The following is a 72,089-nucleotide window of genomic DNA, read 5'->3' as shown; positions in this document are numbered from 1 at the left end:
TTTCTCACCAAGCAATTCCAAAACTTTAGTGTTTTTATTTGTGGCTTCTAGTAGGGTCTCCCTGTTGTTGAAAACCTTCTGTGCTATCTCTATCAGCTGGCTGAGGGACATCCCTTAAAATCCCTCAAGTTTCTGTAACTTTTTCCTAACATGGGGACTGAGACACGAAAACAATGTTAATCACTTGAGTGTTTTCAGATGCCATCGGATAAATTGGAGCATGTAATCTGTAGGCCTCTAGGAAGTGCTCCAAGAACATAGCAGGAGACTCATCAGCTAACTGTCTTACCTCACTCACTCGAGTCAGAATGGTAGACTTGTTAGCAGTAGCACGAAGTGCATCTAAGAGCCTCAGACAATAATCATCAAGAGCCTTCTTACCGTGTTGGAGTCCTATTCAGGTTGAGAGGAAGGGAACAGATGTTCACGTCTCTGCTAATGAGCAGGTAAAGATCCACCCAGATCCCAAACTCCCTTTTGTCCTAGAGTGTAGATATGCATTTTTTGTTTGTTTGTTTTTATTTTATTTAAGAGGAAAAAGAGAAAAACACAAAACAAAACAAAGTGGTGTAAGGCTACACGGAATACAGAACTACAAAAAAAAACATAACAGTAAGAAATCACCTGTTAATAGATTACATATTATCATCTTGAAAATAGTTGCTCAAATCACAGTATCAAAGAATACAAAGTGGACATTCAAACAGGGAGACTGCAAACAGCTGTGTTCAATGATCCAAAAACATTGATATAGTCAGCAGAGAGGGGAAAAATGAAAAGAGCTCTAATGGATATAACAGCAAGTGTGTTTAGGGGTGTTAAATAGATATGCATTTTTTCCTTGGCCATAAAAAGAATGTGGAGGATCTGCTAACAGTCATCCCAAGTGAGGCGATGGGTAGAGAAAACAGATTCTATAAGGTTAATCAGAGTTTCTGGGTCCTTTGAGAAAGGGGGGTTTTGAGCTTTCCAGGTAGAGATCAGAGAAAGAGAAGGTAGTGTACACAAACATGGAGCCCCCTCTTGGGGGTGGGGACTACCTGCAAAAGGTACAGTGGTGCTGCTTTGGGACCTTGTTCTGGAGCTCCCTCCAGCCGTGGGTGGTGGCGGGTTTGGATAAGATGATGCAGGCAGGAGTGGTGAGTCAGGGTGGGGACTAGGGGCAGGGTATGGGGGAGGGGGCATGGGAAGAATGTCTAGTGGGTTAGAAGAGTCTTCACTTGGAGGCAAGACTGGAGGTGCATTGGGTCCAGGTGCTGCCTCTACAGCCTTTGTTTTAAGCTTGAGGGCTGCTAGAACTCCATCCTGAGGGGCCTTAATCCATGAGGGGGCATCGTAGATTATATCTATCCAAATCTGAATACAGAAAATTTGGTCAGCATGAGCAGGGGGCCCAAACACATACTGCCAAACAGCCTGCGCAGTTCCCAGGTCAAAAGATCCAGAGGGGGCCAGACCCCTTGGGTCCCCAGCGGCCACTCCTGTGAGACAAAAGTTGTTAATCTGGCCTTATGAACCTTTTCCCCATATCCCTCAGCTCATCACTTAAATTATTTGAAGTGATCAAGCACAAGGCCGAGGGGAGCACTGGAAAAAGACTCGGTCTGACCCATGGCTGGCAATGCCACTGGTTTACTTTTCCTGTCAGGAAATTTAAGAGACAAAGACAGGGTCAGAAGGAAAAAAACAATTATTAAAGAGATGAAGAGAATGGTTAAAATTGATCTGGCTGGCTTTGGGCTTGTAGAAGTGGTTCCTAGGAGAAAATGTTCTGTCAGAGTCAGATGACCAAAAGGACAATTAGACCACATAGACACAAAGACAAACATAAAAGACATGACACGCTGCAGCAAAAAATGGCCTTTGCTCCAAAAGTCAATCAATTCTGGATTTCTGTAGGAATTTACCAAACTAGCCAATGGTGCAGTTCAGTACCTAAGGCAGAGTCACAAATGGACAGAGTGCATCACAAAAGCCAACTGATTCCGGACTCAGGAGATCCCCGCACACCAAATTGAGGGCATCCCCTCTAAAAGTACAAAAATACAAAGTGATTATGGCCCAAACAAACCCTCCAGAGTACTTACTTTCAAATGTTCAGAATTGAGTCTGGGGTCTTGCTCCCCTCCCAGACAAGACCCCAAATGTGATAGCTCACAACCCAGAATAAATTCCAATGAAGCAAAAAATTAAAATATGGGGAGCAAAGGCTTTATTTCCAGGCCTGGGGGCACAGTCTCCTTACGATCGACCCAAAGACCACGCTCCTCACATTTGGGGGAAGAGGCTTTTAAAGCTGAAAACTGCAAGAATGTTGTAATCACTGACACAGATAGCATCTGGGCTTTACAGAACTTCCTGAAATTTCCTTGAAGTTAAGCACTGTCTGAAGAACAACACATTTTATTATAGACCACAGGTAGGGAAGGGGGTTACAAGAAACTGAAACCTAAGACTTTTAAGGCCTTGCAGGAAATTGAAACTTAACCTAGATAGATAGGAAGGGGGAAGGGGGAAAGAGGAAAGGAGAGGCAGTGCGGTGCAAACAGAACAGAAATAAGATGCAATGGTTAGAGCTATGCTATAACAAACAATAGCTTGAAATGTACTACAGTTAGCACCACCTTCCCTAGGAAGTCAAGATAGGCATCTATTACCATACTCAATGACCAGAACAACTGAACTTTTATTCCCACAAAATGCCTCGGCTCTTTCTGCATACCTTTTCTGGGTGCCTTGCTACCCTTCTGAATAATATTAGTTAAGCATCCTATAAGCTTAAAGGTTGATTGTAGTTTGAGACCCACACTGTACTCACATTCTGACTTTGCTGTATAAATGACCCCTGACAATAGATCTGTGGCCTAAACACTGAAGATCACTCCTACAAAGGCAGGGCTATTCTGTCTTTTTTTCTAAGAAAACTTTTTGATCTTCTTTTGATTTGTGACTTCATTCTTCAATGTTGTGAGCCAACCAACTTGCTGCATTTGCCATCAAACAGGGCAGGATTATATTTCTCCTATTTTAATTTGAATATGAAACATCTGCTAAAGGCCATTACCCAAAGCCTTGATTTCAAGCTGCTTGTTTGCTCTGAGTTTGACATTTCCATGAGCTTTTAGACCTCCTGTCTAGTAAATTGCAGATGTATTGGAAGAAGGAGGCCACTATTGTGATGTAGCAAAAAAGTCCCATTCATAACTGTATTTTTCACTGCCTCCTGGGTGCCACTTCCTGACCAGCTTTCCTCTGCCACATCATTCCATAATTCCCATTTTAGTTAAGTCAACTTTCATTCAGCTCTACTATTTTTGTTTTCTTTTAATAGTCTTTCTCTGTTCCTCCGTTTTTTATATTTTTCATTTTTGTTGTTTGTTTTTAAACACACAGTCCCACTTTTAGTTCTGACTGAACTTGCACTCACTATGTAAGGTAGTCTGTCTTTGAATACATGGCCTTTCTCCTGTTTCAGACTCTTAAATGCTGGGTAAAGAGGTGGGTATCATAACACATGGTGTTTGTCTTTTTTCTTCCCTCCTTTTCACTATTATTCTTTCCTTAATGTGACACTGTATTTAATCCAGGTGCTTGCTTGTGTCAGTAAAACTTTCTGGAGCTTGAGATCCTATTTGCGAACAACAACATAGGAATCCAAGCAGCCAAAGAATAAATTTGGAATTTAAATAGCTATGCTCAGAACCACTCCTATACAGACTCACCTCCCCCATTTCAAAATCTAAACAAATGGTCTTGGACTGGAAAGTTAAGAGTTTTGAAAAGAGGGAATCACAAAGAACATTCTATTGGAAACAATGTAGCTAGAATCTCATGTTAAATTTTGGCTGACACCTGTATCCTGTTTTTTTTTTTTTTTTTTTTTTTTTTTTTTTGAGCAGGTTAAATTTTTTTCTTTGGCTATAGCTCATTTTGCTTTTCTCATTGGACTTATACGCTGAGTGATTTTCCATTTTCCTGGGTCAAATACAAGGCATTAGTTAAATGTAGGGCTCAAGATGGCATGATTTATGCTGAGCTACAACATAGCTAGGATACAGTGCCAAGCCTTAATATTTTCTAGGTAAAAACACACATAATATTTGACTATTCCAATATTTGTGAGGCTCAACATTATAATAAAGCCTGATCTACAGTCATGAAAGTCTAACCTCACGAGGTCTCTCATTATTTTCCACCGGTCTTTTTCCTCATCTTCCATAAATAATCTCTGAGTTCATAATATTGGTACTCAAATTTTACACATATTCCTAGCTCTGATGTCTCCCCTTTTTGCAGTAGTGTAGTCTGTTATCTGCAGCCCATAAAAGATAGAAATACATCTTCTAATTCCCTACTCTCCAGTGGTATTATGTGTTAATTTGGACACTTTTCCTTTAAGGAAATGACAGTTAATGAGTATATGTGTATCTCATGACTGTTTCCTCATCTTTCAAATAACACCAGGAATTCTTTAAGGTGTTAGGTGCACACCTATAATCCCAGGACTTGGAACGCTGATAATCACTGTGAATTTACTGGACTAAGGTGTGAGTCCACAGTCAGCCTGAACTGCATAGGGAAACGCTGTCTCAAACAAATAGGAAAAATCTATCTATTATTGTTGATATCCTTGAGAAGAAGAACTTCATAGTTTGAAACTCTTAGGATCATACCTTTTAGGATACATAAGATGAGTATAAAAACAAGTAAGATTACCTTTAAGGATATGGAAAACTCAAAAAAAATCATATTGCAAACTTTTATACAGACTTAATGCAAAGCCCATCCAAATACTATTAGGTTAGCTCACAAATATAGAGAAAAATTTTCTAAAATTCATTTGGTAATAGAGAAGATGTAGAATACTAAAGACATTTCTGGGCAACAAAGGCAAGTCAGGAGGCATCACAATTCTTCACTTGCTATAATACTGGAAAGCTATTGTCACAAAATCACCAGAGTACTGGCAGAAAAACAGACCTGATAATCTAGCAAAGAGACTAGAAGATGTAGACACAACTACACACACACTCTGCTACCTTGTCTTTGATAAAGGAGCCAAATATGCTCACTGGAAGAGAGATAGCCTCTTCAATAATGCTGAAGAAAATGACTTTCCCCATACTGAAGACTTAAACTGGGTCCATGTCTATCATCGTGAAACAGACAAAAGTCAAACTAGCTTGGCAATATAAATATTACAACAGAAACACTAATGAGGCTTCATGAACAAAACACAAATTTTGAAGAATCAAGTTCAAAGAATCAACCACGGGGACCCCATCTTATTAAATATTTGTACATCAAAAGAAATCATAAACAGTGAAAAAAAATGCACAATTTGGGCAAGGGATGTCTTTCCATTTTCTGATAATCTCTTCAGTATCCTTTTACTAAGTACTGTATTTTCAATATGTAAGTCCTTGACATTCTTTGTTAGATTCATTACAAGAATTTCATTTTCTTGGAGGCTATTGTAAAGGGTATGGTTTCTGTAACTTCTCTCTTAGTGAGTTGATTGTGTACAGGAATGCTCTTTATTTTTGATTGTCAACTTTGTCTTCAGCTACATTATTGAATTTGGTTAAGTCTAGAAGTCTTTTGGTGGAGTAATTGACATCTTCTATATAGAATATCATGTGATCTGTGAATAATGATAGTTTACCTGCTTTCTGTTATGTGATTATTCTTGTTTGTCTCATGTCTTATTGATCTGCCTGTTTCCAGATTATATTGAATAGGAGTGGTGATAGTAATCATGCTTTTGTTGTTCTTAATTGTAGTGTGAAAATTTTTAGTTTTTCACTATTTAGTATGATGCTGGGTATATTTTTGCCTTTGCTTGTTTTATCAGATTGAGGTAAAGGCTCTCTATTGTTACATACTGCAGGATTTTATTACGAATCAGTGCTTGATTTTATCAAAGGATTATTGTGCATTTGTTGAGATGATCATCATGTCAATTTTGTTTTTGCCTGTGCTGATAGGACATTTAAATTTATTGATTTGCATGTACTGAAACATCCCTGTCTTCCTGGGATGAATCCAAGTTGGTCAGGTTTTAAAATCTTCTTGATGATTTGCTACATTCACGTTGCTAGTATCTATTAAATATTTTTGTATCTATGTTCATTAGGAAAACTTGCCTATAGTTTTCTTTTTCTGGTTGTGTCTTTCTCTGGTATTAGTATCATTGTAATGCTGGCTTCCAGGAAAGAGACAGGGAGAACTGCTTCTCTTTCAATTTCATTAAAGAGTAGGGGCCTTCAATTCTCCTACACTGTTGGTGGGAGTGTAGACTGGTACAACCTTTGTGGAGGTCAGGCTGGAGATTTCTCAAAAAGCTGGGATTGGAAGTCTCATTTATTCCAGCTATTCCACTTCTAGGCATATTCCCAGAAGAACTGAATGCATCATACCACAGTGATATATGTGCACCTATGTTTATAGCAGCAAAATTTGTGGGGTTTTGTTCTTTTTTCTTTTTTTGTCTTTTTCATTTTTATCGGTACCAGGGATTGAACTCACAACTGCCTGCTTGCAAGGCAGGCACTTATGCCACTGAGCTAAATCCCCAGCCCCAGAAGCACAATTTGTAATCACCAGATCTTGGAAACAACCCAAGTGTCCATCAACTAAGGAATGGATAAAAAAAGTTGTGGTATTTCTATACAGTGGAGTATTACTCAGCTATAAAGAAGGATCACATTGAGATATTTATCAATAAATGGGCACAGCTTGAGACCATACTCATAAGTGAAATAAATCAATCTCGCATGTGTGAATATTGAATAGTTTCCCTAATGTAAATAATGATTCAAATATATAAAAATACAGGGTAATCATGATTCCCCATTATGTGGCCTTGAAGCCTTATAAAGTTTTCACTTTTTAATTGGAAAGGCTTTATTCTGGGCTTCTTGATATGGTAATATTTGAAACTATCGTGTCTTAGTTACTTTATGCTCGTCGCTGAGACAAAATACCTGAAGCCCAAAGTTGGGAAAGGAAAGGTTTATTTCTTACAGTTTTTGGAGGTTTCAGTCCACACTCAGTTGGCTCCAAGACAGGCAGGCATGGCTGGGCTGCAGTTCATGGCAGCTGCCCACAGCAAACTTGAACCAGCAAAGAGAGAAACACACCTTCTTCCTGCCATTACATCACATCCTGGCTCCACCCCTATGTGAGTGGAGCACTGACACCATCAACCCAAGCACTATACAATGAACCATCACATATGAACAATGCAAACTCATGAGGCCTGGGGGACACAAACATAAACCATGACATATAGTATATGAAGATTTATTCAAGTATTTCAAGGAAAAAGAAAGACACTATGTTAACTACTATTAAGTCAGGTTATTTGGTGGTGAAGCAGTAGGTTGCTGAAACAGTCATGGTTTGACCTGTATTGTTATATTGTTATGTCCTCTTTTATCTCAATCTCTCCCTTATTCATTAAAAAATATTTAGTTATTTTTATGGTTTTTTTAATTAAGGGGAAAATTTTTTAAAAATTAGCAGGATATATAATAGTAACTTTTTTTTTGATTTCCTATTAACTTGTTTTGAAGTCCTGTAATACTCCCACTATCGTGTTTTGACTATTAGACTCTGTTCCATTCTGTATGACAGTATCAGGTTTGAGGGTATAGGCAACTACTTTGAAGGGAATAAGATTCACTAAGATGCACATTCTGGTTTGACTATTGCCTCCTTTGGAAGTCCTGTAATGTTTACAATGCTTAAGTTTTATTGGTCTTGTTGTCTACTGTTTTGTTCAATGTTATAATACCTAATGAGATATACAGTTTTTTTTAAGGAAACAAGAGACATTATGGTAACCATTGTTGATAACCTTGTACTCTGTTTTCACATAATGTGCTATGTCTATCCTTGGTTTTGACTGACAGCTTTGTTTTGCCATATTTGACTTTATTCTCTCCCACCCAAAAAAAGTAATAAGGACTAAGAAGTAATAAAACCCCAAATGTGTAAATTTTGTTATAAAAAAGAAGGAAAAAAGTGCTCTAAAAGATAGAACAGCAAGTGCGTTTAGGGGTGTTAAATAGCTGACCATATTAATGTTTTTGGTTGGATCATTGAACACAACTGTTTGCAGTCTCAATGTTTGAATGTTCACTTTGTATGCTTTGATACTGTGACTTGAGCGACTCTCTCTAAGATGATAATATGTAATCTATTAAAAGGTGATTTCTTACTGTTTTTTTTTTGTAGTTCTGTATTACTTGTACCCTTACACCACTTTGTTTTGTTTTGTTTTTTCTCTTTTTCCTTTTAAATAAAATTTAAAAAAAAAGAGTAGGGGCCTTCAATTTTCTATACATTTCTTGTAAAATTCAGCAGTAAATCTATGAAGACCTAGACTTCTATATGTTGGTCAATTGCCTTTTTGTTGTCATTGTTTTACTTCATTTTAATGTGTTTTGCAGAGGGTCTTATTATGCACTGGAGTGGCCTTGAGCTCACATTGTAGCCCTGGTTAGTTTCAAACTCACAACAATGCTTCTACCTCAGCCTCCCAAGTTCCGGGATTTAAGGCATGCACCACCCGGGCAGTACCCACTAAAATTTAATTAGATCTTCAGTCTCATTAACAGATACTGCATTATGTAGAATTTTTATAACTTCTTGAGTCAGCTTTGGCAATTCATATGTATCTAGGAATAAATTCATTGCTATATTATCCAACCTAGGGAAGCATAAGTTTTTGAAATAGATACTGATGTTTTTCTTAATTTTCACATGATCTGTAGGTATCTTACTGTTTTCATTCCTCAATGAATGGTTTTGAGTGGTTCTTTTCTTCTTTTGATATGGTTGCCTAAGGGCTTATCCATTGTGTTTATTCTTTCAATGAACCAACTCTTTGATTCATTAAATCTTTTTATTGTTTTACGTTCTGCACTGCATTACTTTCTTCTCTGATCACTATAGTTTCCTCCCTTTTATTGGCTTTGGGTTTGTCATGCCATTTTTTTCTGGAAGTATGAGGTAAAACAGTAGATCTTTATTTATGCTCTTTCTATTGCCTGATGTGAGATTTGAGTACCATAAATTTCCCTCTTTGAATTGCTTTCATTAGAATCCCATGAGAACCAAGGTTTGCATCTGTATTCTTGTTGTGTTGTAGATATTTTCAAGTTTCTTCCTTTATTTCATCTGTGACCCATTGATTGTTTGGCAGAGTGCTATTTAATTTCCATATATTTATGAAGTTTTTGCAACTTCTTTTACAATTATTTCCCAATTGTATGGCACTATGATCAGTTAAATGTGTGGGGTAACTTCAGTTTTTTGGCATTTACTTCAGCATATCTGTGGACTAGTTTATGTTGTCTGTTTTAGAGTACCTCCCATGCAGAGCCGGGAAGAATGTTTATTCTGAATAAATATTCTTGGTAAAGAATGGGACACATACTTGGTAAACATAGATTCAGTTCATTTGTTCATAGATTCAGTTCGACTTTCATATTTCTTTGCTGATTATTAGTCTAGTTCATCTATTTGTGATAGTGGGATATTGAAGTCTGGTCAATTGTGCTATTCTTTGTTGCATTATTTTCATGTCTTTTAAAAACTGCCTTATAATTTCAGGTGCTTTATGATTGTTATCCTTTTAAAAACTTTCTATTAACATGTATGTAGTGAGGCTCTTTATCTTTTTGGTCCTTCTTGGTTTGAAGTTCATATTGTATGCAAAGAGCATAGCTACTCACGCTTTTTTCTGGGCCTCTGTTGCATGGAAGATTGTTTTCTGTCCTTTGACTTTCGGTCTCTGAATTTCATTTTGAATTAAACATGTTTTCTGTATACAGCATATTTTTGTATATTGTTTCTTGATCCAATTCACCCATCTATTTCTTTTGGTTGATGTGACCGTTAACAATGATACGTATTAGTTTCTCTTTGTTGTAATATTGCTCTGCTGTTGAGTCTCTGCTTTTCTCCTCTGTTTAATTACTTGTCCTGCCTGGTTGTTTCTGTGTTTTTCTTGGAGTTGTGGCCATTTTTACCTCTCTCTATTATAACTTTCATTACTTTTTCTAGGGTCAGTTTTGCAGTCATACATTTCTTCAGTTCTTCTTTGTCATGGAAATATCTTATGTTTTCATTAATTTTGAAAGTTTTGTAGGATACATCAATCTGGATTGGATGTTCTTTCTTTTCAGGCTTGTACTTCTGTCCAACTTTCAGGACTTCTTCTGTTTCAACTACAGCTTTCTTCTTTACTTGGATATTTGTGTTGAGAAGATTGAGGTAGTTTCATGAACAAAAATAAAGGAATCAAAGCCTACAAATTGATAAATTTGGAATTTGATTAATAGAACTCAGGACCATTCATATAAATTCCCTGCCAATTTCAGAGTCCAAATACGTGGCTGAACTGGCAACTTACAAGGCTTTTAAACAGAGAACCACAAAGTGACATCTTATTGGAAACAATCGAGCTACAATCTTACATTAAGTTTTAATTGACACCTGCATCATGTTTCTTTCATTGGGCAGGGTAATTTTTCTCCAGGTGGTGAAGCTCATTCTGCTTTTCTCACAGGACTTGTACTCTGAGTAATTTTTCATTCTCTTGGATTAAATATAGGGCACCAGTTAAAAGCAGGGTCAAGACGATGCCAGTTATGTCAAGCTACAACAAAGAGTGCTAAGAATTTGATGTGCTTTCAATTATAAGTGATCTGTGACTTCTCCCTAACCACATTTTATAATGTGTCCTTGTGCTGTATTTCTGGAATCTTGGATATTATATATCTTGGTGTAGTATTATTTTGGTTATGTTTGTTTGGAGTTCTATACTTCACTTATTTGTATGGAAAATTCTCTATTCATGCTTGGGAAGTTTTATTCCATTATTTTGTGAAGTTTTTTATTGTATTTGTGCTGTCTCCGGATTTCTCATTGACCACAGTCAATGTCATGCAATTCTTCTTTGATGCATTTTCTACCTGCTGGATTGATTTCTCATAGTCACTTGCTACTTTTAAGATAGCACTGTTTTCATGACAACTAGCTACAATTTTGTCTTCAAGATCTGAAATTCCAAACCTCTCTTTTTTTCAGTCTGTGCATATAATTTTAATCTCTTATAGGTTTTATATATCTCTTATATAGCATTGAACTTGTTGAACTCTTATTTGGATCTCTTTCATGTATTCCATTTCTTTGCTATGTTGGTAAATCTTTGTTTTTCATTGTTTTCCTATGTTCATCTATTCTTTTATTTGTGTGTTCTCTAATATATTTGTCTTAAAGTACGTTTTTGTATCTGAAAGATTTTCTCTGTAAACTTTTCCACTTTTTTTCAATTCTGGGTGATCAATGTAAAAAATTTAGAGAAAAGTCTCTAGTTGATGGGTTTCACTATCATGCATCACATAAGATCTAATATGCATTCTGCATAATAAATAAACCATGTGTCTATCATCAGTGTAATCAATATACACTGCAAAGAAGTTCTAGTAAAAAATATATCATAAACAACAAAATAAACAGAAAAAAAATCCACTTCTTACTTGTGGTGAAAAAAAGAGCAACTAATGATAAATCTCACACAGGAAGGACATCCTCCAGGCATCAAGCAAGGGGTCCTTCAGGCAGATGCAGGCTCAAGGACAAAGCATCAACTGTCCTCAAGTTAAGACCTTTCTAATGGAGTTTCTGGGATCAATCTTCCTATCATAGGAACATGCATTTTTATACTTTGTTCTATGCACAACCTAACAGAGACACATGGAGATCTCACTGTGTTCTGACTGCCCCAGATCCCCAGAAGCAGTGCATTCTTGGGGAGACAAGTGAATCCACACAGCCAATAGCTGGTGATGACTGAGTCATGAAACAGAAAGCAAAAACGAAAGGCAGACAAATCTTCTGGAGGAGCCCTCAGTCTGGCTCCAATGTCCTGCCTTTGCAGCTCTGTTCAGATCCCTGATTTCTAGCAAAGTTATCAAAACTGCTGTCTCCTCTCTGACCACAGGATACAGGCTCAGAAGTGGGTGTAACAGTGAGAGCTAAAGGTTCCCCCTGCTCCTCTGTAGCTGCTGTCTAGGAGGACAAAGCCGCTTGTCCTCCTCTGTCTACTTCCCTGCCTCTCCCACCTAGCTTTGAAGGCTGAGCTGCTGCCAGGCAATCTGGGTGGAGATGCTTAGCAGGGCCTTCAACATATATTTATCTGGCACACAGCTTCTGAGTAACTGATCATGGGAAGGAAAGTTATAGTAAAAAGTGACACCTGAGTGGCAGGAATCTTTCTCTGTACATCATGACACCAGCATCCATGTGGTGCGGATCAAAACACATAGGGTTCTTGCCACACTCCGCAGCTTTTCACAACATAGCAGCCCTGTTGCTGATGGCACAGGTGCTTGCCTCACACCAGCACACTGACCTACAACCTCACTGTGCAACTGGACTTGGAGAGTCAATTCTGCTGTGATTCAGGTGACAGTGAGCAAGAACAGAGAGAACACAATGGAAGCCCTGCAATTAGGTGGCCAAAACAAAAGAAGAGCTGATGGTGGCCATAACCTGAGGCTGGTCCCTGGGACAGCATCACGTTGTCCACAAGTGAGCCTTGGGCCTGTCTCCTGGCCAGATGCTGTCCAGGTCCTGAGGGGCCCAGAGCCATGCCATTAGAAGGCTGACTACACTGCCACACTTTATAATACCATCCATTGCTCTTAGGACAGGACAGAAATGCATGAACTCAGGCGGCAGGAATTTGAACACAGACACATTTGGGCTGGGGTACACTTATTTGTCTTTATTCCAAAGTGTAGTACACATCTTAGGGTCCCGCTTCACATTCTAGTGCACCCAGCCTTTGTTCCCTGAGCAGATACAATTCTGCCCATATCACATGTGTCATTTCAAAGTTACTGTGTCTACCTGGATTCTGTGAGACAGGAGCATCTGCATTTGTCTCCCGACATAACCAAGAACATGTGCATCACACAGGGACCCAAAACTTAGGTCAGGTCCTGGGTTGCTCTACAATCAATTTGATCTTGATTACCCCAGTTCTGATCACCATGTCCTGAGGAGAACTCTAGAGCTTAGAGCCAAGAATAGAATTCCTGGTAGCCTCTGTCCCACATTGTGAATCAAGGACAACACATTTTGGTTCTAGTTTTTTTGTGCATGGGTACTGGATTCTCTCTTTGTCAAAAGGTCTGGGGGAGTGCAGAGCAGCTCCCAGGCCGGCCAGCACTAGCACAAGCCCAGATGTGTGCTCTTGAGAGGAGAAGGGAGTATAAGTGGAGGATGGAGGGATACCTAGGGAAAGAGAGAATGGAAGCTGGAAGAAGAAGGCTAAGAAAAGTCCCTGAGCTACACAATGGTTGGCCCTTCATTTTGTCACCCACCATACCTTTTGGCTGATAGCATCAAACTGCACCAGCTATATTTTGGGCAGCTACATATGGAGTGTCTCCTCTTGTGGCTCCACTGAAAGTTTCAGAGAAGACTGTGGTGGACCAGGAAGGACCTGGGTAGACAAAGTCAGGCAGTCACACAATCTGTGTTGTGCAAATTCACTGCCAGACAGAGCCAGTGTCCACTGCCACCCTGACCCAGCAACAGCAGGCCAGGAACTCCCTTCTTCACTGCAAAGGTCTATCCTGATGCCCTCACAGGCACTGGGGTCCACACATCAGAAAAGGGCTGCCCACCTCTGCTGTTTCCACAGCCCCTGCACCTGCCCTTGTTTTGTTCCCTCCCTCGTGGTGCTCAGCTCCCACATGGTGCCACACAGAGGGGCCTGGATTTTTCCATTCTACCTGGCACTGATCCTGTGCTTCAGCTTGCTGTGCCACAGTACCAGTTCAAGTGACTCCCCTCAGGCTCAGGGAGTAAGTGAGGCCACACTACCCGTTATATTGCTGCCATGTGTGAAAGTGGGGCCAAGAGATGCTATTGCCGTGGACTTTCAGCTCAGGAATGATGCCCATCAGAAGGTGGTCAGAGCAGCAAGCAGGGGAATGGCACATCTGCTGCTTGGAGAACCACGTACCAGTCCAGGTCAGGACAGCTGAGACCCTCAGTAACCTGTGTGGCACAGGGGCAGGATGGAAGTGAGGCAAATGTCATCACAGGGCTTAGGAAATGATGCCAGGGAAGAAGAATGAAACTCAGTCTCCTCTCAAAAGGTGTACTCACCAGGGATTTGGGGTTTAGTTAGTCATCAATGCCATGGATCAGGGCACAGGGCATTTGGGTTTGTTTACTGTGTCTGAGGTATGACAGTCCTTGCAGGCACTTGGTAACAATGATCAAAGAGAATGAAGTTGCCTCAATGGACAATTCGGTCAAGAACAACCTTCAACCCTCCCAGTTTACTGATGGCCCAGGAGGAGACATTCACAACGCAGTTAGGGGATAGGGTTAAGCATTCATTGTTTGGGAAGGTGAGGGTTAAGGAAAATACTACTAGTAATTGCAAACATCCATTTAAATTGTTTACTTATTTCAGATGACATCCTCAAGGTAATGAGAACCACAGAAGTCATTGCTTTAGGCTGAGGACTTCACTCAGCAGCTTCAGCACCTGCCTCAAAAATGCAAGGTTGCTAGTTTGATCCATTCTACCAAAAAAACAAAAACGAAAAATGAGAAAGTACATTAAACCAAACAAAACAGCACACATGCACACACAAACACACACACACACACACACACACACACACACACACTCACACACTTGTAAGTCATTTAGAGTAACAGTGCTTGTTAAAATCACCCTTTGAAACTGGCATAGTTATGCACAACTGCAATTCCCATACTGTAGGAATCTGAGACAGGAACATCAAAAGTTCAAACCTAGGCTGAAGAATATGGATACTCAAGAGAGAGAGAGAAAGAGAGAGAGAGAGAGAGAGAGAGAGAGAGAGAGAGAGAGAGAGAGAGAGGTGTTAAACAGGAAAAAGCTATGCACACATTATAATATCTAGTTCTCCACTCAGAAGTGTTCTAATACAAAACAAAATAACAGACACCCAGATTTTAAAAGGGGAGGGTTTATTTAGTTCACAGTTTGGAGAGGTTTCAGTCCATTACCTGCTGGCTTCAAGGCAGGAAGGGACATGGCAGAGGCCAACAGACCATGGCAGTGGAAAATTGTAAAAACAATAGGTGAGGAGGGGAGAGGAAGTCTCCTTCCATCCCTTACAATGTAGGCAGGTACCAACCCTAGGGCAGGTGTGCCACAAGCACCCTTAATCTCAGCATTAGACCATGAACCCATCACAAACTTAGTTTCAGCAACTTCTGGAATAACCGTGCTCCTGTGACTACATGAGCCTTTGGGGGTACATCCAGACACAAAATGTAACATGTGCAATATATATACTGCCAGTGAGAGATGGTATAGCCTTCTGACCTGGCTCTAAAGGAGGGACTTCAATCCAGAATCTAGGTACTCAGTGCTTAATTTCTCAAGAACCGTCCTGTGTACATAAGAAGCTCTGCTGCCCAAGAGCCCACTCAGGTGGCAATGAGTCATCAGCAGGAAACAGGAATAGAGATGGTGGTGTTTCAGGCTTTAGATGCAGAGCAGAGGCCAGGCAACCCAGGTAGGGGGAATCTCACTAGGGCTCTGAGGAAAGCCATATGGGGGCTGATAAGTGAGCCTGAGCTGGTCCAGGGTTTTGGGAACCACAATGTAAGAATAAATTCTAGATGGGGAGGAGAAGGTGGATGAGATCTGCTTCCAGAAGGATCCAGCCTGGCTTTCCCACCAGGCCAGCAATCCCCAGGTGCTATCTGAAAGGCTGCCATGTGGAACTGCAATAAAGAACCTGGTGCATCATATGGCTGGTGGCTTCTGTGCTGTCACTAGAAAAGTGAATCCTTTCCCACTTAGGCAATCCCAAAGGAGACAAAGTGAGACCTCCTGGTCTGCTGCCTGGCTGGCTGGTGGCTTTGAGGGCTTCCTGGATCATAAATGCTAGTGAACACCTCTTAATGACTACCTACTCAGTGGGTCTGGGTGTCCCTACCATCCATACCAAACCTTGACCACAAGTTCAAGGGAGCAGGGGGAGCAGGGTTATGAGACAGGTTGGGACCCTTACAAGTGCACTGTGCAGGGCAGACCCTGCAGCTCTATGTGCAGCCTGTGCTTCCAGAAGCTGCCAGGTCTCTGTGTTGTATTCACATCTCTGGGAGGCTTTGTGGGAGTCCTGATGGCCCCCTTCTCTGCTTGTCTGAGATCTCAGAAGCTTCTCACACACTACTAGGCACTGCACCAACTGTGCTGTGCCAAACGTCAGCCTGGAGCAGGTCCCTGCAGGGCTGCAATACACAAACGTGTACCACAGTGGGGCCTCCCAATAACAGCAGATGCCAGCAGGGGGGAGAGTGTGAGCTGAGGGGACTCTGTAATGAAGCCACAGGAGAACAGGGGATCTTCAGGATCAGATTACACCTTCAGAACCTCCCTTCAGTGTATAGTAAACAGCAGGCTTGTGGTACTGCCTCCAAAGGAAACTTGGATCTATGTCTTCAACTGTCACATCCTCTCTGCTCAGCCACTAATTCAGCCAAGTGCCAAGTCACTGTCCACATATTAGTGGGAGCATCAAAATAGAGACATGGACACTGAGTCACTTCACTTCCTGTCATGATTTACTTCCACTGTTTTAGTTCACTGTAACTCCTGGGCCAGCTATCCCTTTGCCACTGGCATGACTGTGCTTCTATCAGATCCCCAGATCTCACACATCATCACATCAGAAGAGGTGCACTCATCCAAAACCTAGGCCCTTGCTACTTTGCCCATGTCTCAGGGTAAATATCCAGCCCCTCAGGTCAGAGGTTATGGGCCCACTGGGCTAAATGACATTGTACCAGGGACAGTGAATACAGCCACTCAGCCTTTCATGGCTAAGAAAACTGGACCAAATTTTTTCAGCAGCACCACAGGGAAGTACCCTGTGAGTCATCACATACCAGTCCCTATTCCCACACCCAGGACAAGCCTGTTTTCTCATCTCTAGAATGAGACACATGGGATGATACTCTTCATGTAGGGACTTTATGACTTATTTGCTCACAACTGATCTGAAAATGCTATTATTTCTAACTGCTCCTTATGAAATTTAACCTTTGAGTATTACTACAGTTCCCAGCACTCACAGTAGGGCATGGCTGGGCCACTAACTCTAGGCTTCCTACTGTCTCATCACAGACTGCAAATCACTCAGTGTAGAACTTGGCAGTGGTCTGCACAGTGAGGGTGGCACAGGCAGAAGGGCTGCACAGCCTGATGGAGCTCCTGGAATAGGACTTTCTGCACAGCTGCCCTATCCACAGCTCTTCCTTCCCAGGTCCCTGAAGGGCCAACATTTCCACCCCACAAGCCCTGATGGGGGGATAGTTAGTTTGCTCTCAGCTGTACAGTGTGACTCGGCCACCTAAAGCTGTCTTTGAAATGTGCTTACATCTCTCAGGCTCACTTCACTGAGAACTGAGAATTATACCCAGTAATAGTGCAATTCCCAGAAAAGTGAATTGTACCTACGGCCAAGCTTATCAGGTCCCTATGGTACAAAGTGGGGTTTCCAGGCAATTGCTGACACCAACCAAGGCTCTATGGAAGGCCTGCTGGAGTAGCTGTGTTTATTCTCAATTGAGCTACCCTCTCCATGGGAAAGGTTGTTTCTCCCTCACTGATCCCTACACTGAGTAAATATTCTCTCTTCATTGTAGAGGAGATTGGATAGTTGCTCTATGGGCTTTGGGATGTATTATTCAGAGCCAGAATCTCTGAGGGCTGGCAGAGGCATCAGGGCCATTCATACATCAGGGCAGGAACCAGTTGGTACCATGCGTTCATGAATATACAGTAGAGCTACACCATGCACAGACTCTTTTCCAGGCACTGACCATGATCCAGTGATCAGGAAACATGTATGTACTCCCCTCTTGATCTTCCACATTAGTGGGGGCAACCCTAGGGGGCAGATCATGTATCACTGACATTATAGTACATGAGACCCCCTCTTGGCTTCCGTAGACATGGATGCACAACAGTGAAAGAGGAGTCCAGAGGAAGCACAGAGTACTGGGTGGCAAGTCACTGAGCAATCAAACGACTGAGAAGAGGTGAAACAGGACACATCTCTCTGTCCTCTCACTTCTAACATAATTATGTAAGACAACCCCTGTACCACAGCAGACAGTTTTCCATCCCCCATGAAGGCAACATGCCACTGGAGAGCACTACAAAGATGTGTGTACAGCTTCCCTGAAGAAGGGAGAGATGGTCACACCAGTGTACACATCTGTCAGTCTCTCAGGGCTGTCTGGACCAAGACTGATTCACTGGCGGTGGAGATAGAGTGGAACTGGGCTCTCCTCAGCTGGAGCAGCAGGCAGGTGTCTAACTCAGCAGGTTGCCTTGGGAAAGCAGTTTGGAACTGAGGACCAGACCTCACCCTCAGCTCCCCACACCTGTCTCCTCCAGAACCACAGCCCTGCTTCTTAGCTCTAAGTAGCAGCTGCAAACCCACATGAACCCTCCAATGCAACTTCACCTTGCTGAGCTTGAGCATTGTGAACACACTGAGGCAGAAACAAGGGTGAGGAGGACTGGTAAGGTCTGTGGGTATGTGAGGAGGACAAGGCTAAGGGACCACCCTGCAGCTCTGAGACACACAGGAATCAGTGGGTGGATGCAATGTGGGAAACTTCCTGATAGTGCATTTGTGCACAGAGCTGTCTCTGACAGGCACTGGGAAATTTGTTTGCATTGCAAGGAAATTGCACTGCATAGGAAATTGATGATCTTTTCCCCTTTTGCTGTTGAAGAGTCAGCTGCACACCAAGCTCAAGGACCAGCTGCAGAGTCTGCATCTGATCCATCTCCAGTGCCTTCACCAGCTCTGGGACCACAGGAAGAGCCAGCCCCAGGAAGCCCATCTGTCAGCTCAGAGGTATGACTAACAGGGGCCCCACAGCAGGGGGCAGCTCCTCAACTGCCCTGAGGCCAGCTCCTGCTGAAAACTTGAGTTTCCCATCTCCTCCACTATTTTTTCCATTTTCTTGCCCTTACCTCTATACTCCTTTTGAATATTATGCTATAAATTAATTTTAAACAAATGATAGGATGTCATTCACTTTCATTAGCATACACAGTGCAGGGGCATGCACACATTCTCAATACGAACAATCTTTATTTTTGCCCAGTTCCAGAACATTTCCCAAAACTTCATTCCCATTTGGACACAATTCCCTCTCTTCCCTGCCAGCCCCAGCCACCACACTGATCTTTCTGCCTCTGTGATTTAGTACTCTAGGTTTTTACATCAGTGCATCACAGCTGTGTTTGGCCAAGCATTAATGGAAGAGACTAACTGATATTTTTCTTTGATAAAGAGGACAGTCCCAGATAGATCCCAGTTTATAAATAAAACTTAAATACATTAATCTTTGAGGTTGGAATTGCTTTTCAATTTGTTTTGTGAAGTAAGAGAAAAACACTTGCAGTGCAAAAGGGAATTTGCTCATATGGCCAACAAGTGTACAAAATGCACAGTATCCCACTGAAGATACCTTCAGGGCCATGTCACTGAGTGGTGCTGTCTCGACATTTGACTTCAGGCTTTAACATAAGTGGGGAGCAGCAGTGGGGAGAAAATGGGGTGGGGGAAGCAGAACCTTTTCCCTCAGCTCCCATCAAAGCTCTACACAGGCTCCCTGGACCTCTCTGAACTAAGCATAGAGGTTTCTCCCACACAGAGAGATGCACAACAACAACACAAATAAATAAAGAAAAATCTGCTTAACATTTTAACTTTCTTTTCAGGATTGTTGTTCACAGCACTTTTAGAACAGGAAGGAACTAGGACCCTCCCTACCCTGCAGGTAGAGAGTGCAGGGCACCAATGTAGGCCACAGAAAGCAGGGAAAGCTTCAGGGAAGCTGAGCTCAGTATCTCTGGGCCCACAGAGGAAGAGGCCAAGGAATCTGATCATGAAATTACCATTGATGCAACATGGATTTGTGCGTGGAAGATCTCAGTTTTTACAATGAAATATCTCTGCCATCAATGTGCTTACACACAGAGATGTGCATGAGACAACCAGAGTGACAGAGGCAGAGTGAGGCAGAGCCTGGGAGACTTGCCCATCACTTAATGAATGGAGCTGCAAAGGACTGGAAATGTGAATGCTTTTCTTGGTTGTCTCTCAAATTCCTTTATCATACAATGTCATATTTGGGTGGGGAAGTGGCACAGGGAACTAACACAAACCTGGTGACATAGATAAATATACCAAGATTTTCTTTTTTTTTTCTTTTTCTAAATCTGTCATTTGTAATAAGAGAGCATATATTAATGGCATACAAATAGTTCTCCAGTGGCAGAGTCCTCCATGGGCTTGTCATTAGCAGGCTCAGAAGACAGAAGAAGGGTGGGAGAAGCAAAGCTAGGTCTATATAAAGCTGGAAATAGCATTTTCCCTTAGGTGAAAAAAATGTCACCTGAGACTACTTACTTAAACCAAAGAGAGATGCCACCTCTTCCCAAGGTGGGGGGGGGCAGCACAGAGTACAAGGCTGGGTAGGAAGAGAGCCAGGGCTCAGCAGTGTGAGAGGGGATCACAATGTACCTATCAGGGCCACTAGGATGAGAGGTCTGCCATCCACCAGCTCCTCTCTCCTGTCCTTGCCTGCTGTGAGGGCCTGTGTCTCTTCACTGCTGGGTGGAGAGAGGGCCAAGCTATAAGCTTTCTCTCATCTCCAGTAAGACTGGGGACATGGCCTAGAACATGGCCCTCTTTCAGCATTTTCTGTGCCTGTAAGTTTATAATTCACTTAGTAGTTTTGCTGTGTGCTATGTTCATGGTTTCTAATTTTTCACACCTTAACTGAGTAAAAAAAGAATACGGGTGTCTTTCAATCTCACTTTTTATAATGAAGACAGCAGTACATTTTCCAGGTTAAAAGTATACATGTTGGATATCATAGTCACAGATTTCAAACCTGAAGTCTACGCATTGAGTTGGAGCCTTGAAGAGGAAGTCCAGGGGTGCTCAGATCTTTGTGGAGATCTTATGTCAGGGGAAAGTGGGCCAGGCAGTGGTAGAGGACACCTTGGCACCAGAGGCAAGAAATTGTGAGGTCCAGGCCTCCTGATCCACAAGTCAGCTTCTCAGCAAAGCAGCATACACTGCACACTGGACAGAAGAGGGCTGGAATGACCCTGCTACCAGAACTCCTCCCTGTAGGCCTGAGGCCCCCTGACTCACTCAGGGAAGCACAATTGACCGGAGCCGCGGGAGACAGGAGACCAAACTCGAGCAGGATCAGCTCTCAAACTTTATTACGTACAGCAAACCGGACCTGACAAGGTCCGCCACCCTCAGTTTTGATTCCTCTTCCGCCGTTGGGGGCAGGAACAACCTCTTATAAGGGGAAGCAGTATCCAATCACAGAGAAGCGCGCCTAACAAGCTGATAGGCTAGTGTCACGGGTAACTGGGCAGATATGACAATTTGGCGGGCTTGTTCAGGCCGGGAAGAACCCGGAAGCAGGAAATGGGCACCATTCATAGGCGGCTTCCCACATCTCCCCCTTTTTTATTTATTAAAATAGGATGATCTGTGGGTCCCTCCAAGGTGTCTATGACGTTGTTGCTGTTAGACACCTAGGAGTGGGCCTACCTTGTAGGCCGAGGCATGAGAGAATGTAGAGGTCTATACCCTGCTGTGCATCACCTTGTTTTGTGCATATCCTTGCGCCAGGACCATGCTCAAGGTGAGTGGTTCATTTTTTCGCAGGGCCAGGCATATGCGAACCGAACCTGGATGCATATAGACATTCATTCATGCCTTCCCCCCAACCTTTGAGGCGGACGGCACTGCAGTACCCTTGGTCTCGCATCTCAATGCCAATAATTTGACTCCAGAAGGGACCCCTGGCCTTATAGGCCATGTATATCTGAGTGGAGCCTGTCTTAGGTTGACCGGGAGGGCTTTTCCCGTCTTACCCGTCATTGGCTTGCCCACTCAGCTCTTATAGCTGATGTTCTGCAATGCGAAGGAGATATGCGGCGGCCTGCTGGCCTGATGGGCCACCTGCTGCCATTTGCATGGCTGCCATAGCTGTGATCTTAACCTGCTGCTGAGTTTGTATGAGGCGATCTAACAAGCATTTAATAACCACAAGCCCCACTAGGAAGGCCACGGCAATCAGGATCCAAGTAGTCAGGTTGGGCCAGGAGAACCAGGAGGTGACGCGTTCCCACGAACTGGCTATAACACTGCCTAAAGTTGATAAATCGAACCTGACTGGACCTAGTTGGATACCGTCCATATTGTCAAGTTCCTGACCGACTATGAGGGACAAATTGTGAAACTTAGGTAGGTAGGTGTCTTGCAGCCAAGCTGTCATATTTTTAACAGTGTTGGTCAAATTTGTGCGAACAGGGGTGATTAATAGGAACCCACAGAATAGAAAAAGCTCCAAACCAGACATTTTAGTTTGTAGATGGTCTCGGGTGCTGAGCGTCGGTCCCAGAAGGGTCGAGTTGACTTGTGTCCGCGGGCTTATCCTCCTGTACTTTATCAGGAACTGGTGGGGAGTTTACTGCTCACGTCAATCTTTCCGGGACCCACAGCGGTTCGCAGCCTGGTTCCTGTGGGAAGACACAAACCGCACCTCGGGTCCAGCTAATCACTGGATCCGGGCCCATCCATTGTCCTGTAAGGACATCTTTCCATCTCACCAGCCCTTTGTCGGCCGGGGATGGGTTATTGTGCTCCATGGCAGGGGAATGATTATTGTGATTAAGGTTTAAAAAATTTATGGTAAAGAGTGCCAATGATATTCTTCCTTTGGGCGTTAGGCCATGGCCTATTCCCTCCTTTTGTTTTTGTAAGACACCCTTGAGTGTCCGATGGGATCGCTCAATGATGCCTTGTCCTTGGGGGTTGTAAGGAATGCCATGTTTAAGAGTGACTTCCATTTGTTGACAAAATGTCATAAAAATTTTGCTGGTATAGGCAGGACCATTGTCTGTTTTTAGTATATTGGGCTTTCCCCAAGCAGCCCAGGCTGCCAGGCAATGATTAATAACGTGGGTGGCCCTTTCTCCGGGTTCTGCCGAGGCAAACATAACCTGGGAGGCGGTATCTACCGAAACATGAACGTATTTAAGTTTTCCGAATTCTGGGATGTGTGTAACATCCATTTGCCAAATATGATTTGGGCGAAGTCCTCTTGGGTTAATGCCAATAGATTGTTGGGGTGAAGAGATCACACAAGCTGGACAATACCGTACAATCTCTCGTGCTTGTGCTCTCGTGATGTTGAAGCGCGCCATGAGGGTGCGGGCATTAACATGGAACTGAGAGTGGAATTTTTGGGCTGCTTCCAGAGGGTTGGGAAAGGTGAAGACCCATATCGGGCGCGTGGCCGAGTCTGCCAAGGCATTGCCCTCCGCCAAGGGCCCAGGTAAATTAGTATGGGCTCTGATATGTGAGATGAACAATTTTGAGGTTCTATTCCATAGCTGATGTTGAATACCTAGGAATATGGAGGCTACCGTTGAAGAGGGTTTAATGGGACCCGCCGTCTCCAGAATTTGGAGAGCATTTACCACATACTTGGAGTCCGACAGGAGGTTAATGTCGCCTGGGAAGCGACGTAAGACTTCCTGTATTATCTGGAGCTAGACCACCTGGGGTTGGTCTGGAGTGAATTGGATAGTTTTTGGCTCTTGACCCATAACCACATATGCGCCTATGCCTGATTTGGAGCCATCCATGAAGATTATTGGAACTCCAGTTATGGGGTATGCGGATGTAACCTTGGGAAAAATCACAGGGTGTACTGTAATAAACTGAAGTAGTGGGTCTTTTGGGAATTGATTATCTATGGTCCCTTGAAACGTACACCAGAGAATCGCCCAGGAATCCAGGCATGTTGTTAAGGTTTCAATTTGATCTCTTGTGTATGGCACATGTAGGGAGGAAGGAGGCACTCCAAAATGTTGTATAGCGCGTGAGATGCCCTCTAGAGAAAGGGAAGCGACCGCGTCTGGATAATGGTCAATAGCCTTAGCAGGAGACATTTTTGGGTGAACCCAAAGCAAGGGTCCTTGCTGCCAAATGACAGCCGTAGGTTGTCTAGCTGTTTTGAGAATGCACAAGGCGAAGGTCTTTTCTGGATTAATACGCCTTAATGCGGCCGTGGTCAGGGCCCGCTTTACTGCTTGTAGTGCCACTTCTGCCTCCGGCGTAAGTTCTCGGGATGAATTTAAGTCAGGGTCTCCCTTAAGTAAGTCAAACAGGGGTTTTAGTTTGCTGTTAGGTAAGGCCAAGTACGGCCTGATCCAATTGATATCCCCAACTAATTTTTGCATGTCATGTAAACTTAGGATCGTATCACGCCGGATAACCAATTTTAATGGTGATACCTGAGAGGAAGTAATTTTGTCCCTAAATATTGGGCTATCTCTGACCGCTGGATCTTGTCTGGGGCAATGTGCAGATTAGCGGCACTAAGAGTAGAGACCAGCTGTCTAAGCATTTGCTCTAAGCTCGGGAGGTCCTTTCCTGATATTAGGATGTCGTCCATATAATGGAGGCATCTATTTTTTGGGAATTTATGTCTTATGGGCTCTATGACAGCGTCGACAAACAATTGGCACATAGTGGGACTGTTGGTCATCCCTTGGGGTAACATTATCCACTCATATCTAAGGTCTGGCTTTTCCTGATTGATAGTGGGCAAGGTAAAAGCGAAGCGAGGTGAATCATCTGGGTGAAGAGGGATGGAGAAAAAGCAATCTTTAAGATCGATGACATAGACCGGCCAATTTTGTGGGAGCGCTGATAGTGCAGGCATGCCTCTCTGAACCGCACCCAGGGGTTGCATCTGAGCATTGACTGCCCTCAGGTCATGGAGGAGCCGCCATTTTCCCGAGCGCTTTTTAATGACAAAAATAGGGGTATTCCAGGGGGAGGTTGATGGTCTGATATGTCCCGCCTGGAGTTGGTCCTGAATTAGCTCCAGAGCGGCTTCTGCCTTCTCCTTTGGTAGGGGCCACTGTTGAACCCACACAGGGGTGTCAGTTTTCCAAGTAATTTTTATGGGTTCAGGTGTGAGAAGGCTTTCAGTGACCCCTAGGAAAAACCCAGTCCTTTTTTGTCTTGTTTGGGGCTGCCTTGAATAGGCGAGGTTCGGCCTTGTAGGTGAACGCCTAGGCCCTTTCCAGGGATATACCCTTGTTTTAGTAACATGGAGTGAGCCTTTTGGGAGTAGATGTTAGTTAAGGTGATGCCCATGTCTGTCAAAATATCTCTTCCCCATAGAGATACGGGAAGCTGGAGTACGAAGGGACGGAAGTGACCAGAATGACCTTCCTTGTCGCGCCATGTCAGGAGCGAAGCACTCACCTTAGGGGCGTGGACAAACCCAAGCCCCTGTAGGCTCTGGGATGCCACATCTGTGGGCCAAGAGCTAGGCCAATCTTTTTGTGAAATGATTGAGCGATCTGCTCCTGTGTCAAGCAAGCCTTTAATGGGTCTGCCATTGATGTCAATGGTCAGCATAGGACGTTCTTGCAACGTCAAATGTAAGCCTTCAAAGGTATCCCCGGAAGAGCCGAAGCCCTGAGCGCCTCGGGTCAGGTTTCTCGCGGGGAAGTTTTTATGAAGGCTTGGTAGAACCAACAGCTGGGCTATTTTATCTCCTTTATTAATGATAATTGTGCCTTGTAGGGCTTGAACCATAATTTTGATAGTGCCAGTGAAATCTGAGTCAATTACACCTGGGATGATTGTAAGGCCCCTGAGTGCCACCAAGGACCTCCCCAATAGAAGTCCGACCGTGTCTGGCGGAAGGGGATTTGGCGGGGAGGTTTCAACTAATTGTACTCCCATCTCGGGTGTTAATAGGAGGTCGGAGGTGGCACTGAGGTCCAGCCCTGCTGAGCCTGGGGTTGCCCGCCTAAAGGGACCTGGGGTTGGTTGCTGGGGCTGGAACTGAAGGAAGGTTTGGGCCAGAGGGGGCCCCGCCTGCAGGAGGGGCCCCCGTCGGCCGTTTTTTGGCTGATTGTCTGGACGTCCTGAAAGCCTATTGCCGTCTTTATCGAATATCGATCGGCACTCGGCTGCTGAATGATTACCTTTTTGGCATCTTGGGCATAATCCAGGGCCAGGGGCTCCTCCCTGCCCGATCTGTTTGTTGGGGCAATTACGCTTAATGTGTCCTAGTTGGCCACAGACAAAGCAAGAAGTGTTGTTTTTATTTTTATTTCTATTGCCCCCTACCCGAGGCTTGCCTCCGTTGGCAGCGCCTTGAAGGGCAGCGACCATGGCGGCAACGAGCCCGTGATTAGTTACCGGGCCGACCAGTTCACGGCACAGGCGTGTCCACTCTTCTAAAGACCTATTTTTGTTGGACCTTAGGACATCACGACACTCTTTAGTGCACTGTTCGAAAATAAGTTGTTTTATGAGAGGGTGAGCCGCCTCAGCGTCTGGAAAAATTCTGTTAGCGGCCTCAAGCATGCGGGCCATGAAATCGGAGAAGGGCTCCCCCTGCTGTTGTAAAATTTTTGTGAGGTGGCACGTATGCTCTCCCTTTCCAGCCAGCCGTCTCCAGGCCTGAAGGCCACAGCGACTGATTTGTTCATAAACCTGGCGAGGGTACTGGGTCTGATCTTCCTCGAAAGCTCCTCGCCCTAATAACATGTCTCTGTTCCAATCTCTTTGGCCATGTTCCCGGTTAGCCGCCGCCTGCTCTACGCAGAATTCCTCATTCCAAGACTTCCAATCTAAATACTGTCTGGGGGAAAGGCAGGCACGCGCCAGCTGGGTCCAATCTCCCGGAGTTAAATACAGGCCAGGCAATGCCTCTAAAAGCGCCATGGTAAATGGTGCATTGGGCCCATAAGCTGAAACTGCATCCTTGATAGCTTTAAGTTGTTTAATTTCTAAGGGCTCATAATATCCTCCTCCTCCCCTGCCTCCTACTTGTACCGGGAATGCATGGAGACCGGGACACTCAAAGGGAAGCCACGACCATACCCTCTGGTGGAAGGAACGTCCTCCTCCTCCCCCAGAAGGGGGCGCAGGAGGTAACCCAGGAAATAGCTCTCCCTCTAACCAGGGTGGTGCCATGGATTGTGGGCGCCCTCCGGCGGCCACGGGTGGAGGTGGCAGCCCAGGGAGCAACTCCTCTTCCGGCCACGGCGGTGCAGTAGGGCCTGGCGTCCTAAAGGGGGCGACCATGGGTCGCGAGCTTGCCAAGGAGTGGAAGGGCCTAAGTTCCTCCCTCGAAGCGGAGTAGCTCGGGCAGGGTGGTGTTTGGTTCCCCTTTTTATCTTCCCGAGTCCTAAGTTCCTTTTTTAACGGTGTAGGAGGGTCATGCTTAGCAAAGACGACCTCCTCTTCTGAGCCCTCCGAATCCAAATCAGAATCGGAGCCCTTGTGTTTCTCTGGAGGCCCAAAGTCAGGTGTGACTTCGGGCTCCTCCGAGCACTCGGATCGAGCTTTGTCAAGAGCCTGTCGGGCTGAGCAAAGCCCGGGGGTTTGTTTGTCCGTCAGACAAGCCCTAATCAGTTCCCACAGGGGTAAAACCATGGGATCCAAGCGTCCCTCTTCTCGGGCGCATCTAAGATCCCCTCCTAACTTCTCCCATGACGGGAGGGTTAGAGAGCCCGTGGGCCAAAACCAGGGGGCAATCTCATTAACACTATCCAGAAACCTCGAAAGGGTGACCCGGTTTATGTAGATGCCTCGGGTCCGCAGCAGGACTCTTAGGGAGTCAGCGAGGGGTTTGCGAGCAGCGTTGCCCATAATGGCAAAGCGAAAGCGAAACAAATGCAAGGGGAAAGAAGAAAAAAAAAGGACCGGCGTCCACCCGTGTGGCGCTCAAAATCTGTTAGGTGCGTCCACCCAACCCAGGCGATTCAGTACTCACCTGTCCCGGGAACCGCTGTATCTCACATAGCTGATCAGGGTGAAGAGAAGAGGTGCTCGGGGCCTTCCGTTGTTATTGAGCCGGGTTCTCCGTCGTACCGCAGGTGACAGCAGTCGCGCCCGCGCGTCGCTGAACCTCCCCGTACGGGCCACCAGATGACCGGAGCCGCGGGAGACAGGAGACCAAACTCGAGCAGGATCAGCTCTCAAACTTTATTACGTACAGCGAACCGGACCTGACAAGGTCCGCCACCCTCAGTTTTGATTCCTCTTCCGCCGTTGGGGGCAGGAACAACCTCTTATAAGGGGAAGCAGTATCCAATCACAGAGAAGCGCGCCTAACAAGCTGATAGGCTAGCGTCACGGGTAACTGGGCAGATATGACAATTTGGCGGGCTTGTTCAGGCCGAGAAGAACCCGGAAGCAGGAAATGGGCGCCATTCATAGGCGGCTTCCCACACACAATATGAAAAGGTCAGTCTGTTACACAGCCAATACTGACGGAATGTCTTCCATCCAGGTGCAGATCTCAATTTCCACAGATGGATGCACCACAGCTGTGGAGCAGGACAGGTGTTTACACGGAGCAGGTTAGGGGGTGGGGACACTGCAGACAGGTCAGTTTATGAAGCCTGAAATAAGAGACGGGCACCTGATCAGCTCCAGTTTCCTTCAGCAGTAACCACCCAACAAGAACATTGTGCATTAAAAGTCTAAGTAACTGAAAGGAGTTACTACCAAAAATATATACTGTAGGATTAGTTGGAAGATACAAAAGGAAATGGCTGCATCCCTAAGTTAAAATGAGATGTGACCCTTATTGGGAATGTGGTCTCCTTTGGTGTCACTGACCCACATCCATCAGGAACAAACACACTGATGAATACAGCAAAAATGAATATAGGCAATGTGTCAACAATCAAAACTCATTAATAACAACAACAAAACCCAGGATAAGATAAATGACTCAGTGAATTTTTTCAAGTGTATAATAAAGAATAAATAGCAATCACTTTTGGATTCTTCCTAGAAATTGAAGGGAAAGAACCAACACCAACTTCTTTTAGATGACAAAGTCACCCTGAGAATGAAGCCAGACAATAATGTATTGAAAAATAAAATAAAAACAATTGAAAACACCCTACTGATCAATATTCCTAATGAACATAAGCAAGATTATTCAGGTAAATGCTTGTCAACTAAATTTTCAAGCACATGCAAAATTTAAGCACCATGATCAACACTTGGCTCAATCTCAGTGATGCAACTACCATCCCGCTATAAAAACCATTGAGCATCACTTGCCACTTTCACAGAATGAGACAGAGCTAACCCTTCAATAGATTGGGAAAAATAGCTTTGAGAAATTCTGAAGTTCAACATTTTGTCATGGTAAGAACTACTCACACACCATGTATAGGAAGAATGGAACTCAGCACAGCAAAGATGATACATGAGATGCCCATCCCTGACATCGTTCCTCGAGGCTGACAAGCTGCAAGATTTTCTTCTCAGATGAGGAACCAGACAAGGCTTGCAGCAACTTTCAACACAGTACTCCAAGTTCTAGCCCTAGAATTTACTCAATAATAAGAAATGAAGGCTTCCAAATCAGAAAGGAAGAATTAAGCACTGTTTCTGTTTCCTGAGGACACAACCTTTCATATTATCCTTTTATTTTATATCTCCACTGAAAACCTTTTAGAACAAATTTAAAAATCACATAAGGTGCAGGGTACAAATCCACATGTCCTAAATAATTCATATCTCTGTGCTTCAAACAAACTGCAACCTCAAATACAAAGAATACAATTCATTTCATAATTCATCAAAAAGAATGTGCAGGAAAAATTTAACCAAACTCACATGTTTTTTAAAATTTGTAGAAATAGATGCAAGCAGTACAATAGCACTAACAGTAGAAAACACATATCATGATGGCGGATGGGAAGAATTCATGTTGTGATAATGTACATGCTACCCAGATCAACCAACCCTTTCAAAGCATTCCTGTCAAAATACCACTGGTATTTTCCTAGAAATCAAAAAAAAAAAAAAGAAACTTCACAAAGAAGTACAAAGTGTCATCCTCTAGCCATGTAAAGAACATTAAACGTAGAAGCACAAAATACCTGGTTTCCAAATATATTATAAAGTGACAGCAGTCAAAGGGGTCTTATACTGAAAGAATAGGATCACAGATGAAAATGACTAGCCCAGAGACAAACCAACTCATAGAGTCAGCAGGAATTTGGATTTGTTTCTTCATTCCATTCCTGTCCTTTCCTATATTTACCTTTTCTTTTTCTTTACAGGTTCTCGCTCTGTTGATCTGCCCTGAGCTGAAATCAGCGTGTGTTGCAGGCTTGTCTGGAACTCCCAGGAATCCTGCTGCCTCAGCATCATGAATGCTGACATTGCAGGTATTTTCACCCATTTCTTGATCAGCCAGGGAGTTTTTAATAACACCAAGATGAAAACATGTCTGGTGGTGTGTCTTGTAATGCTATCAATCTGGAAGTCTGAGGCAGGAACATAATAAATTCAAGGATAGACTCACCAATTTAGCAACTTATTGAGAAACTCCTCAAAAAAGGAAGACTTTTGTGGCTAGGGATTTAGCTCAGTGGCATAAGCGCTTGCCTTGCAAGCAGGCGATTATGAGTTCGATCACTGGTACGGATAAAAACAAAAAAGACCAAAAGGAAGACTTTAAAAAGTGGAATGTAATGGAGCTAAATGCAAAAGTTCTGTATTCAGTCTCTAGAAACTGAATGGAAAACCTAAACCATACCCAAAACAAAACCTTGGAAAGTAGAAGGGAAGGCAACAATATTTTATCCTGGCCTCTTCTGGAGGGCAGTGTGCCCCAAGTAGCTTTAACCTTCACATCTTTCTTGGGATTTAACCCCAATCATCAATTTCCATGAGTGATCAGAGAAAAAAGAGAAAGTGCTTCTGGGATACCAAGCCTCAGTCCCCCAGAAGAAGGCATTTGGAGTGATCTTCTGAAGCACATTGTGACCACACTTACAGTTAAAAAGCAGTGACCCTACCAATATTGTTAATAGGATTTTCAGTCCTACTCATTGTGAAAGAAACTGCAGATTAGGAAGGTGGTAGATAGCTTAACTAGATGGATTCTTTCTCCAAAGTCTAAAGATCAAAGTCAAATATTTTATTCCATGAGTATACAAAATTTTTTGCCAATTGCCGACTCAGAATAATGTACACCTGTAATCCCAGCCCTCTGACAGCATGAAGAAGGATGATGAAGGGTTTAAACCTAGCATCGGAAACTCAGAAAACTGCTAAGACTATGTCTTAAAATGTTTAAAAACAAAATTTTTCAAATGTATGAAATTATTGATCATTAAGTAATCCTAGAAATCACTGTGCAAGGTACATTAACCACTCTTATTCTACAATTATTTTTATTTTCCATAGACTTAAAAGAGTATCTTTTATATGGTCCTTATTATTATTTCAAAAAAATAGCAATCCCTTGATCAACTTCTGATTCTAACTATAAATTTAGGAGAGGAAAAAAAGCAATGATCACATTCTCTTCACACTGAGCTACACAAATCCTAAGAAAGTATATTCAGTAGCATATCTGCAGTCATCTCTGTAAAATATTCAAAAAATTGAAACAATACAAACCTGGCAGCACATCAATGTCTACATGATGGTAAACCTTATGCTAAGTGTGCTGACTGAAGTACATTTGCAAGAAAAACTCACATATGTTTTTATTCTGGATTCACAGGTGATATTTGACTTTGTATTTTTAAATTTTTTAATTTTTCTCTTCTTTTATTTCTCTTTCTTTTTTTGTTTCATTCTTTTTTTGAGATTGGATTCTGCTACACAGTTGAAGTTGGTCTCGATCTTCCTTTGTAGCCCCAGATGACCTCAAACTTACAACAATCCCCCTGCCTCAACCTTTGAGAACTGAAATGACAGATGTGTACCAACATCACTGACTGTGTTTTCCTTTTAAAATTTTCTCCAAAAAACTTACTCAGAGTTATGTGATATTTTTATGTTTTCTCAGATTAAATATACAAAATCAAATCAGAAACTGCAGAAAATACAGTTTCAAAATCCTCACCAACATATAACATAATGTAACATAACATAGCATAACACAGTATACCATAATAAAACAAAACAAAAAGCAACCAGCTAACTCTGCTTTAAACAACTGCTTCCAAAGATACTTTAAGAATTTCTAAGTTAGCCATAAACTAGTAATATAATCCATTAATTTTAAATTTAAGTAGTTTTTCTTTAAAATGAAAGACTGCATCCACTCAAGCACATGTATAAGAATGGCTGTGGCAGCTTGCTTTCAAGGGTTGACCCAGAAACAGAAGAAATGGACATCAGCAGATGGGTGAGGGGTGCATGAACAAATGACAGCTGGTTTTGTTCAGCCCCACAATGGCATGTGGTGGCAGCACACTGGGATCCCAGGATGGAGACATGGCTTGAAGGAGACCAACCAGAGAGCATTTTGCCTGATCAGCCTCAGGGCCATCACCTCTAGGAAAGGCAAACTACCCAGCAGGGACACAAAGCCCATGGTCTGTTTGGGATGGGAGGGCTGGAAGTGATATCAGTGGCTATAGACAAGTTCCCCAGGAGTGATGTGCATGTGTCCTTCCTCAGCATGGGATGATGATGTCCATGGCTTTGGAAAGCCTCACCTTGCAATCATCACCTGCTCTCCCCTCCACAGGATGTCAGAGTATGCAGCTACAGTGTGTGGCTGAGTTAAATATCTAAGGATGAATAAGTAATCCTTCATAGGCCCATGAGAGTAAAACTTGCTAGGAATCCTCATCCCCTGGACAGGAGGAGGTTATAACATGAAACTTTCACATACTTCAAAGAAAATTATTATGGTTATTCTGGGAACATCTCCATACTCCCTAATGGAGTTGAAATGAAACTAACATAAGCCCAGGAAAGAAACTCATCCTAAAATTTGACAGATCTCTAAGTGAAGCTTAATTCTCAATGAAAAGAACTTTTTGGATGGAAATGTGCAATGGACCCCAAGTCTGCCACTTCTGAAGCATCTACATGTTTGTTGTATGAAAAATTTCAAAGTGAAGAAAACTGTAAAACCACATTCTGTTTTCTAGCTTTTCACTTGCCATTTCTAAGGAACACAAATTTGTTCCATATTAAAAAGAAAGGGGGCATCAGAGGGGGCAGCCCAGCTATGGACCCCAGCACATGACACAACTTCCTTGGCAACAGGTCTAAACAGAACTTTGAAGGTTCTGGTCACCAGGCAACTTTGTCTGGTGGCAGTTGACCTTCACCAGCATTTGGCTCATGAGAGTGACCAGTGAATATACTGTGCTACTTTCTGAGGCTTTGAAGCCCCAGCCTCTTGACCCTGCATGGGAAACCCACATGGGAATGAGTGAAAAGATGGTTCACTGTGCCAAGATGTTTCAGGAAGCTCACCAGGAACTGCCTAAAATCAAGCACAGCACAGGGCAAGGCCCAAGAGCCCCAACTCCCAAGACACCAGAAACAAGAGGGAGCCCAGGATAGGAGTCCCTACGCTCAGCCACCAGCCACTCAGAGACACCAACTAGAGGACAGGACATTAAGGCCTGGCCATCTCTGTGAGTTCTCCTAAACAATCCCCATCCTAAATCATCAGTGTAAGGGCTCTGAGGACAGGCAGTGAGGGCAGATGCTCTGGGGCAGGGGCAGGTGTTGGGAAGTGTGAGCCTGTGCACCTGTCATGTTCCTACCCAGGACAGGGCTGGCTGGAGGAGAAGGGCAGCACTCATTCTTATCCAGAGCCTCCAGAGTCATCTCTTGTCCTCCTGGGTAGAAGTCTAGGAAAGAGCTGTTAGTCTTTGCGGAAGAGAGGGTTATCTGGGTTCACAAAGTGAAACCTGTGGTGTCTTAGAGTCTCAGGCTTCCTGTTGGCTGCTGGGCACTGCCCCAACCATGCTGCACACAGGACATTGGCATGGAGATAGACCCTGTGCCCTGTGTGCCACATCCCTGCTCCAGAGACGGGACCCACAATAACAGGAGGTATTGGCTCCAGTGCAGAGTATGTGAGCAGAAGGGAATGTATGGAGGCCCACACATGACTAAGAGGAAATTTGGGTCTGATTAACCCTTCCAACACTTCTATCCAGGGCTGGTCAAACACTGGGCCCATGGTCTTGCTCCAAAGGAATCTGGACTGCAAGTGCTCAATTACCATATCCTCTCTATTAAGCCTCTACCTTGTCACAGGCAAGGTCACTGTATGCATATTGATGGAAGAGGAGAAAGGGAACAAACACAAAATCATTTCATTTCTTGTCTTGAATGAATTCTGCCATTGTACCTCATTTTCTCTACTGAGCCTGGTCCAAGGACCATTAGCAAGGTGTCTTCCTCCACTCTCCCCAGCTCTTACACAGCATCACCTCACCAGATGTGTGCTCACCTCAAATTTCAGTCCACTCTGTGCAATTCTCTGGCACTTGTCTCATGGGATTTTTCCTGCACTGCAGGTTCTTTTGCAGGAGCCTCTGGGCTAAATGAGCACAAGAAGAGAGCAGTGAGCACAGTGGCTCAGCCTTCCATGGCTATAGAAGAGGAACTTAATTCCTTCCTGGGGACTTTTCATCAGAATCTTGGGAACATTCTGAGGTGCCTCATTAATGCACCTGGACATCCAGAATGAGCCTCCTTTTCTCATTTCTAAAATGAGTGGGATGTCTTAGGACTCATAGGTTTTGTTCATACATAGACTTCTATTCAACCTCTCTATTGAGGTGATCTGAGCATGCTAGTATTTCTAAGTTTCCCTTGTGAAATATAAGTTTTAATAAGAGAATCCCTTTTCTGCAGGGGCCCTCCTGTGAGCCCATTACCACTAGCCTCTGCGGACTAATTGGAGTGTGGGCTTTGCTTCAGCCCCAAAACCTCCTGAGAAGCCACATGCAGGACACCAATTCCATATCCACCTACAGTCTCACCACATTCTCAGAAGTCAGGCAGCAGAGAGACTGGTAGAGGTCTGTACAGGAAGCACAGTGCAGGCTGATGGGCCTCACAGCCTGAAGAAGCCTAAGGAGCTGGCCTTCTGGATAGATACCCCAGGCACAGCCTCTCCACCTTGGACTTCTCCAGGGCTAAACTCTATACCCTATAGGCACCAAAGCTGAAAAGGGGAGTTCTTACCTAAGCAGCCCAGTGGGAATTGGTCACCTGTGGATTCAGGTCCTGGCCCTATGCAAGGGCCTCACTCAACCCTAGTTTACAGTGCCAAAGAGGTCGGGAATGAGTGGATTGAGAGCTTAGGGTCACTGAGGATGAAATGGGGGCTCCATGCCAAGCAGTTAGCTGTGGCCTTGGCCCCATGAAGACCTGCTGTAGAGGCTGTGGTAATTCTGATGGATGATCTTCCATCCCACCCAGTGACCAACATTTGTTGGATGCAGTTCTGTTCATCAGAAAGGAGATCACAGAATCACTCCGTGACAGGAAATCTTGAGAATGGCAAATTGTCCATGGCTGTCAGACATATAGGAAGAGCAGATAGGTGTTACCAACCCACAATCGTATATGAAGACACACTGTGTGCAAGCACGTTTCTGGGTATTAACCAAGATTCTGTAAGCAGAGCCAGTGGAACCACTGCCCTTTTGAGTTTTGATGTTTGTGGGAGGCCACAGAGTAACCCTTGGCAGCAGAACAGACATTGCTCACCTCAAAGCCATTGTTCCAGTCTCCAGGCCTCCCTAGTTGTGGATACAAACCATGCACAAGGAGTTATACAAAGTTAAGCAAAGAGAACTGGGCATTGCATCACTGCCTGAGCTAGAGACTGCAAAGACGCAGGACAGACACTGATTGATCCCTCACATCTCAGATATTCATGGAGTGGCAGCCCTGAGCCTTTGAGTGCAAAGACAGGGCAGATTGCAGTCTCTACCTTCTCTAAGCTGACTTTCACTGGGCAAGGGCAGTGAGATACTGTGTCAGGATTCCCTGAAGAATGTAGATGCATGATAAAACTAAGCAAGGTCTCCCTCCCACTGAGACTTCTTTCAGCGACTAAGGGCTCCTTGGGCCCTCACTGCCCAATTATGGGTGGGTGAGGATGGGGCTGAACATTGTATCAACTGGGCAGGAGGTCCATGACCCCTCTCTAAACGTGAGTTGTGCAGGCATTGTGGGAGGAAAGCCCAGGTCTCTCACTCTGCTGGCTCCCTGTCTGCCCCAGTTCTTCTGTGCTTGAGGCCACATTGGAAGTATATGCCCATCTGGATCCCCAGGCTGAGCTTCTCCTGGACTAGCTGGAGTCCCAGAGACTGAGCCACAGGGTAACTATCCCTGGAGTGTAGGATGTAGGGTTGTGGGGAGGTGATGGCCTTGCAACTCAGCAAAGTACCCTGCTGGGTGACCCAGGAGTATGACACACTCAGCAGTTGGTGTGGGGATGCAGTCAGGAGGCTTTCCTTGGGCTGTGTTGTTGCACAAGGCTGCCTCTGACAGGCAGTGGGAAGGTTTTGCCCAGGAAGTCCATGGAAAGTTGGCAATCTTTTCATTTCCTGCAACTATAGGGCCAGGCTCAGCCCATGCAGAAGTTGCACCTGCAGACCTTGTGACAGCTCTACCTGCAGCTCTCTAACCAGCTCTGATCCCAGAGCAAGAGCCAGTACCTGGACTCCTTTGTCCAGCAGCTAAAGTTCTGAGCCTCCTGATGGCTGCACTCAGGAGTCATCTGTCAAGCTCTAACTGCAGGCAGCTCTTGACCCACACCTGCCATTCCCCTCTCTTCCGGATTTACTTACTATTGTTTTCACAGCTACACTTATTTACCAGAGATACATTAGTGATAGAACAAACATAGGTAAATTTTAAGATTTTAGGGTTGTTTAAAATAATCAGCTTGCTGACATTCATTGCATTCTCAATGTTGAGGAAATTTCCCCAAGTCCACTTCCAGAATATATTCTTCAAATATTTACACAATGGTGTTTTCTTTTCTTTCCCCTCTTGCCCCATCCCCGCCACCACTGATTGTATGTCCTCATATTTAACCTATATTGCATTTCCCACATCAATGCCATAAAGTTTTCTTTGGCCAGGAATGTTGGTAGTGACTATCTTGGGTTAGAGTTAGGTTTAGAGGTAGGTTAGATTTAGGGTTAGGGTTGGACTAAGCTCCCAATTATTGCATCATTATCCACTGTATTTGTCATAAAGAAAGGACAAAGCAGTGCCTTATGCTGGCAATATCTTGGCCCTGAGCTGTGTGCTGAATGCACAAAACTTTGAGAGCAGTCACTGGTGGCTGGATTGTACCACTGTGCAAAATATAGGGCCCAATATGCACTCTGTGCACCACATGTGCCCTGGCCCTAACACCAACATAATCAGTATACACTGTAAATATGTAGTAAGAAAAAATATGCAGTTATCTGTAAACAAAACACAAAGCAAGAAAATCCACTTCTGACATGTGGGGAAAAAAAAGAGCTACTAATGAAAAATCTCACACAGGAAATGCACGCTCTCCTTGGCCAGCAATGTTTCCTTTGTGCAAATGCAAATCTGTAGAACAAAGCATCAGCTGTCCTCAGTCTACGTCCTTGCTAATGGAATTTTTGTGGCTAATCCTCCTATCATAGGAACATGCACTTTTATACTTTTCTCTATCCAAAACCTAATAGAGACACATAGAAGACTCACTGTGTGCTGGATACCAGAGCTCTCCAGATGCAGATCACACTTGGGGAGACAATGAAACTTACACTGCCAATAGCTGGTGATGACTAAGTCATGGACAGAAGGTGAAAACCAAACACAGGCAGATCTTCTGCAGGAACACTCAGTCTGGCTCCCAAGTCCTGTATTTGTAACTCTCCTTAGACCCCTAATTTCTATCAAAGTGTTCAAAACTGCTGTCTCCTCTCTGGCCTCAGGATACAGGCTCAGAAGTGGGTGTAACAGTGACAGCTGGAGGTGCTCTGGCCCATCTGTACCGCTGTCTTGGAGAAAGACTCTTGTCTTCCTCCACCTTCCTCCCTTGCCTCTCTCACTACATTTCAAAGGCTGAGCTGCTGCCCAGCTGTCTGGGTGGAGATGCTCAGCAGGGCCTTCAACATAGTTTTATCAGCATAGTTTTATATGTGACATACTGTGTCACATACACACAGCTTTCCAGTAAATGGTCTTGAGATAGAAAGATGTAGTAAAAAGTGACAGCTAACTGGAATGAACCCTGCTTTATACACAAAGGCCCCATATCAATGTGGTGGGCGAGGAAATATATTAGGTTCTTGCCCCACTCCGTGGCCACTCAAAACTCAACTGCCCCATTGCTGATCACACTGATTCCTGCCCCACCCCACCACACTAGGCTAAATCCTCACCGACACCAAGACCAGAAAACTAGGTGTTTGCTTCTGGAGCCAATAGGCAGGAAAGTGGGAACATAGTGGTGCCTGGCAACTAGATGGCCAGACAGAAAAAAGAGATGACAGTGGCCATGACCATCTTACCTGAGGGTCAATCACTGATACAGAGGCATATTATGCACAGGTGAGCCTTGGGCCAACTCCTTTCCAGGTACTCTCCACTCTTGAAGGACCCAGAGACATACAAATAGCAGGGTGATGACACTGTCATGCCTTTATAACATGGTCATTTGGTTTGGGACAGAACAGAGATGGATGGTAACAGTTGGGAAGAATTTATCCCCAGACACTGTTGCACTGGGACACCCTTATTTCCCTTCCTTCCAATGTGCGGTCCAGATTTCAGGGCCCTGCTTCTATGTGTGGTGCACATAGCCTTTGTTCCCTAGCCAGATCCAATTCTGCCCATCCCACAGGAGCCATTTCAAAGTTACTGTTTCTACTTGGATTGTGCCAGACAGAAGCATCTGCATTTGTCTCCCCACATATCCAGATATTCATGCATCACATGGTAACCCACAGATTAAGTCAGCTCCTTAGATGCTCCACAGATGGGGATTTCCAGACTGACCTTGAGACCTCAATTCTGAGCACCATGTTCTGAGGAGAACTTCTAGAGCTGGGAGCTAAAATTAGGGGCTCTTCAGTCATAAGCCCTGGACCAAGTGCAACACAGGCTGGACCCAGCTTGTCCTATGTGATAACCAATCAGCCATACTTGTGGGAACAGGATTCTCTCTCAGACAGAATGGGATGGGAGGGGCACAAAACAGCCCCTAGGCCAGCCAGCTTTGTACTTTTAGGAGGAGAATGGAATATAGCAGGAGGAAGGAGGGGTGCCTGAGGAATGAGGGAATGGAAGATGGAATAACAGTAGAAAAAGGCCCTGAGTTACTCATTGAGGGACACCTGATTTTGTTACCTACCATACTTTTTTTTTTTTATTTAAGAGGAAAAAGAGAAAAACACAAAACAAAACAAAGCAGTGTAAGGTTACACATAATATAGAACTACAAAAAAAAAAAACATAACAGTAAGAAATCACCTGTTAATAGATTACATAATATCATCTTGGAAATAGTTGCTCAAATCACAGTATCAAAGAATACAAAGTAGACATTCAAACGGAGAGACTGCAAACAGCTGTGTTCAATAATCCAAAAACATTAATATAGTCAGCTATTTAACATCCCTAAACACACTTGTTGTTATATCCGTTAGAGCTCTTTTTTCCCCCTCCCTCTCTTTTTTATAACAAAATTTACACATTTTGGATTTTATTACTCCTCAGTTCTCATTACTCTCTTGGGGGGGAGAGAATAAAGTCAAATATGGCAAAACAAAGCTGTAAGTCCAAACCAATGATAGACATAGCACATGATGTAGAACAGAGTACAAGGTCATCAACAATGGTTATCAACATTGTCTCTTGTTTCCTTAAAAGGAATTCAAGTGGGATTCATCCCAGGAATGCAAGGATGGTTCAACATACGCAAATCAATAAATGTAATTCACCATATCAATAAAGCCAAAAATAAGAATCACATGATCATTTCTATAGATGCAGAAAAAGCCTTCGATAAGGTCCAACATTTATTCATGATAAAAACTCTACAGAAAATTGGAATAGATGGTCTTTACCTCAATATAATAAAGGCCATTTATGACAAACCAACAGCCAGCATCATACTAAATGGCCAAAAATTGAAAGCCTTTACTTTAAAATCAGGCACAAGACAAGGATGTCCTTTATCACCACTCCTATTTAATATAGTACTGGAAGTACTAGCCAGAACAATTAGGCAAGAAAGAGAAACAAAAGGGGTAAAGATAGGAAAAGAAGAAGTTAAGTTGTCATTGTTTGCAGATGACATGATACTCTACATACTTTTTTTTTTTTTGTTTATCGGTACCAGGTATCGAACTCAGGACCACACACTTGCAAGGCAGGCGCTTATGCCACTGAGCTAAATCCCCAGCCTCCACCCACCATACCTTTTGGGTGACAGCAGACAACAGTGACACTTGATATTGGGCAGCTACACATACACTGCCTCCTCCTGTGATTTCATTCAAAGGTCCAGGGAAGATTGGAGTGGGCAGTGGGGGCCCTGTGTAGACAAAGGCTTGTAGCGGAATGACAAAGACAGCGTGAGAGGATGTCCTGGGCATGTGGTAGTGGTACACACTCTGTGTTGCTCAACGTGGCTCCTTGACACAGCCAGGGTCCAAATGCCTCCCTGACCCAACACCCTCAGGCATGGATCTCCATAGCTCATTCAAGAGTGCCACCCTGGGGTCCACACACATCAGAGAAGGGCTGCCCAAATCTATGGGTACCATAGCACCTGCTCCTGCCCTTGTTTTGTGCTCTCCCTCATGGCACTCAACTACAACATGATGCCACATGTTAAGAACATGGCTTGAAGAGTACTTGGAGGGAGTCATGTTCAGAAGGGTTTGTGCTGGGGAAGGGATCTCCCTGCCAGCATTAGTGCTGTGCCTGATTTTAACACATCATGACACATAGGAAAAGTGACTCCCCATGGGTTCAGAGATCAAGGGAGGCTAAGATATGCTGGTAAGTAGCTTTACTGTGTGAGAATGGGGCCAACAGAAACTATTGTCCTCAGCCTCCAGCCTGGGACTGACTCACCTCAGACCATGGTCCAGGCAGTCTGTTCAAGAACTATATGTCTGCTGCTTGGGGAGCTGCGTTCCAGGTCCACGTCAGAACATTTGAGACCTTTCATGCCCTGTGGGGTACAGAAGAGGAATGGAAGTGGGGAAAATGTCCATCACAGGGATTAGGAAGTGATCACCATGGCACAGGTATATAACTTGTTGTCCTTTCTAAAGCTGTACCCCAACAGAGATTTTGGCTTTAGGATATGATGCATGGCTTGGAACAAGGCACAGAGACTTTAGTTTTGTGGGGCATTAAAGTGCCCTATGTCTGCAGCATGAAATTTTCTCAGAATTAGGGAGGTGAATTGGTATTTTAGTGGGTAAGATCCCCAGAGAGAAGAAACCACATGGAGCCAACATTAGCAACAGCAGTAAGCAACCATCTTTATTATCCAGCCTGTATATATCAGCCGTCATCAAGCATTACATTCTTGCATAGTGTCACAAGCCTGAGCACATCCATGGCTGTCTATGTTAACTTGTGCTTATATAACTATGTCCATGGTGTGCATATGCTAATTGGTTGGGTCAGATCCCATAGGTCCTCATACCTTTTGGTGTTGAAGCAGTGTGCAGTGGTTTCTCACATTCCACCACCTCAAATATCAGGGAAAATGTGTTTATTGTAAGTGACCTATAGGGTGGACTCATGCACACAAAGAGCATGACAACAATAAATGTAAAAAATAATACCACTAATCATGCCACAGTGCAGCTTATGGCCACCCAGAGCCAGGTGGATCCCAAGGATTCCCACCACTGCATGAGCAGGTCCTGTTGCAAGGCATCAAGCACACAAAACTCCATGTCCATTTCTTTTAAATTTTTTAAATTTAAAGATAGAAAATAAAATTAAAAGAAACAAAATACAAAAAAGCAAAGAAGTGTAGAATATAGAATTCAAAAAAATTAACTCCCAAAATTACTAGTTGATACATTACATATTCTTATCTTAAAAACAGTTGTTAAAGTTACAAAAACAAAACATAAAAAGTCACTAAATACTGAAACATTGATGGGCAAACCCTTCCTTTCAGTGATCTAACAGAAATTTAGTAATATGGTCATCTATCTTTCATACTATACATATCATTATATCATTTAGAGCCCGTTTCTTTACTTTTGCTTTTACAATATATACTATACTTTTTTGGATCCCAATTCTTTGTCAGTTTTTTATTATTTTTTACACTAGAGACACAATGAGAAAGGATATTCTCAAGTTACTTTCATTTACTTATAAAGGCCTCAAATCATCCTTTTCTATATCTGAGTAGTATTCCATTGTGAAAAAATACAATTTTTTCATCCACTTGTGGTTGACGGCATTTTGTTGTTTCCAAGATTTAGCTATCACAACTGTGTTGCACATATCATTGCACATATATCACTGTGAAATATTTTTTTTCAAATTTCTGGGAAAATACCCAGAAGGGGAATAGCTGGATTGAATGGAACATCCAATCTTAGTTTTTTGAGGAATTTCCACACTAATTTGCACAGTGCTTTTATCAGTCTGCATTCCCACCAACAGTGGACAAGTGTTCCTTTTTCCTTTCATGCTGCCAAAATTTGTTTCAGTTTACTTCTTGATGTCAGTCATTCTTTCCAGAGTAAGATGAAATCTTAGTGCTGTCTTAATTTGCATTTATCAAATCACCAATGATGGTGAACATTTCTTTATGCATTTATTTGCCATTTATATATCTTCATCTGAGAACTGTGTAGTTACCTCTGATGCCCATTTTTGGAAACGATCTTTGAATTTGAGGGCTTGACATTTTTCAATTTTTTATATGTTCTGCATACAAGTCCTTTGTCATCTATCCAGATTCTTTCTGACTCTGTGGGGTTTTTTTGACTTTATTTGATTTCTGTTTATGTACAAAAACTTTTTAGTAATATGAGATCCAAGTTGTTGATTCTTTGAAGTATTTTCCATGTGGTTGTGTTTTATTAATGAATTCTCTGCCTATTCCTATGTCTCCAAAATTTCTATCTACCATGTCTTCCAGTAGATTTTTGTTTCTTTTTCAATATTCAGATACTTGAACCACTTTGACTGTAGTTTAGTGTATGGTGATAGGTATGGGTCTAGTTTCAGTCTTTAGCATGTAATGTCAATTTTTCTACCATTTTTTAAAGAGGCTATCCTTTTCCAGTGAACATTTTTAGCCCCTTTGACAAATTTAAGGTGGCTCTGTGTCTTTGTAGTAGTGTTTTCATCTTCTAATCAGTTCTATTGATCCTCAGGTCTATTTCTTTGCCAGTACCATGCTGATTTTATTATTGTGGCTTTGTAGTATAGTTTCAAGTCAGGAATTGAGATAAGTCTTGTCTTTCTGTTGTTGCCCAGAAATGCTTTTGTTATTCTAGATTTCTTCTGTTAACAGATGAATTTCAGAATTATTTTCTCTAGATATGAAGTATGTTAATGATATTTTGATTTGGATTGCATTGAAATGTATAACAGTTTTGTAAGTATGGCCATTTTCACAATAGTGGCTCTTCCTAACCAAGAGCAAGAAATATCCTTCCATTTTTCAATTTCTTCTTGAATCGCCATTTTCAGAGTTGTATAATTTTCAGCATATAGGTGTTTTACAATTTTAGTTAGGTTGATTCCTAAGTATTTCATTTTTTTAGATGCTATTGTGAAAGCTGATATTTCATAACTTTTCTCTCATGGAGTGTTTTGTTTGTGTACAGGGATGTTATTGATTTGTGAGTGTTGACTTTCTATCCAGCTATGTTGCTGAATTTGTTTGTTGCCTCTAGTAGTCTTTCAATTGAGATTTTGGGGTCTTCTATGTAGAGTATCATGTTGTCGGCAAATAATGATAATTTAACTTCTTTCCCTATTTTTATTCCTTTTATTTCTCCCTCTTGTCTGATTGCTCTGGCTAATATTTCCAGAACTCTATTGGCTAGGAGTGGTAGTGGACATCATTGTCTTGATTCCTGTTTTTAGTGTGAAGGCTTTCAGTTTTTGTCTATTTAGTATAACATTGGCTGTAGGTTTGTAATAAATAGTCTTTAGACTTTGAGGTACATATCGTCTATTCTGAGTTACTGTAGGGTTTTTATCATGAACAGGTGTTGTATGTTATCAATAGCTTTTTCTGCATGCATTGCACTGATTAGGGGATTTTTATTTTTGGCTCTGTTGATGTGGTGTATCACATTCATTGATTTGTGCATATTGAACCATCCCTGCATTCCTGGAATAAATCCTACTTGGTTATGTTGTATAATCTTCTTGATGATTTGCGGCATTCTATTTGCCTATATTGTATTGAGAATCTTTGCATCATTGTTCATTAGTGAAATTAGTCTATAGTTCTGTTATTTAGTTTGATCTCTCTCTGGTTTTGGAATCAGAATGAACACTTGGTTCTAAGAATGAGTTAGGGAGGACTAATTCTCTTTCAATTTCATTGAAGAGTTTAAGGAGTTTTGCAGTCAGATCTCTGAATTTCTTATGGAATTCATCCCTGAATCCAGCAGGATATGGGCTTTTATTGTTGGTTAAGTTTTTAATCACATTTTTGATTAATGCAGCTGATATTTGGTTACTCAAAATTGTTATATATTTTGATTGGTCATTGATAGTTCATATTTCTACAAATCTATTTCCTCTGTTTTGCACCGTATGTGAGTAGAGATTTTCAAGGAAGGTGTTCATGATGTTTTGAATTTCCATGGGATCTACAGTAATTTTTCTCTTTTCAGTCCATATTTTGTGGATTTTTTTTCTTGATAAGCTTGGCTAGAGGTTTATCAATTTTATTTTCTCAAAAAAACAGCTCTTTGATTCATTAATTCTTTGTAAATATTTTGGTTTCAATTTCATTAAGTTCTGCTCTAATCTTTATAATTTCCACTCTTCTATGAACTTTGGGTTTGACTTGCTCTTCATTTTCTAGAAGCTTGAGATATAGCATTAGGTTTTTTATTTGTGTTCATTCCATTTTCTTGATGTGACTACTTATTACTATATATTTCCCACTTAGGACTGCTTTCATTGTGTCCCATAGGTTGTGGTATGTTGTTTATGCATTTTCATTGTATTATAGACATTGTTTTATTTCTTCTTTAATTTCATCTGTAATCCACTGGTTGTTCAGGATTGTTATTTAATTTCCATGTATTTATGCAGGTTTTTCCAGGATTTTTGCCATTGATTTCCAATTTTAGTGCAATATGGTCCCGTAATATGCATGAGAAAATTTCGCTCCACTTACATTTACTTAAAAAATGTTTTATGGGATAATATATGGTCTATTTTGTAGAATATCCCATGTGCAGCTGAGAAGAATGTATGTTCTGATATGGTTGGGTGAAATACTATGTAAACATCCACTAAGTCAATCCATGCACAGGTATCATTTAGTTATGTCATTTCTTTGCTGACTTTTTGTCTAAGTTGATCTATCTCTTTGTGACAGTGGGTTGTTAAGGTCTCCTATTAAAATTGTGTTCTTGTGTGTTTAGCTTTTCATGCCCATTACAATTTGTCTAGCATAGTTGGGTCCTCCTGTATTTGGTGCATATATATTTATAATTGTTAGTTGTTCCTCTTGTAGTTATACATGTAAACGTTTGTAGTGGCCTTCATATCTCTTTTAATCATTTTATGTTTGAACTTCACATTGTCTGCAAACTGAATAGCTACCCCTGCTCTTTCCTGGGTTCCTGGTTAATGAAAACTCATTTCCATGCTGTGACTTTTAATCTGAGTTTCTTTTTGAGTCAGCTGTGTTTCTTGTATAAAACATACTCTGGGATCCTATTTCTTGATGTATTTTGTCAAACTGTTTCTTTTAATAGGTGAATTGAGCCCATTTACTTTTATGGATATCACTAATATATACTGCTTTGACTTTGCTATATTGTGTTCCTGTTGTTGGTTACCTGCTTTTTCTCCATTATTTAGTTTCTTGTCCAGCCTGGTGGTTTTTTTCTGTTGTTCTGGAGATTGTGGTCATTTTTACCCATATCTTGCATGTCTTTCAGTATTCTTTCTAGGGTTGGTTTGATGGACATCAATTGATTCAGTTGTACTTTGTCTTGGAAGTATCTTGTTTCTCCATTAAATCTGAATGAAATTTTTGCGGATATATTAGTCTGTGCTGAAAATTGTTTTCTTAAAGGGCTTAAAATGCTTCAGTCCAAGCTCTTCTTAACATGAAGGTATGTGCTAAAAATTCTCCTGTGATTCTAATAGGCTTTCCTTTATAGGTGAGTTGTACCTTTTCTCTAACAGTTTTCAGTATTCTGTTTTTATGCTGTATGTCTGGGATCTTAATTATTATATATCTGGGTGTAGATTTATGTTGGTTGTGACTGTTTGACATTCTCCATGCCTCACTTATTTGTATATCTTTTCTTACTTTTGGGAAATTTTCTGCTATTACTTTCTGTGAATAATTTAGTTATGTCATTAGTATCAACTCCTGTGTCTTCACTGATGCTTGTTACTCTTACAATGTTTCTTTTGGCATCGTCTTGAAGCTACTGAATTGACACTTCATGTTGCTTTGTTGATTTTAAAAGTTCAACCCTATCATGATCACTATGTTCAACTCTGTCTTCAATGTATCTTCACCTTTATTCAAATGGTTTTGCCAGCTTCAATAGTTTTTTGTCTTGGATATCTCTCTGCATTTGTTTCATGGATTCTGCTTGTTTTCTACATTATTCATGCAAAGTTTCAATTTCCCATGCTACTGTTTTTTTTTAAATTTATTTCTTCTCTAGCTATGTTGAGCAACTAGTTTAATAAGATTAGTATTTCTGTGTCTACATGAGACAGTCTTTCTAATTTGATTTCTGCTATGACAACATGGACTTGTTTCTTTACTTCAGTTGCACTCTTTTGGGAGATTCATGGTGTATGACTTCTATGATCCTCTGTTTCAGTGTTGCCTGTTATTGCTCCTGATTGACTTATGTTTGAGAAAACACTTTGCCAATTTGCTCGTCATTTTCAAAATTGGGGTACATAGTTGGTCTTTAAATCCCAACATAGTTTGACCTTTAGGGTCCTACTGTGTGGGGAATGTTTGTGCAATTGCTGGGTACCAAAATGAAGAGGAGAGCCAGTCCCCTGAATTCCTCTTGCAGAGCCTGTTTTGTGAGTCCTATATTCTTCCCAGGGTAACTAGCCTAGAAGTATTGATGTAGGTCAACTCTTACTTCCTGCTATTGCTATGTCTTCAGGTTGTTGCAGGTCACCGGATCTCCCTGACTATAATGTTCATGTCAGCCTAGGCTATACTGTGTCACTGGGTTTCTTATAATCTCTTTTAATTTGCTCCATTTGGGGGAGACCTTATTGGGGCACTCCTCAATCTGTCCAATATTCTGTGTGGAGAAGGTGATTCTTGACCCTCTTGTCAGGTTCTCCAAGGGCTTATTGTTGGAGGAAGATTCATGTCTGTTCCTGTTTACCCACTGCAGACCTCTATTTTAGGGGTAAACTCACCACATTGACTAGAGCCTGATGATGGCTTCTGTTTGCATGAGGGGTTTCTGAGTCTCTCATTGGGCCAGCATGGAAATCCACTATATTCTAAGGTTTTCGGAGAAAGGGTTAGAGTAAAAGTTCAATGGCAATACTAGGTCCAGGAGTTGGGGGAGTTCCTTCATGGGGTGGGCCTGAGTGGTTGTCCAGTGGGTCCTAGGTTGTGAGTCAGAGCAATGGCCTGTGGTGGCAGTCCAGGTGTCTCAGGTTCACATCCATTTCTTGCAAGGCTTCTTGTTCCTATCTCTGTTGGTCAGGGATATAAATGCCAGATTCTACATGCAAGACAGCACAAGTACCTTCTTGTGCTGTGGTTCAAATATCAAGGCTCATGTGGTTTTGCAAAACCAACTTTCACATTTGTAATGTTTTATCTATGAGCAACACCAAGCCTAGCAAGTGAGGTTCATGGATTGACAAGGGTTTCAATCTGGATGGTGAGGTCCATGATTCCTCCCTTGGTAGCAACACTGCTACCAGAGAAAACCACCAGGTCACCTGTACAATATGGTGGCACCTGTTGAGTATTGTGTCACTTATAGAACTGTTTCACAATATTGCAGAGTGTCCAATATAATATGTTTGATGGTGTCCTGGATATACGGGAAAACCCAGGTGGTGTCACAGTCATTGTGGGGATAGTTATTGTTATTCATAGCTCACACAGACCTAAGAGGCTTCCACAGTAAGCCAATCAGTGGGCACCACCCTGATGAGCTTGTTGCCACTCCAAATGTTTGTATCATTTTTCAGTGATACACAGTTACACATGTCAAGTCGTATCCACTGCACAATTGGGTGCCCCAATGCTGAATTTACCTGTTGCATAAAATGTGGGGCTGCATCCAGTTATGCTCCTTAGTTCCCTGTTACCCAACCCCAGACATTGTACATAACAGGACCCAGTCCCTGTGGTGTAGTCATGTTCTACAATTCAGCACCTTGCTGGAATGGCATGTCTGATCCCAGGCTGCTGCTATCAACAAGTTTATGGGTGTGCTTTTCTGCTCACAGGCTGTCATTTGCACATTCTGTAGAACTTGTCACATATAGGGAGTGCTGGCTGGAATAAATTTGGGACACATTCTGTGGGCTCAACATTGTGTTATCAGCACCATTTTCCCATAGCTGTAAAACCCGTGTTGGGACAATTTCACTCACATTTTGCTTCAACTGTTTCACCAATTCTCATATTCCAGGGCATTATGGGTAGAGACAAGCACTCCCACAAGTCCCCTCCTTAGGCTAAGTGCTCTTCCACCTCTGCCTTCTGTCAAGGAGCAGACCTTTCACGAAATACTAGAGAACTCTCACAGATACTATCCTGGTCATTAGACCTTAACCTCAGAAGGAGGCAGTGTTGCCTGAGTCATGCAGAGTGACTTATGCAGGAGCCAGCAGTGATTCCAAGGCCTCTGTTGGGTCCAAGTATCTATCACTTCTGAAGGCCTTCAACATTCCCTTGGGAGTCAGATGGACCATTCCCAGTATGCACATGTCTCTTATTATTATCAGTAATCAGGTAAGTGAATATTCAGCACACAAGGAGAAACACTGCTCATGTTTTGAAGAGCAGACTTTGTCTTTTACGTCAAAGTACACTGATATTGGTGGGGAAGTGTAGGAAGGAGACTTCTTCGACCTTCCTAGTGGTACATTCACTTCAGAAATCATTTTGGTTAATTTAAGAGTAACACATATGACTAACTTAACATTCTGTGCCTCCAATTCTCTTTATGTCATGAAGAGAATTTTACAAGATATTCACATCAACATTATTTTCCTTAAACTGAAAACTACAATGTGAATATCCAGTAAAACCTGAATGAATAAACAAACCACAGCAAGCCATGCACTGAAAGTCAGCTAAAAACATAGCATGTTGGGAGCCGCAGCCCCGAGCCCGGTTGCCTCACTTGGCGGACGTGAGGCCTGTAGGAAAGAGCAAAGCCTGAGGTAGATTACCCCTCCCATCGAGCACGTTAGTTTCCTGCTTACCGCGTAAGCAACCCGCTCAACAATATAGTCTGCCTGGCAACTGATGATGTTAGCCAATCAGCTTGCCTTGCTCACTTTAATATGATTGGACACTGTATCCGTATATATACTGGTGCCACCCCTGGGGGGAAGGAGAAGCCCGGAAGTAGAAGCCCAGAAGGAGCCGCGGGGAGCGGACCAAAGGAGGCTTCGGCTGGGAGCGATCCCAGGGCAGGCTGTACGGAGAAGGAAAATAAAAGAAAAGGTTGTCCACTGCCAGACTTTGTCGTGTGTCCTTCCTGCCGGCCGGGAGCGGACATCGACATTTGGAGGCCCGCCCGGGGACTGATCACCCCCGAGACGTGGAAGTGGACAACGCTCCAGTACAGAGCTGCGAGACAGGTGAGTTGGGGATAAGCCTGGGCTCTGGGTGGCGCGCACCTACAGGGCTTTTAGACTCCCCTCAGGCTCACGCATAAGTGGCGGATTCCTTGGGCCTCACGCGGTGAGTAACATATTAAAAGATGGGAAACATGCTAGGTAGCAACACTAAGAGCGAGGGTGGTTGTGGAGAAAGCTCTCAAGAGCTTACAAAAGTACGCAGGGTATTTGAGCAGGCCCAGTCGGGGAGCTCCCGAGAGGGGCCCGTCAAGGGGAACAAAGATGCTAAGGAGAAGGACGGGGCTCTAGCCTCGGAGTCGTCTGACTCCGAGGACGAGGGAAAGTTGAATGGCAAGGAGGCCAAAGAGACCAGCTGTCAGGAGCCTAAGTCGCTCCATAAGGAGTCGCAGGGTTCTTTACCTTGGGGGCTGTTCCCGGAGGCGATCCCTCGCCACGAGGCGGTCGCCCGGGAGCTCCCTTCCTCTTCGCCAGAACAGGAAGTGATGCACGGGCCCCCATTTTCCGCCCAATCATGGCCGCCGTCTTATGCTCCGCCGCCGGCGGGTCGGTATTTTTACAGGCGGCTTTGGCAGGGGGGACGCTTGTCTCATGAGGTACATCCACCTGGGATAGATAGTGGCCCCTACGGGATATTTCCTGTACAAGTAGCTATGGGCCAGGGACGCAATGCATGGGAGCCTTTTGAGATAAAGCAGATTAGAGAACTTAAAAATGCAGTTACAACCTTTGGGCCGACTGCGCCTTACACCATTGCCATGCTGGAGAATCTGTCTTCTGGGCCCCTCACCCCCGCGGACTGGATTCAGCTGGCAAAGGCGTGTCTGCCCTCGGGTAATTACCTGGATTGGCGAGCCTGGTACGCAGAGTTCTCTGCAGAGCAGGCTGAGAGAAACGCCAATCGGGGAAACCGGGGGTGGAACAAAGAAATGCTTATGGGAGAAGGTCGGCACGCTGATGATCAGACTCAGTTCCCCGGCGCTGTCTATGAACAAATCAATGCCATAGGGCTCCGCGCCTGGAAGCAAGTAAGTGGTGCCGGAACAGCCTCCTTGTGTCTTTCAAAAATAATTCAGGGTACCACAGAGCCATTTGTTGACTTTGTGGCCCGAATGCAAGATGCTGCCGATAAGATATTTTCTGATCCGGGAGTGGCTCGACCGCTGGTAAGGCAGCTGATTTTTGAGCAATGTACAAAGGAGTGCAAGGCAGCGATAGCTCCTCATAAGAACAAGGACCTCAACGCCTGGATTAGGATATGCAGAGAGATAGGGGGGCCGCTCTCCAACTCGGGAGTGGCTGCTCTCCTGGCCGCGGCTGTACAGCAGAGGGGACCTCGAGGGTTAGAAGGGGAATGTAAGGCTAAAGGGTGTTTTGCCTGCGGGGAGCCAGGACACATTAAACGTCATTGCCCAAACAATGCAGATGCTAGGCCTCGCCCTAGGAATGAAGAACCATATGTTTGTGGGCGATGCAAGAAGGGATCACACAAAGCTGAGGAGTGTAGGTCGGTCTTTGATGCTCAGGGCAACCGTATTTGTGGACGAGATGCTAGAGGGCCAAAAAACGTCCAGAGGGGGCCCCCTTCACAGGTGGGCCCCCGCCCCAGAGACAGGACAGCTCAGGATGGCAGCCTTCAACAAGGGCCACCCCTGGGTCAGCAGGTGTGGACCTCAGTGTCGCCTCCAGACTTATACAGAAGGTCACCATTAGGACAGATGGCGTTAGGACCCTAAATGACATGCAAAAACTATTGGGAGACATTAATTGGATTAGGCCATATTTACATATACCAAATTCAGATCTCAAACCCCTGTTCGACCTTCTAAAGGGAGACCCAGATATAGCCTCCCACAGGAGGCTCACTCCTGAGGCAAGAGCTGCCTTACAGAGAGTGGAGGAAGCCTTAGGTGGGGCTACCTTACACAGAATTGAACCAGGGCGACCCTTTGATGTCTGTTTGCTACAGACTAGTCTACAGCCTACAGCGGTGATATGGCAGAAAGGACCATTACTGTGGATACACCCTAAGGTCTCACCTGCAAAAGTCATAGAGCATTACCCGGAGGCAGTCGCTTCATTGGCCCTTGAAGCGCATGATAGAGCTGTCCAACATTTTGGCTCAGGACCACAAGCCATCCGAGTACCCTATACCGCCAGCCAGATCAAGACCCTGGCTGCCTGCATAGATACATGGGCCATTCTGAGATGTGTTTTCCATGGGGATATAAACAATCAATACCCTAAAGACCCTATCTTGTCATTTGTCACTCAGCACCCTATAATTTTTCCAAAGGTTACTGCCTCTGAGCCATTAGTCCCAGCAACTACAATATATACAGATGGCTCCAAGACGGGGATAGGCGCCTATGTGATCCTAGGCAAGCCCCCGGTTACCATACAATTTGAACCAGATCAGCCTCAGGTGGTGGAACTGCAGATCGTTAAAATGATTCTTGAACGGTTCTCACAAGCCATTAACATTGTCTCCGATTCTAGGTATGTGGTCAATGCTATGCAAGTGCTTGAGACTGCCGGTTTAATTAGATCCACTTCCACAGTGGCTGGACTGTTCCTGTCTATCCAGACATTGCTTCAAAACAGACACCATAAGGTCTTCACCACCCACATAAGAGCACATACATCCCTGCCGGGGCCCATGGCACAGGGGAATGCGGCTGCTGATACTGCCACTCGCCCGTTATGGATTTTTACCTTACTAACACCAATCGAGCGAGCCCGTGCCTTCCATGATAAGTTTCATGTCAATGCCAGGACACTAGCAAACCATTTCCATGTTTCCAGAGCAGATGCACGAGATATCGTGCGACTATGTGACTCCTGTGCCACATACAAACCTGCCATACCGATGGGAGTAAACCCTCGAGGTTTGATCCCTGGTGATGTTTGGCAGATGGACATCACACATATACAGGAGTTTGGGACTCTTAAATATGTTCATGTTTCCACAGACACCTGTTCTCACGTCATATTCGCAACAGCAGAAACAGGTGAAAAAGTGTCTAATGTGATCAATCATTGCCTGGCGGCTTGGGCCGCATGGGGCAAACCAAAAATATTAAAAACTGATAATGGACCAGCCTATATAGGCAAAGCCTTCAATGAGTTCTGCAAAATGATGGAGGTTCAATTAAAACATGGTATCCCATACAATCCCCAAGGTCAAGGAATCATTGAGAGGGCTCATAGAAGCCTCAAAGAAATTTTACAAAAACAAAAAGGGGGAGTAGGCCAAGGCCTGGCCCCAAAGGCACGATTATCCATGGCACTATTCACACACAATTTTTTAAATTTAAATAATGATAATTGCTCCCCAGCCGTGGAGCACTGCAACCCTTCCCCCAACCATAAAGGGTGGGTGAAGTGGAAAGATGTCCTGACAGGACAATAGATGGGCCCGGATCCAGTGGTCAGCTGGAACCGAGGCGCGGTTTGTGTTTTCCCACAGGAATCGGGACGAGAACCACTGTGGGTACCGGAGAGACTGACACGGGCGACAAAGCCCTCGACTGAAGATCAGACCTGCCCTACCGGAGATCCATCACAGACCAACCAACAAGATGAATAGAAATAGCGGTAGCCCGAAATGGACAAGAAGATCCTCAGGCATATGCATGGCTCGCTCGCCTAGCCTACGACCGAGTCTAGGGACGGTGAGCTTCCCACACTCCTCCTCTAAAAAATTATGACATAGCTGGGTAGGAGAGTCAATGACGGGTAAGAGCGTACTCCCCCGGTGCGACTCAACCTAAGCCAGGCCCTACCCCATCCTGCACGTAAGCCGCTGGACTGTTAGATGCTGCCCAGGTCTAAATTTCTCTCCGAGGGGATTTCTTTACGGAGAGGAAATGAGTGCAAGCTTGTGTGCATCCAGGTTCCGTCCAGTTTGTGCCTGGCCCTAGAAAAAGGACGAGGGCCTCAGGGCCTTGCCGGACCATGGGACGGCCGACCAGGGTCTAAGCCAAGGACCTACAGTGGGCCTACGCATAGGGCATAAGCCTCTGCACCCAGTCCAGGAAGGGCTACGATGCGCACATTTATAAAAAAAATAAAAAAGGGGGAGATGTTGGGAGCCGCAGCCCCGAGCCCGGTCGCCTCACTTGGCGGACGTGAGGCCTGTAGGAAAGAGCAAAGCCTGAGGTAGATTACCCCTCCCATCGAGCACGTTAGTTTCCTGCTTACCGCGTAAGCAACCCGCTCAACAATATAGTCTGCCTGGCAACTGATGATGTTAGCCAATCAGTTTGCCTTGCTCACTTTAATATGATTGGACACTGTATCCGTATATATACTGGTGCCACCCCTGGGGGGAAGGAGAAGCCCGGAAGTAGAAGCCCAGAAGGAGCCGCGGGGAGCGGACCAAAGGAGGCTTCGGCTGGGAGCGATCCCAGGGCAGGCTGTACGGAGAAGGAAAATAAAAGAAAAGGTTGTCCACTGCCAGACTTTGTCGTGTGTCCTTCCTGCCGGCCGGGAGCGGACATCGACAATAGCAATAACCTCAGAATGACTAATTGGTGAAAAAAGGTTGAGAGGTCGAATTTTGTCCAGTCATTACACACATTTGCAAAATATGACAAGACACATGTGTAATAGAAGGTAGGTCAGTCTGTACCTATCTGATACAAGAGATAATATGCTGTTGTATCAAGAGTTGCTGTGTATGAATCCAGGAGACTTAGCTGGGGCTGCTACCATAGTAGTTCAGTGCACAGAACTACATACTCAGTGAACTTGCCAGTAGGGAAGAATTTGCTCTCCAACTCTGTCCCTTGCATACAGGCAGGACTCAAAAGACTGATGAATCCTCTCTCTGTTTTCTCTTTTGTCATTCAAGGTTCATCAGCCTGTCCTCAAAGAAGCTGCAGAGACAGGAGTGACTTATTCGGAGCCAGAGATCCCCCCCAGAAAATCCCCACAATACTGGGGAGAACAAATGAAAAAATGAGGAGGTTGGTCACAGTTATTTTGTGTGAACCTTAGTAGTACCAACACACAACCTCTGCCATATCCAGTTATTTAAGACTGAGTCAGGAACTGGGGAGAGATCTCCGGATACAACATGTGCTAACCATGCATGAGTACCTGGGCTCAATCCCAGCACTGTTAATGAAATATAATAACACTAATAATAACAATAATAATAATAATAATAATAATAATAAGCCACAAAGCTAGTCCCATAATATAGGGAACAGGCTACTCAGAATACGGCCATCACAAGATGAGGTTTCAGTGACTGAACAGGAGCACAGGCAATAGACCTGGTGGCTCACACAGGTGTGAATATAGGAGCTATGGACATAAATATGGGGATGTAGCTCCATCCATAATGCTTGCTTAGTCTGTGTGAGGTCCTGATTTGAGGCTACAGCACCAATACATAGAAGAAATTGAGGGGCTTAGGGAAAATAAGGATGGCTGAATCGACACACTTCCACCCCCTCATGAATCCACCAGAAAACATGTCCAGGATTTAAGTCTCATTTCTACTGCCATACAGCAGAATCCAGCATTGCGTGCACTGTATTCCACCTCCATCTTAACCCTCCCTGGATTTTACTTCTAGTTCCCTGCTCTATGTAAATTTGATACCAGCCCACAGATTTTACAAATGTTATCTCACACCACTGATGATGTTCCCAGGTAGTAGAAGACAGCATGACCTCCACAGAGCATAGGAAGACATTGGGAAGGTCCTGAGAGGCATGGTGTCATGTCTAGGTTTACATAGGAAGTCAGGAGGACAAGTTCAATCCAAACCCCTGACTTTTGCCTCAGAGGTGAGACCCTGCCAGCACTGCTGTATTTCCTTAGCCTTGGAAAAGCGTAGCATCCTGCCAAGGATCCATCACTTGGGCAAAGAAGTTGCTGTTTATTGTGAAGGACAATAGAGATTCATTCTGTGGGATTCCATGTTATCCTGACCAGGAATCTCTGTGAGATATTATGGAACCAGGTCCACACAGAAATCATGGAGGGAGCAGGGGGGTACATTTAATCGTCAATTTACTAGGCTCTGATAGATGTAATGACCAGATTCAACATAAACACTGTTGTCCTGTGCTTCAATGTTGTGCAGGCCACACAGTCACCCTGCAGAGCAGATGAGGTACTACCCACATTATTGTGAATGCACCTAACTTCCTGTCCTCTGTACATGTGAACACATAATAGGGTAAGGAGAGTCCCACTAAGGCACATAGAATGGGATGATGTATCATTATATACACTGAAGATGGAGGAAAGGCAGGCAGGACCCCTGCTCTCTGTCCAAACACTTTGAAGATATTTATAGTACAGCACCCCTGTAGAGTGACTATGAGTAGCGTAACATTGCAGATACCACTCCTCCTCACAGAGACCACAGGCCACAAGGGTGGTAAAGTTAGGTGTATGTCAGGCTTCCCTGAAGAATGGAGGAAAGATGGTCATAGCACTATTAGGGACTTCTGTCAGCACACGAGGACAACCTGTCCCAGCACTTTCACATTTCAGGCAATGAAAAGCCTGGGGCTAGGATCTCTGCAACAGGCACAGGAGTTTGATGTCCTACTCTACAAGATGCGCAGTTGAGTTCAACCAACCTAAGCTCACTGAAAATGAGAACTGCAGTCAGGTGGGTTTGGCCTGGGTCTGTGGGCCTCTGGGAAGTCCAAGGGACATTTTACACAGACAAAGACTCCAAGACTTGTGACCTCCAGCAACACTGAGGCAAGCAGAAGTGAGTGGGTCAAAGAATGGGAAGCTTTCCTGGAGTGGATTTGTGCACAGAACTGTCTGTGACAGACACTGGCAAGTTCTAGAGCCTGCAAGGAACAAGGACAGTTGGTGATTTTTCTCCTGCTAATACAGGGTAGTACCTAACTGAGTTCAAGTCCCACATGCAGAATTTATGCTAGACCCATATCCAGTGATCTCTCCAGCTTTGGTAGCAAAGTGAAAACTAAGGCTATGAACCCTGTCTTGAGGAATTCTAGAGCTGAGGCTTTTACTGGCTCCACAGCAAGCATCCTGAGCTCTACTCAGGGCAAATCCTGCAAAGCACCTGCCTTTCCCTTCCCCTCCCCTTGTACCCCTGGTATTATTTTAAGTTTATATTTCTACTCCTACGTCTGTAATCAAAACATTAAATTCTAGCACAATTTAAATTAAAAATTAAGATACCATTATTTTCATCATGTTAAATTCAGTAACATATAAGCACATCATCAATTTGTACAATTTCCACATTTGTTGAGTTCCACCTTTTTGCTAAGTTTTGGAGCCACCCAAACTCCTATCCTCTCCTTCTATAACTCACCCAACTCTGACCTTTTTCTCACTGTGATTTAATACTCTGGGTATTTAATAACCTTTAATCAGATTCTGTTCAAATTTTACTGGACAACAGTGGCTGCTATTGCTCTTTGATAGAAGAGAAAACCCCAGATACAGAATGAGTTCATTCTGTGAGAGATGAAAAATTCTTGTAATTTAGAGCAGAAATCAATGCAATAGAGACTAAGAAAACAATCCAAAAAATCAACGAATCAGAGAGTTGGTTCTTTGAAAGAATAAATAAAATCGATAAGCCCCTAGATGCCTTATTTAAAAAAGGGAAGAAAAATCTCAAATTCATGCAATAAGGAATGAAAAAGGAAAAATCACTAGAGACCCAATAGAAATACAGAAGATCATCAACACCTGTTTCGAAAACCTCTACTTTCATTTTTTTGTCTTTTGTTTTTCAGTACCAGGGATTGAACTCACAACTGCCTGCTTGCAAGGCAGTTGCTTATGCTGCCAAGCTAAATCCCTAGCCCAAAAACCTCTACTCTCAAAGACTTAATAAAACAGAAGAAATAGACAGATCCACAGAAGCATATGAAGTACCAAAGCTAGGTCAAGAAGATGTAAAACTGCTGAATAACCCAAATTCTTTTAATGAAATTGAAAATGTAATTAATCCTTACCTACAAAGAAGAGTCCAGGCCCAGATGGATTCACTGCAGAATTTTACAAGAAATACAAATAAGACCTAAGGCCGACACTCCTCAAAATCTTTAATGAAATTGAAAGGGAAGCAATCCTTCCTAAGTCATTCCTGGAAGCAAATATTACTGTAGTACCAAAACTTAGAAATACCCAACTGAAAAAGAGAAATACAGGCCAATCTCCCTAATGAACACAGATGCAAAAATCCTCAATAAAATTTTGGCAAATAGGGTGCAGCAAATCATCAAGAAGATCATACACCATGACCAAGTGGGATTCATCCCAGGCATGCAGGGATGGTTCAATATACATAAATCAATAAAGGTAATCCTCCATATCAATAGAGTCAATAGTAAGAATCACATCATCATTTCTATATATACAGAAAAAGATTTTGATAAAGTCCAACATTCATTTATGATAAGAACCTTGCAGAAAATTGGAATAGATCGTCTTTACTGCAACATAATAAAGGCCACTTATGACAAACCAACAGCCAGCATCATACAAAATGGTCAAAAATTGAAAGCCTTTACTTTAAAATCAGGCACAAGACAAGGATGTCCTTTTTCACCACTCCTATTTAATATAGTATTGGAAATACTAGCCAGAGCAATTAGACAAGAGAGAGAAATAAAAGGTGTAAAGATTGTAAAAGAAGAAGTTAACTTATCATTATTTGCAGATGATTTGATACTCTACATAGAAGACCCCCAAAACTCCATTGAAAGACTCCTAGATATAATAAATAAATTCAGCGATGTGGCTGGAGACAAAATCAATACTCAAAAATCAATAGCATTCCTATACACTAACAACAAAGTCACAGAGAAAAAAACTAAGAGAAGCCACACCCTTCACACTAGCAATCAAAAAATGAAATATTTAGGAATTACTCTCACAAAAACAGTGAAAGACCTATACAGGGAAAATTATACACTGAAAAATGAAATTGAAGATGATTTCAGAAAATGGAAAGACATCCCTTGCTCATGGATAGGAAAAATAAATATTGTGAAAATGGCCATTCTCTCAAAACTATTATATAGATTCAATGTAAGCCCGATAAATATACCATCAACGCACCTCATAGATCTCAAGAAATCACTCCTAAAAACTCATCTGGAGTGAGAAGAGACCTAGAATAGACACTAAATCTATTGGAAGACAAACTGGGTAAAAACCTTGAAGACTACAAAGCAACTGTAATAAAATTGACATGCTACTGGAATCAAAACAGAGCTGAAGATATATTAGAAAATAGATTTAGAAGATACAAACACAACTACAAACACACTCAACCACTTATCTTTGATAAAGTGCCCAAACATGTTCACTGGAAGTATTGCAGTCTCTTTAATAAATGGTGGTGAAAAACTGGCTCTCCATATGCCGAAAACTAAAACTAGACCCATGCCTATCACCATATACTAAAATAAAATCTGAAAGGATCAAAGATCTAAATATTAAAACATAAACACTAAATCTATTGGAAGACAAATTGGGTAAAAACTTTGAAGACATAGTGGTAGGTAGAGAATTCATAAACAAGATTCAAACCACATGGGAAATACTTCCCAGAATCAATAAGTGGGATCATCTCTTATTAAAAAATTTCTGCACGTAAAAAGAGATCTCTAACATAGTGAAAAGAAAACCTATGAACTGGGAAAAAATGTTAGTGAACTGTCCCTCAGACAAAGGACTTCTTTATAAAGCATATAATGAATTAAAAAAAAGTCAGACCGCCAATATTCAAAGACCCAATCCAAAAATAGGCATCTGAAATGAATATACAATTCTCAGATGGAGAAATACAAATAACAAATAAATATATTAAAAAATCTTCATCATCATTGGTCATTAGAGAAATGCAAATTAAAATGACACTGAGATTTCATCTCACTCCTGAAAGAATCGCCAAGATCAAGAAAACCACCAACAACAAATGTTGGAGAGGCTGTGGGGAAAAAGGAACTCTCCTGTACTGTTGGTAGGAGTGTAGACTTATGCAAACATTGTGGAGGTCAGTGGGAATGTTTCTCAGAAAGTTGGGATTGAAAGCCCCATTTGACCCAGCAATACCACTTCTAGGCATATTCCCAGAAGAACTGAAAGCATGATACCACAGTGACATTTTTTTAGCATGATACCACAGTGACATATTTGCACCCATGTTTATTAGCAGCACAATTTGTAATAGCCAGATCTGGGAAACTACCTAAGTGTCCATCAACTGAGGAGTGGACAAAAAAGTTGTGGTATTTCTATACAATAAAGTACTACTCAGACATAAAGGATGATCACATTGAGATATAAATAAATGGATGCAGCTTTAGAACATACTCATAAGTGAAATAAATCAAACTCACATATATAAATACTGAATAGTTTCCCTAGTGTAAGAAATTATAATAGTACATAAAAGTGCATGTTAATCATGATTCCCATCATATTGGTTTGAAGCCATATAATGTTTTCATTCATTAATTGGAACGGTTTAAATCTAGGTTGTTCGATTTTATTGTCTGTGAAAGTATGAATAGCTATTTTGAAGAAAATTAGGCAGCGTAATAGCTAGTGCTGATTTAATATCATCCTGTTTTGAAGTCATATCAAGGTGTTGTTCATGTTTCCATTGGTTTTAACATGTTGTATCATATTATATTTTAATATGTGCGATAGTATAAAGAAAAATTTTTATAGGCAAAGAGATAGTATAGAAACCATTGTTCATTTTCTGTTAGCTGGTTCTAAATACCCTGCAATACTTTCATTCTCTTGAATGATTTCACACTGTCTTGATAAGTTTGATGCTATAGTAAACAAAGTTATACTCAAATATGTCAAGGAAAGAGACACTATGGTAACAACTATTATGTCAGGCTATCTGGTGGTGAAACACAATGATGCTTAAATTGTTCAGTTCTGACCTGTGTTGTTCTATTGATATGTCCTCTTTTATCTCAATCTCCCTTTTTAAAAAAATTAATTTCTTATTATTTTTAAGGGAAAACTAAGTTAAAGATACCGGGATATATTATAGTAACTCTTTTATTTTCTTATTAACTGATTTGAACCCATGTATTGTTCTCCACATCTTGTCCTGACTGATTTTACTACATTCTGTTTTGCTTAATAGCATCAAGTTTGAGGGTGGGCAACCACTTTGAAGGCAACAAGATATTCTATGATGCTCATTATGGTTTGACTATTATCTTCTTTGAAAGTCCTGTAAGGTCTCAAATGTGGGTCTTATTGGCCTTGTTATGTACAGTTTTGTTCAAATTTATTATAACAGATGATACAGGCAACTCTTTTTAAGATAGCAAGAGGCATAGTGGTAACCATTGTTGATCACCTGGTATTCTCTTTTGCATTATATACTATGTCCATCCTCCTGTTCTAACTGACTCTGTTTTGCTTTGTCACATTGGGATTTTTTGTTTTGTTTTGTTTCATTAGTTATGTTTTTATTTTTATTTTTTTCCTCTTCAAAGTAAAAGTTATAAGAACTTTGGGAATAATAAAACCCCAAATGTGTAATTATTATCATAAAAAAGAGAGGAAAACAAAGTGATCTAAAGGATATAACTGTATGTATATTTAAGTGTATAGAATAGAAAACCATATTACTGAGTTTTTGTTGGATCATTGAACAGAACTGTCTACAACTTCACTGTATTAATGTCCACTTTGTATGCTTTAATTTTGTAATCTGGACAACTGTTAATGAGATGACATTATGTAATCTATTAACTAGTGATTTCTTATTGTATTTTTTCTTGAAATTCTGTATTACTTGAACTCTCTTACTGTTTTGTTTTGTTTTTCTCTTTAAATAAAAACAACAGAATCACATTTGGGCAACAAATGAAGAAAATGCTGAGCCTTCAAAGCTGATTCATGCAGGCACACATCCCTGAGATGTGCTGAGTCTCCACCTGATGGCAGGTTTTAAGGCAGGTGCTGAATAACACTGGGGAGAATATAGGAGGCAGAGCAGAGACCTGTCTGGCAGCTCACATCAGAGTGCTACACACATTTGTCCCTGGACCTGACAGGGTTAACAGCAGATGTTTATCCCTTACAGAGAGCTGTACAACTTTGGAAGATTTCCTTGAAAGAGTTTGATTCACAGCTATTTGAAGCAGGAAGGAACTGGGACCATCCCTCTCTTCCACATAAAGGGTGTGTGGTACCATTGTGGGTCATAGGAAGCAGGGAAAGCTGCAGACATGCTGAGATTGGTCTCCCTGGGTCTACAGGGAAAGAAGCCAAGGAATCTGATCATGAAATAATACATGCATGTGAGAACAAGTATCTCAGTTATGAAAGGGAAATGTCTCTGACATCAATATGCATCCACACATAGACCTGTAAGAATCTGTGTGTAAGAATGGTGTCTCAGCAGTGTAGTTACTTATGGTGACCCTGGCTAAAAATAAAAAATAATTTTAAAAACAGAAGTTAGTGTAGTTAAGTGCAAGTCCATTGTCATAGTTTATGTCTGTGGCCCCCAGGATCATGACTTTACATTATGCATCTCTGATTGGTTCATTGTTTAGAGCTTGCATTGGGGGTGTGAGTGCTACACTGGCCTAGGGGTAGAGCCAGGATGTGATGCAATGGCAGGAAGAACTTGTGACTGATGGTTTTTCCTGTTTCCTCCTTGCTCTTTGCAGCTGCCATGAACTGAGGCCCTGCCATGCCACCCTGCCTTGGAGCCAACTGAGTATGGACTGAAACCTCCACAAACTATAAGAAATAAACCTTTCCTTTCCCAAATTTTCACATCAGGATTTTTGTCTCAGCAACCAGTAAAAAGTAACTAAGACAGCCCTGCATCCAATTCCTAGAATTCAGTTAAGGAAAAACAAACAAAGAAACAAAAATTGGGAGCAAGGTGAAGGGCTACAGAGTACTGCTGCCTGGTCTTTCTGAAAAGCAGTGTGCCCCAAGTAACTTTAGCCTCCACACAATTCTTGAGCACTCTTATTTTAAAAAATGATCATTTCCATGAGGAATGGGGAAAGGAGGATGGTCACCCAAAAATACAACATCTCAGTCATGGTGGACAAGAAATTTTCAGTTCTCTACTAAACTGTATGGTGACTACAGTTAACTAAGAAGGATAGATTTCAAAACTCCTAAACAATGGGATTTTCAGTCCCAGTCACTGTGAAAGAATTTGTAATTACTTAAAAATGTTTTATGGGATAATATATGGTCTATTTTGTAGAATATCCCATGTGCAGCTGAGAAGAATGTATGTTCTGATATGATTGGGTGGAATACTATGTAAACATGTACTAAGTCTATTCATGCACATGTATGATTCAGTTATGTTATTTCTTTGCTGAATTTTTGTCTAAGTTGATCTATCTCTTTGTGACAGTGGGTTGTTAAGGTCTCCTATTACAATTGTGTTCTTGTGTGTTAGCTTTTCATGTCCATTAGTTTTTGTCCAAAATAGTTGGGTCCTCCTGTATTTGGTGCATATATATTTATAATTGTTAGTTGTTCCTCTTGTAGTTATCCATGTAAAAGTTTGCAGTGCCCTTCATTATCTCGTTTATTCATTATATGTTTGAACTTCACTTTGTCTGCAAAAGAATAGCTACCCCTGCTCTTTCCAGGGTTCCTGGTGCATGGAAACTCTATTCCATGCTTTGACTTTTAATCTGAGTTTCTTTTTGAGTCAGATGTGTTTCTTGTATACAACATACTCTGGGATCCTATTTCTTGATGTATTCTGTCAACCTGTTTCTTTTAATAGGTGAATTGAGCCCATTTACTTTTATGGATATCACTAATATATACTGCTTTGACTTTGCCATATTGTGTTCCTGTTGTTGGTTTCCTGCTTTTTTCCATTATTTAGTATTTTGTCCAGCCTGGTGGTTTCTTTCTGTTGTTCTGGAGATTGTGGTCATGTTTACTGCTATCTTGCATATCTTTCAGTATTCTTTCTAGGGTTGGTTTGATGGACATGAATTGATTCAGTTGTACTTTGTCATGGGAGTATCTTGTTTCTCCATTAATTCTGAATGAAATTTTTGCTGGATACATTAGTCTGTACTGAAAATTGTTTTCTTAAAAGGCTTAAAATGCTTCACTCCAAGCTCTTCTTAACGTGAAGTTATATGCTGAAAATTCTGCTGTGATTCTAATAGGCTTTCATTGATACATGAGTTGTGTCTTTTCTCTAACAGCTTTCAGTATTCTCTTTTTATGCTGTATGTCTGGGATCTTAATTATTATATATCTGGGTGTAGATTTATGTTGGTTGTGACTGTTTGACATTCTCCACGCCTCACTTATTTGTATATCAGACTTTTCTTACCTTTGGGAAATTTTCTGCTATTACTTTCTGTGAATAATTTAGTTATGTCATTAGTATCAACTCCTGTGTCTTCACTGATGCCAGTTACTCTTACAATGTTTCTCTTGTCATTGTCTTGGAGCTACTGAATTTTCACTTCATGTTGATTTGTTGATTTTAAAAGTTTAACCCTATCATGATCACTATGTAAAACTCTGTCCTCAAGGTATCCTCAACTTCATTCAAATGTTTTTGCCAGCTTTCAGTAGTTTTTTTGTCTTGGATATTTCTTTGCATTTGTTTCATGGATTCTGCTTGTTTTTTGTGTTATTCACGCGAAGTTTCAATTTCCCATGCTCCTGTGTTTTTTTGTTTTGTTTTTTTTTTTTAGTTTATTTCTTTTCTAGTTATGTTGAGCAACTAGTTTAATAAGATTGGTATTTCTGTCTCTACAAGAGACAATCTTTTAATTTGATTTCTGCTATAGCCTCATGGACTGGTTTCTTTACTTCAGTTGCTCTCTTTTGAGAGATTTCTGGTGTATGACTTTTAAGATCCTCTGTTTCACTGTTGCCTGTTATTGCTCCTGATTGACTAATGTTTGAGATCGCACTTTGCCAATTTGCTTGTCATTTTCAAAATTGAGGTACATAGTTGGTCTTTAAATCCCAACATAGTTTGACCTTTAGGGTCCTACTGTGTGGTGGATGTTGGTGCAATTGCTGGGTAACAAAATGAAAAGGAGAGTCACTCTGAATTCCTCCTGCAGAGCCTGTTTTGTGAGTCCTATATTCTTCCCAGGCTAAATAGCCTAGAAGTATTGATGTAGGTCAACTCTTACTTCCTGCAATTGCTATGTCTTCAGGTTGTTGCAGGTCACCAGATCTCCCTGTCTATAATGTTCATGTTAGCCTAGGCCCTACTGTGTCACTGGGTTTCTTATAAGCTCTTTTAATTTGCTCCATTTGGAGGAGACCTTATTGGGGCACTCCTCAACCTGTCCAATGTTCTCTGTGTGGAGAAGGTGATTCTTGATCCTCTTGTCAGTTTTGACAAGGGCTTATATTTGGAAAGAGCTTCATTTCTGCTCCTGTTTACCCACTGAAGACCTCTATTTTAGGGGAAAACTCAACACATTGACTGGAGCCTGATGATGGCTTCTGTTTGCATGAGGGGCTCCTGAGTCTCTCATCGAGCCAGCATGGTAATCCATTATATTCCAAGGTTTTGGAAGAAAGGGTTAGAGTCAACGATCAATGGCAATACTAGGTCCAGCAGGTGGGGGAGTTCCTCCATTGGGTGGGCCTGAGTGGTTGTCCAGGGGGTCCTTGGTTGTCGGTCAGAGCAGTGGCCCATGGTGGCAGTCCAGGCATCTCAGGTGCACATCCATTTCTTCCCAGGCTTCTTGTTCCTATCTCTGTTTGTCAGTGATATAAATGCCAGATTCTACATGCAAGATGGCACAAGTACCTTCTTGTGCTATGGTTCACAAATCAAGGCTCATGTGGTTTTGCAAAACCAACTTTCACATTTGAGATGTTTCATCCATGGGCAACACCAAGCCTATCAAGTGAGGTTCATAGATTGGGCCCTGCATTGACAAAGGTTTCAATCTGGATGGTGAGGTCCATGATTCCTGCCCTTGGTACCAACACTGCTACCAGATAAATCCCCCAGGCCACCTTTACAATATTTTGGCACCTGTTGAGTATTGTGTCACTTATAGAACTGTTTCACAATAATGCAGAGTGTCCAATATAATGTGTTTGATGGTGCCCTGGATATATGGGAAAACCCAGGTGGTGTCCCAGTCATTGTTGCGATAGTTATGATCATCCATAGCTCACACAGACCTAAGAGGCTTCCACAGTAAGCCAATCAGTGGGCACCACCCTGATGAGCTTGTTGCCACTCCAAATGTTTGTATCATTTTTCAGTGATACACAGTTACACATGTCAAGTCGTATCCACTGCACAATTGGGTGCCCCAATGCTGAATTTACCTGTTGCATAAAATGTGGGGCTGCATCCAGTTATGCTCCTTAGTTCCCTGTTACCCAACCCCAGATATTGTACATAACAGGACCCAGTCCCTGTGGTGTAGTCATGTTCTACAAATCAGCACCTTGCTTGCCTGGCATCTCTGATCCCAGGCTGATGTTATCAACAAGGTTATGAGAGTGTGCTTATCTGCTGACAGGGTGTCATTTGCACATTCTGTAGAACTTGTCACATATAGGGAGTGCTGGCTGGAGTAAATTTGGGACACATTCTGTGGGCACAACTTTATGTTATCAGCACCATTTTCCCATAGCTATAAAACCCATGTTGGGACAATTTCACTCACATTTTGCTTCAACTGTTTCACCAAGTCTCATATTCCAGGGCATTATGGGTAGAGACAAGCATTCCCACAAGTCCCCATCCTTAGGCTAAGGGCTCTTACACCTCCACCTTCTGTCAAGGAGCAGGCCTATCATGAAATACTAGAGAACTCTCACAGGGACTATCCTGGTCATTGGGCCTTACCCTCAGTAGGAGGCAGTGTTCTCTGGGTCATGCAGTGTGATTTATGCAGGAGCCAGCAGTGATTCCAAGGCCTCTGTGGGGTCCAAGTGTCTACCACTTCTGAAGGCCTTCAACGTTCTCTTGGGAGTCAGATGAACCATTCCCAGTATGTACATGTCTCTTATTATTACCAGTAATCAGGTAAGTGAATACTCATCACACAAGGAGAAATCTTGCTCATGTTTTGAAGAGCATTAAAGAGCAGACTTTGTCTTTTACATCAAAGTACACTGACATTGGTGAGGAAGTGTAGGAATGAGACTCCTTCTGCCTTGCTAGTGGTACATTCACTTCAGAAATCATTTTGGTAGTTAAATTAAGAGTAACACATCTGACTACCTTAACATTCTGTGCATCCAATTCTCTATGTCATAAAGAGAATTTTACAAGATATTCACATCAACATTGTTTTCCTTAAACTGAAAACTACAATGTGAATATCCAGTAAAACCTGAATGAATAAACAAACCACAGCAAGCCATGTATTGAAAGTCTGCTAAAACATAGCAATAACCTTAGAATGACTGATTGGTGAAAAAAGGTAGAGAGGTCAAATTTTGTCTATTCATTACATACATTTGCAAAATATGACAAGACACATGTGTGATAGAAGGCGGGTCAGTCTGTACCTACCTGATACAAGAGAAAATATGCTGTTGTATTAAGAGTTGCTGTGTATGGATCCTGGAGAGTTTGCTGGGGCTGCTACCATAGTAGCTCAGTGCACAGAGCTACATACTCAGTGAACTTGCCAATAGGGGAGAATTTGCTCTCAGGCTCTGTCCCTTGTATACAGGCAGGACTCAGGACAAAAGCCTGGTGTCTCCTTTCTGTTTTCTCTTTTCTCATTCAACGTTCATCAGCTTGTCCTCAAAGAAGCTGCAGAGATAGGAGTGACTTATTTGGAGCCAGAGATCCCCCCCCCCAAAATAACCCACAATATTGGGGAGAACAAATGAAAAGATGAGGAGGTTTCTCATAGTTATTTTGTGTGAACCTTAATAGTACCAACATATAACCTCTGCCATATCCAGTTATTTTAAGACTGAGTCAGGAACTAGGGAAAGAGCTCAGGATACAACACATGCTTACCATGCATGAGGCCCTGGGCTCAATTTCAGCACTGCTAATGAAATATAATAACAATTATAATAACAAGCCACAAAGCTAAGCCCATAATATCGGGAACAGCTACTCAGGATATGGCCATCACAAGATGAGGTTTCTGTGACTGAGCAGGAGCACAGGCAATAGGCCTGGTGGCTCACACAGGTGTGAATACAAGAGCTATGGACATAGACATGGGGATATAGCTCCATCCATAACGCTTGCTTAGTCTGTGTGAGGTCCTGATTTGAGGCCACAGCACCAATACATAGAAGAAATTGAGATGCTTAGGAAAAATAAGGATGGCTGAATCGATGCACTTCCACCCCCTCATGAAGCCACCAGGGAAACATGTACAGGAGTTAAGTCTCATTTCTACTGTCATACAGCAGGATCCAGCATTGTGTACACTGTATTCCACCTCCATCCTAATCCTCCCTGGATTTTACTTCTAGTTCTGTGCTCTATGTATATGTGATACTAGCCCACAGATTTTATAAACGTTATCTCACACCACCGATGATGTTCCCAGGTAGTAGATGCCAGGATGACCTCCACAGAGCATAGGAACACATTGGGAATGTCCCGAGAGGCATGGTGTCATGTCTAGGTTTATGTAGAAAGTCAGGAGGACAAGTTCAATCCAAACCCCTGACTTTTGCCTCAGATGTGAGACCCTGCCTGCACTGCTGTATTTCCTTGGCCTTGGAAAAGCATAGCATCCTTCCATGGATCGATTACTTGGGTGAAGAAGTTGTTTATTGTGAAGGACAATGGAGATTCATTCTCTGGGCTTCCATGTTATCCTGACCAGGAATCTCTGCGAGATATCATGCAACCAGGTCCACACAGAAATCATGGAGGGAGTGTGTGGGTACCTTTAATCGTCAATTTACTAGGCTCTGATAGATGTAATGACCAGATTCAACATAAACACTGTTGTCCTGTGCTTCAATATTGTGCAGGCCACACAGTCACCCTGCAGAGCAGACGAAGTACTACCCACATTACTATGAATGCACCTAACTTCTGTGCCTCTGTACATGTGAACACCTAATAGGGTAAGGAGAGTCCCACTAATGCACATAGAATGGGGTGGTATAGTACAGCACCCCTATACAGTGACTATGAGTAGAGTAACATTGTAGATACCACTCCTCCTCACAGAAACATCAGGCCACAAGGGTGGTAAAGTTAGGTGTATGTCAGGCTTCACTGAAGAATGGAGGAAAGTTGGTCACAGCACTATTAGGGACTTCTGTCATCACATGAGGACAACTGGGCCAGCACTGCCACATTCCAGGCAATGAAAAGGCTGGGGCTGGGATCTCTGCAACAGGCACAGGAGTTTGATGTCCAACTCTACAAGATGCCCATTTGAGTTCAATAAACCTAAGCTCACTGAAAATGAGAACTGCAATCAGGAGATTTGGCCTGGGTCTGTGCGCCTCTGGGAAGTCCATGGGACATTTTATATAGACAAAGACTCCAAGACTTGTGACCTACAGCAACAGGCAAGCAGAAGTGAGCAGGTCATAGAATGGGAAGCTTTCCTGGGGTAGATTTGTGCACAGAACTGTCTGTGACAGGCACTGGCAAGTTCTAGAGCCTGCAAGGAACAAGGACAGTTGGTGATTTTTCTCCTGCTAATACAGGGTAGTACCTAACTGAGCCCAAGTCCCACATGCAGAATTTATGCTAGATCCATCTCCAGTGACCTCTTCAGCTTTGGTAGCAAAGTGAAAACTAAGGCCACACACCCTTTCTTGAGGAATTCTAGAGCTGAGGCTTTTACTGGCTCCACAGCAAGCATCCTGAGCTCCACTCAGGGCCAGTCCTGCAAAGCAACTGCCTTTCCTTTCCCCTCCCTTTGTATCCCTTGTATCCCTTGTATTATTTTCAGTTTATATTTCTACTCCTAAGTCTTTAATTATTCTAAACATTAAATTCTAGTACAATTTAAATTAAAAATTAAGATAACATTAGTTTCATAATGTTAAATTCAGTAACAAATAAGCACATAATCAATTTGTACAATTTCCACATTAGTTGAGTTCCAGCTTTCTGCTCAGTTTTGGAGCCACCCAAACCCCTATTCTCTCCTGCTATAACCCACCCTAAAATTCATCTGGAGCAAGAAGAGACCCAGAATAGCAAGTTCTAAGCAGCAAAGGCAAGGCAGGGGACATCACAATCCCTGACTTGAAGTTATACTACAAAGCAACTGTAGTAAAATTGACTGTAGTAAAATTGACAAAGCAACTGTAGTAAAATGCTACTGGAATCGAAACAGAGCTAAAGATCAGTGGAATAGATGAGAAGATGCAAACACAACTACAAACACACTCAACCAACTCATCTTTGATAAATGGGCCAAACATGTTCACTGGAAGTACGACAGTCTCTTTAATAAATGGTGGTGAAAAACTGTCTCTCCATATGCCAAAAACTAAAACTAGACCCATGCCTATCACCATATACTAAAATAAAATCTGAATGGATCAAAGATCTAAGTATTAAAACAGAAACACTAAATCTATTGGAAGACAAACTGGGTAAAAACCTTGAAGACATAGGGGTAGGTAGAGAATTCATGAACAAGACTCAAACCGCACAGGAAATACTTCCTAGATTCAATGAGTGGGATCACCACTTATTAAAATGTTTCTGCACGTCAAAAAAAAATTCTAACATAGGGAAAAGAAAACCTACGAACTGGGAAAAAATCTGAGTGAAATGTCCCTCAGACAAAGGACTTCTTTCTAAAACATATAAAGAATTTTAAAAAAATCTGACCCCCAATATTCAAAGCCCCAATACAAAAATGGTCATCTGAGATGAATACACAATTCTCAGATGAAGAAATACAAATAACAAATTAATACATGAAAAAATCTTCACCATCATAGGTCATTAGAGCAATGCAAATTAAAACCACACTGAGATTTCATCTCACTCCTGAAAGAATCGTCAAGATCAAGAAAACCACCAACAACAAATGTTGGAGAGGCTGTGGGGAAAAAGGAACTCTCCTGTACTGTTGGTGGGAGTGTAGACTGGTGCAAACATTGTAGAGGTCAGTGTGGATATTTCTCAGAAAGCTGGGATTGAAAGCCCCATTTGACCCAGCTATACCACTTCTAGGCATATTCTCAGAAGAACTGAAAGCATGATACCACAGTGACATATTTGCACCCATGTTTATAGCAGCACAATTTGTAATAGCCAGATCTTGGAAACTACCTAAGTGTCCATCAACCGAGGAGTGGATAAAAAAGTTGTGGTATTTTTATACAATGAAGTACTACTCAGCTATAAAGGATGATCACATTGAGATATAAATAAATAGATACAGCTTGAGAACATACTCATAAGTGAAATAAATCAAACTCACGAGTATAAATACCAAATAGTTTCCCTAGTGTAAGAAATGATAAGAATACATAAAAGTACATGGTAATCATGATTCCCATCATATTGGTTTGAAGCCATATAATGTTTTCATTCATTAATTGGAATGGTTTTAATCTGGGTTGTTCGATTTTACTGTCTGTGATAGTACGAATAGCTATTTTGAAGAAAATTTGACAGCATAATAGCTATTGCTAATTTAATATCATCCTGTTTTGAAATCCCATCAAGTTGTTGTTCATCTGTTTCCATTGGTTTTAACATGTTATATCATATTTTAATATATGTGATAGTATAAACAAAATTTTTTATAGGCAGAGATAGTATAGAAACCATTGCTCGGTTTCTGTTAGCTGGCTCTAAATACCCTGCAATACTTTCATTCTCTTGAATGATTTCACACTGTCTTGATAAGATTGATGCTGCAGTACACAAAGTTATACTGAAATATTTCAAGTAAAGAGACACTATGGTAACAACTATTATGTCAGGCTATCTGGTGGTGAAACACAATGATGCTTAAATTGTTCAGTTCTGACCTGTGTTGTTCTATTGATATGTCCTCTTTTATCTCAATCTCCCTTTTTTCTTTTTTTAAAAATTAATTTCTTATTATTTTTAAGGGAAAACTAAATTAAAAATAGCATGATACATTATAGTAACTT

The 72,089-nt window shown here is 42.4% G+C and overlaps 1 long non-coding RNA gene across 1 annotated transcript; it reads right to left on the bottom strand.

Moving 5' to 3' along the window:
* Positions 1 to 40,353: 40,353 nt before the first annotated feature.
* On the bottom strand, positions 40,354 to 67,710 carry LOC134474660 (uncharacterized). The gene is made up of 3 exons (XR_010045524.1): positions 67,540 to 67,710; positions 41,085 to 41,184; positions 40,354 to 40,539 (listed from the first exon to the last, which is right to left on the bottom strand). It is a non-coding gene; the product is annotated as an uncharacterized LOC134474660 (long non-coding RNA).
* Between the last annotated feature and the right edge of the window lie 4,379 nt (positions 67,711 to 72,089).

The sequence above is a fragment of the Cavia porcellus genome, unplaced genomic scaffold (genome assembly GCF_034190915.1).
Source record: "Cavia porcellus strain 051 isolate PalLab524CR breed Dunkin Hartley unplaced genomic scaffold, mCavPor4.1 scaffold_34, whole genome shotgun sequence".
NCBI lineage: Eukaryota > Metazoa > Chordata > Mammalia > Rodentia > Caviidae > Cavia > Cavia porcellus.
Note: the sequence above shows the minus strand (reverse complement) of the source record. Positions and strands in the feature narration are given on the sequence as shown.